Source organism: Hibiscus syriacus, unplaced genomic scaffold, assembly GCF_006381635.1.
Source record: "Hibiscus syriacus cultivar Baekdansim isolate YM2019G1 unplaced genomic scaffold, ASM638163v2 tig00111758_pilon, whole genome shotgun sequence".
Lineage (NCBI taxonomy): Eukaryota > Viridiplantae > Streptophyta > Magnoliopsida > Malvales > Malvaceae > Hibiscus > Hibiscus syriacus.
The window spans coordinates 1,853,561-1,925,649 of NW_024063170.1; the positions used below are offsets into that span (position 1 = coordinate 1,853,561).

A 72,089-nucleotide genomic window follows, 5' to 3' on the forward strand; every position below is an offset into this window, starting at 1 on the left:
CTCACTTTTTTTCATTTTAAGAAAAATATTGTTTCGACAGCTTGGCGACTACATTGGGGATTTTTTTTAGAGAGTCAGGCCGATAGTTGATTAATTAATTGTTTTTGCAATTGAAAATTATAAATTCGTTTTAATTTGGTTTTTGATCCCTTGTTTAGTTTTTTATAAGTTTTGTTTGTATTTTGATTTTTTTAATTTAATTTGATTAACTAATAAATAGTTGTATTGATTTGTTTGCTAATGGTTTCAGATTAATTATGTGAATTTAGGAAATTTTGAGTTTTTTATTGTGTTGTTTTTTTTTTGTTTTTCCTCACACACTGCACAGCTGCATTTTCATGACATGAGCTAAAACCCCGCTCCGTCCTATTTAAGTAGGAGTGAGAGACTATGCCCTCGTGTGGTTTTCACCTCCGCATGGGATAGTGGATCGCTCCTGGAGCTCACGCCTTATGGTCCTCGTGATGGTAACCACCTTCGCATGGACATAAGGAGGTGTGTTCCCTCGAAATTGAACTCGATCCCCTAAAGCCTGTGATGTGCCAGGATTGAGGGTTCAGTAGCCCAAGAGGGCACCGACAAGGACAATTCGAGAACCTATTACTTTATAACCGAACCCAGCATATAGTGAACATAGAGCCTGAATTTAGGTCGAGCCTAACCCGAACCTTAAGAGTCCCGTGAGGAGGGTACACAAGGAAAAACTTTTTGAGTCATTTAATTTCGCTTTTCGAATAAATGCATGCGAACTAGAAATCATGTGGTTAGGTTTATTTGTCAAGCAAGCATGCGAATTAGATATTATGCGGTTAGGGTTTTAATGTTCAAACAAAGTATGGGGGTAGATATCATGTTGGGTAGGATCTACTAAAGCATGATTGAGTAGCCAGCATGTGAGGGTAGGTTTTATTTAATGATTATGATACTTATTATTTTGTTGTTGATATTATGTGCACTAACCCATTTTTGTTCTATGTCTATTTTATTTTGATTTTATTGCATTCGCATCTTCATGTCATCATAAGGTGTTAATTCGCAAGTGATTGACTAATAAGAAGGCTGGACATATTGAGACAAGAAATTCTCAACCATGTAGTCAAAACCGGGAGATCCAAAGATGTTCAAATGATCTATGAAGAAGGACATCCGATGAATGAAGAAATCTGAAGCTGATTGAAGACTTCCTTTAAAGGAGTGAAGGCCAAGATATTCCCTCAGAAGATAAATACAGTTATACCAAGGACAAGAAGACCCTTCACAAAGACATGAAGATCACTTCGTATTGAAAGTAAAAATGGAGTCCTCAAGATTCAATTTAAGGACATCTGGCGTCATCAAAGGTGATAAAATACGGCGACAACTTTGGGTGCAATGTTAGATTCCATGAAGAGTACGACTCAAGAAAATGAAGGAATAAAGAATCTCATTTATATTTTGACTACATGGTGTACTGAATTCTTGTTGTCTAGATGAAGGTTGTTCTATGGTGGTCACTTTTGGAATTAACACCTTGTGCATTTGCATTCTTATTGGCTTAAATTTATTTATTTTGCTATTGTTGCTCTTTGTCCTTTTGCTATCTTATTTGTACTAACCTGTTTTTTATGTTGTTTTTCTCTTTGTCCGCATTGCATGATCATAACATATTCAAAAGGTGTTGATTTGTGAGTGGTCATCATAGTAAAAGGTTTTCATGACGGACAAGGGGTTTCGTGATCAAACAGATTATAACATAGTCAAGAAATGGCATCCTGAGAAAGCTTCGAAAATAGTGGAGAGTTACATGCATAAAGATCATATGTCTGACAAAGAGCACAATGAAATAAGAGAGATAAAAGAACAAATGTCCAAGAAGATGAATAGAATAGATGTTTTATCCAAATGGAGAGAGGCTTCTACAAAAGAAAAGAAAGAACTCAATGAAAACAATCTCGAGGTGTCATATACGCAAGGGACTACTTTAGAACCTATTGATTCTAGTCAGTATGAGAAATCACGCACAATCATTGTTCGTATCAACAAGTTGTTTGGAAATACCAAGGAAATAGTGGTAACTATAGAAGTTCAGAAGGATGAAAAGAAGACATGCAGTCAGAACTCGCTGGTGTTTGATAATTTACTTCCAACATCAGGGGAAATAAAACTTGAAACTCCAATTCAACCCAAGTTGAGAGGTGGCTCTCATTGTGATTCCATCCCAATATCATATAAGGAATTGTATGATGAACTGTTAGAAGCCTGATAAGTGGCCCAGCATTATGTGAAACCTTTGCAGCCTCCATATCCAAGTTGGTATGACGTCAACGTTCGTTGTGAATATCATGCTGGAATTCAAGGACATTCTATTGAGAATTGCTCTACCTTCAAACTTCGAGTCCAACTTCTACTAGATCATGGAGTATTGGAGTTTGAATTGAAAGGACAACCCAGCTTGAAAACAGATTATCCTGTTGAGTTTGAACCAAAAGTGACCAAAGGTAAGGGTATCAGTGAGGACATCCAAGAAGAAAATTGTTTGTCAAAATACGAAACTTTGATTCACCATTTAAGAAGTGAAAATGATAAATTGAGTAGAGAGATGGAAGCCATACGAGATGATTTTCAAATGATCAGTCAAGCTTTTAAATTTGCTGGTATGAGAAATATCCCAGATGAGTGGATAATATGGGTCACTAAACTTAAAAATGATGTTGAACAGTTGAGAAAGAATTGTAAGGTGCAAGAAGGTCGAGCCGAGAAGTTTTCTCATGATTTACAAATTGCAGAAAAAAGACGCAATATAGTTGTTGATAATTTGGAAAGATATCAGGCAGAAAATCAGATGTTGAATAGGTCCATTGCCAATATGGAAATGTCATATCAACACCACAAGCGGGAGAATGACGGTTAGAATCCGTTAGAGCCAAGAACAAGAAGTTGATGAAGATTATGGATGATTGTAGTGATCTTATGCAAGAGCTTCATAACCACAATGACTTTCTTGTAAGGAAGATTCAACAGCAGTGTCTACAGCTCCGGGAATCGACACTCAAGATAGGGAAAAGGGACAAAGTCATGAAAGAAGTTATGACCCAAGCAAGTGTTTTGGCTCACAAATGGGTTGATTTAGCTGGCTTTGCAAGAGAATTGAAGCAGATTGACAATTCAACACCCGAGCATAAATGGAAATTAAATTGGCTTTTGAAGGAGATAGAAAAATTTGGATTGAAAGTTGTCTGTTATATGCAAAGTTTGTTTGATGTATCGAGACCTTTGTGTTCAATGAAAGTTGTTTTAAGATGATCACTCTGGAATGACACCTTTTGTATTTGCATTTGGCATTTGCATTTGCATTACACGTATTTATTTAAGCATTTTACATGCATTAATTATAAAAACACAGAAATAATTTATGGAAGGTTATGTGACAGTAATAACAAGATCATCCATTCATACTACTTCCTCATCGTCATGAATAAGGAAATGGAAACAATGGAGCAATCTCATAAGGGATCACAAGATCAGTTGCAAGAGTAGTTAGTCGGGTCATAACAAGATACGAGGAATCAAGCATCGGGTTCTCTGCAAGGCGTATCGAATCAAATGATCCAGGTACTGGTACCATAGGCTGCTGGTAAAGAGAAAATGGAGGATAAAGGAAATCAATCTCATCAGACTGGTACATCAAGAGTGATAATTTTCCCTGGAGCATCTAACTCAGACCTAGGGATGAGCCTCGTCAATTTTGAGCAATTTGAAGACAAATTCAGGTGGTTAAATGAATCCATTAAAGATATGAAGGTTGTTAATACCCCTCACAAGGAGTTAGATGCTAGAGAACTCAGTTTGGTCCCTGATTTGGTCATCCCACATGAATTTAGGGTGCCTAATTTTGAGAAATATGATGACACTAGTTGTCCCATAATTCATCTGAAGATGTTTTGTAGAAAGATTGAAGGATACCTAAATAATGACAATCTGTTGATTCATTACTTCCATGATAGTCTTGTTGGACCAGCTGTAGTATGGTATAACCGTTTGGACAAAGAACATATCAAGACATGGATCAACCTAGCTGATGCTTTTCTGGGACAATATCAATATGTTAAAGGTTTAGCCCCAAAACGTCATGACCTTCAAAGGATAAGAATGAAAGCTACTGAGAGCTTTAAAGAATATACCCTAAGATGGAGAGAAGTGACAGCACAAGTTCAGTCTCTTTTGTTAGAAGAAGAAATATCATATATGTTTCACGATTCTCTTCCAGCTCCTTTCTTTGAGTTAATGCTGGGAAAGTTGATGAATAACTTCAAGGATCTTATGATAGCTGGGGAGTTAATTGAGGATGCAATCAGCAAAGAAAACTTGAAAGATACTTCTAAAAACCCAACCGATCAAAAGGAACAAGCTGATGAGGTGAATGAATGTTACGTCCAGAGCTCTCACAGCCGTAAAAGAAAAGGGGCAGCAGGTTACTCGAGTCATCCAAAGAAATTCCCAAGATAAAAAAATACTTTGAAAGTGTTCCAAACTTCTATCTCGGATTTGTATCCCCATTTGGTTAAAGGTCAATACATCACACCGAGGCCAGTGAAAGTGCAACCAGACCCTTCTGCTCACAACTATGATCAAGATAGTGTCTGTGATTTCCACTTTGGGGTATTCTACAGGGAATTGTAGGCCGCTATTAAAGGAGATAGAGATGATTATGGAAAATGAGACATTGACACAAGAATTAGTGAAACGGTGGATGACGAGCTCGAGTGGGGCATCAGAGCACATAATGTAGCATCCGTTTGGGTCAGGTGGTGCTACGTTAGATGAGTAATGGGCATCTTAATTAGGAAAATATCATTTCATTCATCATGGAGTTTTATTTCATTTGCAACATCTTGTTTGAACATGTTTTTTTACTTTCTCATCAGTTTTTTGTAATGATGTTTAAATAAATTCATGTTACTTTGAGGATGGTGAGTATTGAATCGAATTTCCAACTTGAAATTCTTTGAATATTAATTGAATTAAAAACTCTTTAAATTATTAGAGTTATAAATCTTTGACAAGATGACAAGGTTGAAACCTGATAAAATAAGGACATTGACCTTATCCCCAGAAGATACAATCGAACACTATACCTTTTTCTTGCAAGGACCGATATAGCCTTCTCCTATTATAAGGGAATGAACAAGAGGCTTGGTATTCAGATATATACAGAAGAGGACAACATGGGGCATCTTTTGTATATGATGTTACAAAACCGACTAGATTACACTTCTGTTGATGACGTTCAATGATGATTATGATATTTACAGATGTAATAGTCGAGTAGGTGAATCTAGTTTAGGTCAGTTGCTTGGGAATTGAACTCTAACGATGAGATTTTCTGACTTTCAACAACACCTAGACTATGACAGGTTCTTCTTGACAAGCTTAAGAAATTGAATTCGTATACCCGGATTATAATATTATATGTATACAATAAAGCTTGAGTTGTCCCTCTAGAGCAATTGGCCGGCTTTATGGATATAATTCAGCTAGCTTGATAAAAGTGATTATATTATATGTATACAATAAAGCTGAGCTATTCCGCTAAGGCAATTGGTTAAAGAGGAAACTCGAAAGCCCTGGCTTTATGAATAGATTATATTCAAACCATGACCTTGATCGGGTACTTGACAATTCGGTGTATGCTCCACTGTGATTGTCAAGTCAAAGACTTTGTGATGAGATGAACCCTTCAACTAGCCCGATAAAGATAAATTACAATAAAGCTGATTTCAGCTAGCCAGATAATGGCAAATTAAATCAATTTTATGAATAAGGAGTTTCGGTAAAGATGGACTAAGGGAGTTAAGGAACACCTGTTATAGTCAATTTCACACGAGCACTCAGGAATTTCATTTTTAGACCGATATTTCTGCACTACCTTTGTTAGAGGAGTCTACGAGGCTTAAACAAATGGAAGATTTCAGAGAACTGAAATAGACTTGTTCTAGAAAGTCTAGTAATTGATTATGCTAGTTGCATCATTTTTTCCGTATCCGATTAAAATACCAAGCTGAGAAAGAGGTGCATGTTAAATATTCACGACGATCGAGAGGGAAATGAAATTTTGGTGACCGAAACCTTATAAAATAAGAAGTCAGCCTGAAGCCAACCCATCAATTTTGACACTTGTCAAAGAGCTATAACTTTAAAAACATTAAAGAGCTATTGATTCTTTTAATATTTTGTGAACTCATGGTTATAATTTGATTCGATTGTGAGCCTGAATTAAGGGGCAATATTTTATAAAATTCTTTCATTCTTTGATCCCTATAATAAGAGAAAAGGGAAAAACATTTTCAAACATGACAGTTTCAAGTGTGAAAGGTCCTTGAAGCTTATGAGACTCATTATGCCTCTATTGGAGAAAAGGAATAAGCAATGCCAGAACATGAAGCATTCCACGATCTTGAAGTAGATGGTCCAAGAGAACAAAATGAATGAAGAATGAAACTTAAAATATTTCCTTGAGACGTTGTCAATTACCCATCAAGAAGAAGATGATCTCATTATTCAGAAGGGGCACATATTACAGATGTATAAAATGCAAGACAGTTTATTAGAAGAATTGGTCACTTCTTGAGTGTTTATGACAATGTGAAGAAACGGCTTCAAACTACTTGACAACACCACTGTGTAGTGACACCAGAATGAGAACATTCAAGTTAGGATATGTTGGGCACGAAGAAATCCATGAGTACCCACTTTGGGGCATGACCAGAAACCCAGATCATGTTGGGATGACAAGATTCAGACCAAGAAGATATTGAGAATGAGTCTCACAACTTGAAGTGTTAGGGGAAGACCGTAAATTTGAGTAGAGCTTACCTTGTAAAGCAAATCAACCGAGCATCAATCAATGGCAGAGTCCTGAAAGAACAACTCAGAAAGCGTAATTGAGCCAAGAACGGAAATGGGGGCAACACAGTGGTATTTCTGATCATAGCAAGAAGTTAAGAGAGAAAGAGATTTCTCCGAAATGAAGATAGAAAACGAAGACAACAAGAAGATAGAAGAAGATCAGAAGGCTCTTCAAAAATGCAAGTTGGAAATTGTGATTTGTTATACGGATATCTAAAGCAAACCCCGGAGAGGAATGATCAAGTAGAAGAAGACTGAGTTCGCTACTTTGAAGTCAAATAAAGATAGAATCGACATTTATGCATTCATGAAAACATCATTTGCATAAAAGAAAAAGCATTACACTAATACATTTAATTGCATTCGTGTTTCATGCATAAACACATGGTTTTGACAGATCCTCTAGTGAAAAGAGAAGATGCAGGATGTTAAAATCCTGACAATTGAAAGGTAGAAGTTAAACATCAAATACAGGGAATTATATTTAGAGAGACAGAACCTGAGGAACGCAGGGGTCAATCCACAGAGGAAATATTGATTTGAAGCGGGGCACGTGGATCGACCATTAAGTTGTTTTATAAAGTGAAATGAGAAAGATTTATCATTAAAATATGAAATTTGAGATTTTGAAAAATAAGAAATGTTTCTTACCTAGTAAACAATTTAAGTCCTTTGGGCCATCAGTAAGTCTTTCGAGCATGATGATTAAATCCTTCGGGTCATCAGTAAGTCTTTCGAGCATGATGCTCAAGTCCTTCGGGCCATCAGTAAGTCTTTTGAGTATGATGATTAAATCCTTCGGGTAATTTTTAAGCCTTCACGGAAGAGTAGTGAAGCAAATCCGTCAGTAAGTGCCTCCAGTAAGTCTTTCGAGCATGATGATGAAATCCTTTGGTCCATCAGTAAGTCTTTCGAGCATGATGATTAAATCCTTCGGGTAACTGGTAAGCCTTCACCGAAGAGTAGTGAAGAAAATCCATCAATAAGTGCCATCAGTAAATCTTTCGAGCATGATGATGAAATCCTTCGGGTCATCAGTAAGTCTTTCGAGCATGATGATTAAATCCTTCGGGTCATTTGTGAGTCTCTCGAGCAAGATGATAAATCCTTTGGGTCATCCATAAGACCTTCGGGTAGGATATTTTCACACCAAGATGATAAGTTATTCGGGCCATTTTAAGCCTTCTCGAGTACAAAGAAGTTGATCAATTGATTAAAAGGAAATGTGCACGAGGAGTCATTAACGAATTCAAAGTCCCAGGAAGAGATAGGTTCAGATGGCAGTCGAGTCTAAGAAGATTCTCATATCTAGTTGTTGCGAGACAAGCTCCCGTTTAACCTTCGAAGTTGAGCCTTCATGGAAGAATAATGAAGCAGAATCACACCATAAGATTGTTCGAGTTCTACTCCCTGAAGCAAGAGGGAGCGAACCCGTAGGCAGAAGATTGTTCGAGTTCTACTCCCTGAAGCAAGAGGGAGCGAACCCGTAAGTAGAAGATTGTTCGAGTTCTACTCCCTGAAGCAATAGGGAGCGAACCCGTAAGCAGAAGATTATTCCAATTCTACTCCCTGAAGCAATAGGGAGCAAACCGTTTTTAGAAGATTTTTTGAGTTCCTTAATCCATGAACAAGAGGGAGTGGATCCGTCATTTGAAGATTTTTCAAGTTTCAGTTATCCCGAAGTAACAGTGAGTAGTTTAATCTTTTGAAGTTCTCATGACAGGACAAACTCGATCATCTTTTGATCTTTGCTCTATTCTCGTTATACGACAATGAGCAAAGAGGGGCAGCTGTTGATACTCGATTTGTCTGGGGCTAAGTCAGAGCAGACTCGAAGCAATGGCCGACCTAAAGAAGAACTTAACCCGTTGAAGGCCCAGTTTAAGCCCAGTGACCCAGTAGTATTATCATCCAAGCCTCTAGTCCACGTGAAGTCCTGAAAAACTGAAAAAACGGTTATCGAGAGTTAACCAAAACAAACTGGGTGAGGGTCAGTTTTTACGGGGAACGACCAGAGATTATGGGGGGAATGACAAGAAAAACCAGGGGAGATCACACAACCAAGAAAAAAAGAGATATTAACCGGGGAGAGGAACCAAAGATTTTTTTAGCAAGAAAAGCAGAAAAGAGTTGGCTCATTCATTTTTTTTACATAACAGAGATATAAGAGGAAAACAGTGTGTGTAGAGGGTTCTGCTACCTTATTCCAAACTAAAAAAATGGAAAACATTATACTATATTTTGTTCCTTCAATTTGAAAATCAAAGGAACGGAAGAGTTCGCTCGTTTCAACGAATCAAAGCAATACAAAGTGGAATTCGGTTCCTACAAGTTTTTTTTTTCTTTTCTACGATTACATTAGTATTTCCATTCATCTATTTTAATTTTTTTAAACTAAATGCAAATTGTAAAGTATTAAAACAGAGATATATACCTTTGGTTCATCATTGAAGTAAATGGATCATAGACTTTAAGGTTCCTTTGCCAAAGTGTCGACGTTGCCGGAGTTGGGTCGAATGGCAGTGGGTCGTTTGAGTCCTTGCATGACGTTTTTTTTTCTTCGGTTTGGTTATTATCTATTGAGGTATCAAGATAAAAAATAGAAATAAGTAAAGGTTTTAAGTTTACATTAGCGTTTCGAGCACTATGCCATCGTTGAGGGGTCGAGTTTAGCGTCGAATGGGAGTGTTGTGTATGGGTTTCGACTGTGTGGGTTTAGCGAGAGAGAAGAGGGGAGAATGAAGAAGGAAGAGAAAGCTACGTAGGAGTAGTTGGTAGAGATGATAACTAGGGTTCTGTTTTAGTTTAAGTAGGGTTATAAGCAACACATAAAACTGCAGAGTTTTAGGGGAGATATGTTTCAACACTTTAGATGGGTTATTTTCAGAGTAAACCCTTCCATGTTCTGTTTGAATGCATTTTAGTTCATGGTTTTTTCTTTTAAAAGTTTTTGATTTTTCTATTGATCTTTATACGTGTTACATCTTTGTCCCATGGCATGGTTATTTAGTTTACTAGTTATTTTGCATTCAGTATACCTGTTTTTTTTTGTATTTTCCGTTTTCATCTTTCAAGACACGAATGTATACATATGAATATATATATATATATATATAGTATAGGCTAGGTGTAATATATTTTGTTTTGTCCATAGTTGTTAATATTCATATATCTTAAATATACTTTCTATTTGAAATATATGGTGCGTTTGTATATTCCTATATATATATATATTATAATTAAGTCTCATTTTTGCCTTGTTATTTTTACGCGTGCCAAGTATAACATGGTGAGCATTTTCTTTCAATCATTACATATCATTTTCTTTTCTTTTTCTATTCCTTTATTTGCTCCCGCTCTTGTACTCTTGTAGCTAATTTATTTAGTAGTAGTTTTTTAGGGGTTTGGAATAAAAAGAAAAAACACGCAGACACACACCGAGTAACGCCACCAAGATGACAACTGACATAGGTTATTTTAGGAAAAATTATAACATGTATGTATATACTTTTTAAAATTTATAGTTTAGCATGTTATATTTTTTATTTTTATATTTAAGTCACATTTGTACATTATATGTTAATATGCATGATTTATGATTTTTAATTAAAATATATGTATATAATTTTTTTTGTATGTCACGTTGTATGATATTTTTAATTTTGTTTAATTTTGGCATGACATCTTTTTTTGCATGATTCGCATGATAACCTCATTTGTATAACTCGACATATTACATAATTATATTAAGGGTAATACACTTTTAATTTAAAATTGTTTTAAGTGGGCTGTCATAACGCATTTGAGGTCCGCTTTTAATAATTTTAAAATAAAAGTGTATCCCATTAGTGACGCCTAAAAATTGATCAATCACTTTAAAATTTGGGAATGAAAGAAAAAGAAATGTTCGGCTATTTAAATTTATCGAGAAAAGGTTGTTATAGCTTTTAAGATATGGTCTCGATATTTATAAATAATTGAACATTCTTTATCTTTCTAAAATGACTTGGTAATTTTAATTTAATTTATTTGGGTGCTTTTGAATATTATTAAATTCACATCTTTGTTTTATGGAATCAAAAATCAAATTAAGTTCGAATTTGTAAAGTTCATTGCAAAGCCGTTAATTAATCGACTAGGTACCGATTTTGGGCGTCGTGGGGGTGCTAATCATTCCCCACACGTAACCGACTCCCGAACTCATCTTTTGATAACGCAGACCTCAATTTGTTGTTTTAATTAAAATTAATTTTTATTTAAAATGACAAATCATTTTTGGGTGCCCAATCACACCCTAATCAAAGATTGGTGGCGACTCTTCGAATCGTATTTTTCGATCGTAAAGGAAATCCAAAATTTTTCGAAACGATAGGTCTTTTAAATCGTATTTGTTTTAAAATTAAAAAGATGATAATTAGGATTTAATGTGGTTTTCAAAATCTCACTTTTTTTCATTTTAAGAAAAAAATTGTTTCGACACGAGAGATAGAGATAGAAGTGCAGTTCGACATTTTATGGCTAGAGAGATATATGCGAGACGTTGCCTACCTGCATTCAGTGGTTGATACGCTATGCGTGGGCAACAAGGGACTTGTATTACAAGATGTTTCAAACTATTGTTCTTGCCCGCATAATTCTCTGCATGGTTCTATGATTTTTAATCCTATTGTTCAAGCTTCATAGTAAGTTTCAATCTCACTTGAAATCCAGTGTCCTCAAAATGTAACTCATATCTTCCTTTGGCAGGGTGGATTTATTGATGATTTCCTCTCTCACTTGATGTGCTACTGTTGTGCCCTGGTTCAAGAATGGCGAGAAGTAGAGATGCGCGGGATCTACGGTATGTCCTACATATCGAGTCGAGAACCTCATGATCATGCTGAAATCTCGTTTACCCTAATAATTCTCAGACTGTCTTACAATGCAATGTGATGTTTGGGATATGGTTTGTTATTATCCCTGATCATCCACTTAATCCAAGTTATATACCATCTTCAAACTGTTTTATATATTCTGGAAAATGGTGATTCATTCCTAGATTTCAATAGAGTGCATTTAAACTTTGATTCTGATTTTGTATTTGAAACTTTTGCTTCTTTATATCTGAAATGGTTGGTTTTGCAGTGAGTATATGACATATGTCTCAGAGGTGCTTCACCTTGAAGATACAATAAAAAATTACAAATGTCGTAGTTCAACCGGATGGTTTTCTTCTGTCTATTATAATTTTACAACTTTCTAGATGCTTTTCCTCAATCATTAATGTTCATATTTGATTTCATTTCAGGAAATATGTATCAAGTTTCAGACCTGGTCGCACTGGGAAGACAGGAACACTCTTAGTTGCAATAGGTATGTAGACCTCTATTGATTTGTGTTGCACAATCAGTATTTTCCTTGTTTCATGATTCTCTGCTATGTTTAGTTCTGGGGAGACCTTAGAACTTTTGTTCTTTAACTTTGCCTAATTTCTTTGATAAATTTGTTGGAGTCATCATTTGAAATCAACACTCTAAATTATCTTCTTGGTTTTTTCGCCTAAGTTAATAGTCCCAAAAGGTGAAGGCGGTTGTGATTGGGATTTTTATTTCCCTTTACTTGGCACCATATGAGCTTTGGATTTTGATGAAGATCCATATTTTGGTGGAGGAAAAGATGATTATGATGGCACTGGTGATCCACAGGTCAACCTTGTATGACCACTTTCCTTGCAACGACTACATGTCGATATCTTTTTCTCTTCACCCTTAGACGTTATACGATCGTGATTTTTTGGTCGGCCAGATAGCCTTCTGTCCATGACTGGTGGCAAAACTATTTGTAAGTCATCTGGTATGTCCCACTCAGAAGGATGTGGAATAGGGTAGACAATCTCAGAATAAGTTTGTCGATATACTTTTGTAGTGTAGAAATCCATAGCGTATGTGCTTGTATCATCTTGGTTTAGATGAAGAGCAACTTTTATAACATGGCCACACGGATAACCAGATGTTTGTCATTTCATACAACTACACGTCTTTGTATTTAGATCGACAAGCCCATTTAAGTTATTATCCAAGACTTCAAACAAAGTGTTTGAACATGGTTCAACTCTCCATGACGTTGACTTCACAACACATTTCGTTATTTTTTTTTTCAGTTTATGGTGTAACACGACGTTCTAATGTTTCTGTAATTTTAAATAGATAATACTTAGTAAAATCTATTAAATATGATAAGTTACGAATTTAAAGAAATAATACATGCATAGTTTCTTTTCTTATAGTACCACTATTGAATAGAGGCTCAAAAAAACACCATTAACATAACAATGGGTAATTTTCGGGAATGACGACTTAGGGTGTTGATTGATTATACACTATTAGACGTCATGAAACCATATCTTGCTCCAAGTTGATGTACTCTTGACCATATTTCAAACCCTACATCTTCTAGTGTTTGAGCACATTGAGGCAAAACACGTCTTAAACAATTTATATGCTTATTAAAATCCACTTCCCGATAAGCTTTTATAGCCTTCCAGTATGTCCATTTGTGATTTTTTATACCAGCAGACCTTGATTTTAGATTTCTGTACAAATGAACACCACAAAGTCCATGAAAAGCATCTGGGAAACACCTTCTAATAGCGTTATTAATTGAGTTTGCCCTATCGGATATGATTTTCAGATTGCTAATAGGACCTATGCAATCCCTAAGATGCCCAATAAACCATGTCCATGAATAAGAGGTTTCAGATTTGCCAACCCCGTAAGCTATTGGCAGTATCCCATTGTTAGAATCCATGTCTACTGCTAATAAGTTTGTTCCAAGGTATCGACCTTTCAAATGTGCTCCGTCAACTATAATAACTGGGCGCATGAAAGTAACAAACGAACGAATCTACAAAATAATATACACAAAAAATATAATCATTTAAATGTTAAATACATGTAACTAACAAAAACGAGTCAAGAAAAATATATTGATTTACTAACCGCATCACCAATTGCGATAAACATCAACTCAAAACATCCATCTCTATCTGTTTTGATATGAGTTACTGACCCACGATTTTTCAACTTTAAATTGTGACAATAAGCTGACAGTTGGGCAAACGATGCTTCTGGCGACCCCCTCAACAATTCCAAGGCATAACATTTGGCTCTCCAAGATTAAGAATATGATATACTAATCTTGAGCCGAGCATTCATGTCAGTCATAATTTCATGACCTCGATATAACCTGCCATTCAAAAACATCAACTCAGCCAGAAAACCACTCAACACCTTTTTGTTTGCCTGTCTATGGTGAGAAAAAACTTGGGTTCTTGAACATGTATGTTTATTAATAAAAGTCCTAACTTGAAACATTTCGCAATCTTTTATCCTCTTTGCAATCATACGCTACGTACAGTTTTTGTCAATCTTACACTTTGTTTTGAAAATATCTTTGCTTGATTTGTTAACTTTTAGTTGATAGCCATCTTCCACACATTTCGTATACAAAGCTATCTTCAAGTCTTCCTTTGTATCAAAACAATCATCTTTCTTGATACGAATAACTTTTGTGTAACAATCAACTGCTATCTTTACCAACTCTTCTTCCGGTATTGGAAGTAATTTTGGCATATTCCAGTTATACTCCCGTGGCTCTTTCCTAACAACCTTTATATTTCCATGAATTTTCTTGTTATTTTCTTCGGGGACTTCTTATTCTTCTTCTTTTTCTTCTTCAGGGTTATATGAATTACAGAATGGATGTTCAACATGTTCTTCATAGCCGTAACTTCCTCCTCATTATCATCAACAACATCTTCCTCGGCAGCGACTATTTCATCTTCTTCTTGAGTTTTACCCCAAATCTGATTTGAATCATCATCAAAATCCGGGTATTGACCAATATCAAAATCATTATTGTAATAAGCAGGGTATGTTCCTTCTTCTTTACTTTTACCCCAAATCTGATCTGAAACATCATCAAAATCCGAGTATTGACCAAGATTAAAGTTCGGGTATTGACCAAGATCAAATTTTGAATACTGACTAGTACTCACATTTTTATCTGTTAGCTCATCATCGTCTAACTGGTCAATATGAAAACCCGAATTTGGGTCTGTAAATTGATTGTGATTTGGATTAGGGGAAAATTGTGGATTTTGAGATTGTGTTTGATATTGTGTTTGGTATTGTGTTTGGTATTGGAAATATGGTGAAACAAAAGTTTCTTGGTGATGAAATTGTGGTGGAACCATGAAATTTTGAGGTTGATAACAACGTTGTACATTGTGAGCACCATAAACTGGGGCTGAAGAACTTAGTTGATTATTATCTGTTACTGACCCAACTTCACTACTTCTAGGTTCAACAATATACAATGTAACATCATCTTGCGAAACACTAATGTAAGTAATGAATCGATCAAAATCTTTATTGTTAGTTAGAAAATAAATTTTACCCTTTCTCTGATAAGATAACCTAAATCCACTTAGAGGCTCTAAACTCAATTTCTTTGAAACACGTAACATTAGATTTTCATAAGTTTTTTAATGACAGTTTTAGTTGAAGATTCATAGGTAAAGGCATATATTGTAAAACACCATTAACATTATACCATGACCCTCCATAACACAAATATATCCAAACATTATCAACATTAGATGATTTCATTCTACAAATTGTAAATAAAGTAATTTACTAAACAAACGAGCTATAAACTAGATATCAGCACTAACTTAGAGAAAAACATACCTTTATTAAGTTGATACTTGATAATTTGGGAGAGAAATCATTGAAAAATTATATAGAAATAAAATTATGTTGAAAAGATTAGAGATGGGGACGAATATCGTCGGAGAGAGTGAGAGATGGAGATGGACTGAGTTATGATTTAGGGGTTTAGGTTATGAGTTGCTGCTGCTGCTGCATAGTTTATATACCCAAAACATTTGTGTTACGAAATTAAAAGCTGAGTTGTGAAATTTAAATTCGCGTTGCGAATTCGAAAATCGAGTTGCGAAAATGAAATTTGTGTTGCAAAATTGAAACTCGCGTTGCGAATTAGAAAATCGAGTTGCGAAAACGAAACTCGTGTTACGAATTTAAAAATCGAGTTGCGAAAAAGAAATTCGTGTTGCGAAATTGTCAAATTCGAGTTGCGAATTCGACTTCTGTGTTGCGAATTCGGAAACTGTGTTGTGAAATTGGCTTTCGTGTTGCGAATTCGAAATTGAGTTGTGAATTCGTTGGTTATTTTGCAAATCCAAAAAAATTGGTTAAAATCGTATATTATAAGACATTTTGGGTCACTCAAGTTATTTTCTCAATAAAAAACCCTCTCTGTTTATGAGTGAACAACCGACTAACAAAAAAACAACCCATAAGCGAAAAATCCTCACCTTTTCGGTCCGAATAAACTCATCGTTTGGAAGCAAAACCCCACCGAGTCAAAGGTAAAACCTTCATTCTTTCATCCTTGCTGGTTGGTTTTCGGGGTTTGTGGGGTTATTTGTATGGGGGTTTAAGCCTTGGTTGAGCTTTAATTTCTTGAGGGGTTGATATGAAACTTATCGGTTCCTCGTTGGAGCCTCGGGGGGAATAGAAGACTGTCGGGGTTAGACTAGATTAGAGGTTTGAGGGAGTTTTGTTTGTTATTTAGGGTGAGATTTGCACCAATCTGGCTTTTCATCGGAGCCCGTAGGTAAAGGGGAGGCCACGACGGTCGTTTGTTTTTTGCTGGAGGAGATGAGAACAGAAGAGAGAGGTAGGGTTTGAGAAGAGAGAAAAAATGACGGAGGGTTGGGTTAACTGATGTCAAATGGGGATAGGTTAGATTCTTACCCAAAATACCATATATATGGTGTGGCCAAAACAACAACGTTCTGAGCGTTAAGGCACCCGTGTTTGAGGGAAAGGGGTAAACTACGCGAGTGATCGTTTTAGCTTATAGGAGTTACGTTTTGGTCCTCAAGCCAACTTCTGAAGTTTCTGTTTGTAGCTTCTAAGTTTACGGGCATTTTATTTTAGCCTCTATCCTTAGTTAATTTAAGTATTTACTTGTTTATATATTGGGTATGCCATTTTTGAAGCTTTTTATTTTAATCCCACTTATATTTGGGGTTTATTATTAATTTCGATGCTTGTAATTTTATTAAGTTGCATTTTAATCCCATATGTAGTTACGTGTTTATTACGGTTTTAAGACCTGGGATTCAAAACTTTTACGCTTTGTGACTAGATGTTTTGCCTAGTTTCTGGTTTTGATTTTAAATTTGATTCATTTTTACTTTAGTCTCTATTTGATGTCCTTTCATGTATGTAAGTATGTACTTAAGTCCTTTTGGTTGGTTGAGTATAATGTATCGAGTTAGGGAATTTATGGTATCGATAAATCAGGTTATGTATGTCATTAAATTTTATTTAATCTATTCTAGATAAAATATCATGTTATTTAATTTTATGTATTTAAATAGCATGTTTGTTCATACGCTTAGGTTTAGGCGTAATTTACCCTTTCAAAACTGACATGTAAGATACCCTTATTAGTATGTCCCGACTTGTTTAAAATAATTGGATTAAGGGTAATACCCTTCCATTTTAAAGTCGTTGTGAGGAGATTGTCTTAACTTATAAGAAAGTCATTTCCGATGATTTTAAAATAAAAGCATATCCCACAAGTGAAACCTCAAAAAATGATTTTACACCTAAAAATTAGGAATGAGAGAAAAAGAAATGTTTGTTTATTTAAATTCCTCAAGAAAAGATCGTTAGAACATATAAAAGGTCTGATCTCGATATTTTTAAATATTCGAATATTTTTCTTCTTTCTAAAAAGATTGATAATTTTTAATTTAATTCATCTGCTTTGTTTTATTTTATTTTAGGCATTTGATTGTTACAATGGAACTGTAATATTTATTTATTTCGATTAGAGAAGGAATTGTCTGTCTCAAGGTATGAGAGGTCGATTCTTCTCGATGGGAAATAATCAATTATTACTATGTTTCGTTCTAAAATTCAAAGAATATTATTTAAAGGGATCTTAAACTAAATTAAATTCGAACTTGTAAATTTCATTGCAAAGACAATTAATTAATTAACTAGGTACTGATTTAAGATGCTGTGGGGGTGCTAATCATTCCTCACGTGTAATAGACTCTCAAACTCAATTTTTGGTACACATATCGTAAATTTTTTGTTTTAATTAAAATTAATATTTTTATTAAAATGTAAAATTTATTTTTGGGTACCCAATCACGCCCTAATTAAATATTGGTGGCGACTCCTCGAACCATTTTTCAATTTACTTTTATAAAAGAATCCTAAATTTTTTCGAAGCGAGATTTTTTTAAATCACATCTTTAGTTAAAATTTAAAATTATTTTTTTATATCAAAAATCGTTTCGACATTCATAAATATATATATATATATATATATATATATATATAATTTTAAAATATAAATATAATCCATCAAGTATGTTATATGAATTATGTTTATATATATATCACGTCATATTGCATTAACTTCGTGCTCAGCATATTTTATGATATCCGATTATTACCAAATTCACGTAAACACACATAAGTTTTAAATTATTTAATAAATACCAAAGTTACCGGTTTCAATTATTAATAAATTTTTAATGAAAAATTACTAAATTTTATCACCCATCAAGGTTACCAAATTTAATTATGAATCATAATTTAATTCACTTAATATAAAATAGTTTTTATGCGGATTAGAAATATTTTATCTTTATCATTCATATCACTAAATTCAATAAATAAAAATTTATAAATGATTAATTTATAAAATAATATGATTTTTTTTATAAAAATTACAAGTTCAATTTTTTAAGTAGCTATGTTTGTAAGGTGTGTGTATTGTTAGTAGATAAAAATATCATGAACATATGTTATCTTGTAATCGTCTCAATAGTTACTAATATTTGAATTAATTTATTTTTTATTATTGAAATTTAAAAAATAATATAGAATTTTATCCTTAAACTATTGTTAAAATATTAATTAGGTCCGACAATTTTTTATAATTCGTTTCTCCTCCTATAAAGTGTCGACCAACGAGTGCTTCTCTTTCTTTCATTCTTATCACAAATCAACAAATTAATATATAATTTTATCCTATAAATTTCATGTTTCCCAAACCCTTTTTCGTCTCCAAAAACTTTTTTAAAAACATTTATATTATGCCAGGTTGAAAGATGACTCACGTGAAGCTTCATGCATAAGGGTGTTATAGAAGCTAGTCTGTTAGTCTAGTTAGTTTTGAATTCTCAACAACTTCTTAATAACTAGGTGGTTAGGCAGTTTTGAGTAGCTGAATTGTTGTAAATGATTCCTATAAAAGAGTATTATAGACTGTATTTGAAGCAAGCTTTTGGAGCTAAATAAAGCTTACATTACCTTTGTTCTTTCTTATATTTTTTTTGTTCTTTCTGCGTCGTTCAACATGGTATCATTTGCTTTCGGTCCTGGATATCTTGCTAGATGCGATGACGCTATTTGGTGAATATTCCTCCTCGCAAGCCCGGATATTTACCAAAAAACGTGTAAATGTGGTGCTTGATGAAATGAACTTCCTCTTATGGAAGCAACAAATTCTTCTTACTATTCACAGCCACCGTCTTGAACGGTTGCAAACTGGTTCCATGCCAGTTCCGCGCAGGAGACGATTGTTGATGAGCATGGTGAAACAATTGTTAATGAAGCTTATGAAGATTTTGTAGCGCAAGACAATGCTCTCGCATCCTGGTTTCTATCCACGATCAGTGCTCCATTGTTACCACAGTTCGTTGGTGCCGAGTCAGCCGCTGCTGTTTGGAATACGGTTTTGTAATTTTTTGCAAATCGATCAACAACCACGGTTATTAATTTACATTACAAACTTCAATCAATGAAGAAAAGTGATGATTCTGTACGAGTTTATCTCACCCGTGTTAAAGAAATCTGCCACACTCTTACTTCTTGTGGAAGTCCAATTTCTCAGGTTGAACATATTGTGAGTATTCTCAAAGGTTTATCACGGGAGTATCAGCCGTTCATGGCAGTGATCACTACTACGCGTGAAACTCTTTTGTTGGATCAGGGTTATTCTATGCTTGTTGATGTTGAAACACATATTTTTAGGTTTGACTCTCAGCTTGAGAATCTTTTAATGAGTGTTTATATTGCTCAAGGAAGATCGATTGATGGTTCGACTAGTTCAATTTATGGAGGTCGATCTGGAGGATGTGGTCGTGCTCGAATTCAATGTCATTTGTGTGGTAAAAACAATCATTTTGTTAATCGATGCTGGTATCAGTTTGATCGTGATTTTCCTGGTGTCAATACGTCTTCTGGTTCGACACGATCTCGGGATGAATCTGGCACTGCTAATTGTGCCACTTTTGACAACTCGTCAAGGTGTTCTTGTTGCAGTGCTAATTTTAGTGTTGTGGAGTGCGAAAAAGTAAAAGGTTGTTTCACGGTCGACCATGTAAGCTAAGTATCGAAGCCTTGCTGATGCAGCAGCAGAGGTGGCATGGGTTGATGCTTTACTTACTGATTTGAAGGTTCCACAACATAAACAACCAACGATCTGGTGTGACAACACAAGTGCGATTGTGTTGAGCACTAATCTGGTGTATCATTTTCAGTCCAAGCATGTGGACTTAGATGTGCATTTCGTCCGAGAAAAAGTTGTTGCAAATCAGTTGAGTGTGAGTTATGTTCCAACAAATCATCAAGTCGCAGATGGCTTGACCAAACTGTTGTCAAAAACTGCCTTTGCTGGTTTTCACGAGAAAGTTAATGTCTGTTTGTTTGTTGAAGAAGAGAAGAAGCGGAGAGAATGTTGAAAGATGACTCACGTGAAGCTTCATGCGTAAGGGTGTTCTAGAAGCTAGTGTGTTAGTCTAGTTAGTTTTGAATTCTCAACAACTTCTTAACAGCTAGGTGGTTAGGCAGTTTTGAGTAGCTGAGTTGTTGTAACTGATTCCTATAAAAGAGTATTATAGACTGTATTTGAAGCAAGTTTTTGGAACTAAATAAAGCTTACAATACCTTTGTTATTTCTTATATTTCTTTTGTTCTTTCTGCGTTGTTCAACATGTCGCTAATCCTTAAAACCTTTAAGATTCACAATTTAAACTCTAAAATCCACATTATATTTAATTTAGTCTTTTCATTCATCGATAAATAAGTTGATAAATGAACTAATGAACGAAAACGAAATACACTCATTTACCCACAAAGATATGAATAAGGCATGCATTTTTCTTTTATAGGGTGATGTAACAAGGGCAGATGCACTTGGTTCCTTAAGGGGTCTAATGCATATTCATTATTTTAGATAAATTATTAAATATATTAAGGGAAAAGAAAAAAATAAAAAATTTTACATACCCATTTTATTAAAAAATATTATTTTATTTTAACTTTTATTTTTAAATTTTTAGATCCCCTAAGATAAGGTAGGGGCGGAGTTGGGGAGCTCTCACCTCAATAATTTCCAATGGCTGCTTGAAATCATGGTTATATGCAACCATCGCATGTGCTCAATTATTCACCTCATTTAATCATTATTCTATACATCTGCCACGTGCATAATTATTGGAGTGCTAGTCCATATATTGGTCGTTAAAAAAAACTGAAACTTTAGTTTGATAAATAGTCCAAGTTTCGGATGAGTCGGATTCAAATATTTTAATATTTAAATTAAATAGTTTTAATTGAGATACAAATAATTAAATTTGTTATAATATTTCGTGTTTGATTTAGTTGATTCAAATTTAATTATGAATAATTAAGATTGAAGTGGAACATAAACTTGAACAAACAAATTAGAAATAATAATTAAGGATGTTGTACTTAATTCATTAATTATCAAAATAATAAATCAAAGTTAATTAATTAATTAATTGATCTTTTTTTACTACAAAGGATAGAGCAAAATACTCTTAAACGTTGATAAATAAGAGTTAATTAATTAATTTTATACCAAAGCTCACCCATCGCTCATTGTAATTGCCATCTCCTTCAATTTTTATTTTGTCATTTTCAATAGGGGTGTTCAGATCCAATCCGATAAAAAAAATAACCGAAAATCGATCCAAAAAACCGATAATTGAAAAAACCCGAAACCAATTTAGTATGTTTGGTTTTTTTTTTACAAACCAATCGATTCAGTTCGATTTCGATTTGAAAATCTAGAACCGATCCAAGCCGAACTGATGAAATGGAATATTGAATTTACAAGCTTGAAACAAACCCATCAAAAGCTCCACACAATCTCACAAAACCCAGATACAAAAACAGATTCGGCTTTCCTCGACACACGTAACAATTTTGTTCCAGATTCTAGCCATCAATGCCAATGGGAAAAAATGGTGTAATAAATGATAATAGCAAAGAAGGATATTATAGTCTTTTGGTATTTTCTCAGTTTTGAGTTAGAGAGAAAATTGTCGGGCAAAACTTAAAAAATGTACCGTTCTACTTTTATGGGTGACTTACTGATGAGTAACTGATTCGTTTCTTGATTTGTTAAAATATATATTCTCTTTGCTTTTGTTATACATATGTTGTTTTTTTTAATGAAAAAAATTCAAGAATTTTTTTGAAAAAATATAATCCAAAAACCGCACAAATCCAAACCGAATCAAGCCGCATTTAATTGGATTGGATCAGATCAGATTTTTTTAGAAACAACCAAACCGATCCAAACCGCAAACATTTATAATTTCGGATAGGATGAAATTTTAGCCAAAAACTGATCCAAACCGACCGCGAACACCCCTAATGTTCAGGTCGTTTACCCTATTATGAGTAAATTACGTATTTAATACTTAAACTATTAAATACATTTTAATACTTAAATTTTTAGTTCTTTCAAAATCATACATAAAGTTTAGTTTTTATTTCATTTTAGTATCTATTCAAATTTGAAATTAAGTTTTGAAAAAAAATATTGAAAGTTAAGGTACTAAAACTGATAGTTTAAGTACTAAATGTGTTAAGTTTTTAGCAGTGGATACTAAAATAAAACAAAAATTAAATTAGGTATGATTTTAAAGAAACTGAAATTTTAAGTACTAAAACAGACCATAACTGATAACTTAGGAGCTAAATTTGTAATTTACCCTATTATTTATTTATTAATTATTTATTTTTCATCTGATTACATTTCTTATATCCCTCATCGTGAAGTTAAGGTTTTCATTCTTGTAATCATATTTCCTGACGCGTGCGAAGAAGGTACTTTTTTTTTTGGGTATCAAGTTCCTCCTTCAGACAATCGATTAGGATAAAAATCAACACCGTGATTCATGAAATTCCAAATTTATTGTGTTTTGATTTTGTTATAAAATTCCTTTTGAACTATATGTAGGAAAACAAAGACTTTTGTTGGGTCCTCTATTAAACGTATTGTGTGTTTCGTGATTTAATTTGCTGGAAATTGCAGTTATTTTTTGTTTAGGGTTTTTAATAGGCGGTTAATACGGTGATGATTTTTGAATTTTAGTGAAATTACTCGTTGGATTTAATAATCAAATTATTGGTGGTGTGATTGGATGGCAAGGTTTGAGGTTAGGGTTTCGTATTCTTCCCTTTCAGAGGTAGAAAAGGAGAATAATATTAATGATGCGTATCAATTTTTTGATGATGATTATATTGATCCTGTTTGGACTGTGCCAGAAGATAAAACTATAATCTCATCGGGCTCGAAGTCAATAAAAAAGATAATATTTATCAGTTTCCTATTGATTCCGATGAGTTCATTGACGGCGGGAATGATTCGAATGATGTATCTATGTCAATGCCAAATGGCTTGGAACCAGAGGTGAACATGAAGAATGTGTTGAGTGGGTTAATTGCAATAGTAACTAATAAAGGCACCTCGAATGCTTTTGTGGATCAGCCGTGCCAAAGTTCTAATGTTTCATTTCTGGGGTCTGGAAACAATGTTTGCAGTCTTCTGTATATATACCGAGTGCCCCACCACTTTAGGAGCAAAGTGGGATAAATTATAATGCCTATAAGGAGGTTTTGGAAGCTGAACCTCCAGAGTGGCTTCCAGATAGCAGTACTTTTACGGCAATTACTCGTGGGAGACATCATTGCCGGTTTTGTGGAGGGATTTTCTGTAGAGCATGTTCTAAGGGAATGTGCTTGCCACCTGTTAAATTCAGGGATAGAAATCCCCGAAGGGTGTGTGATTCTTGCTATGATAGGCTTGAACCGTTGCAGGGTGTTCTTATAGGCCAGGTTGGTTGAACTTGCCGGTTGGTATGTCCATGGAACATGAGATCTAGAAAACATCAAATACCTTGAGAAGTTATTGCCAGGTTTGATTCTATTTTCCATCATTCATACAAGACAATAACTTCATTTTTCCTTCTAGATCATACTTCCCGGCTAGATTAAGCTTTCATTTTAATTGTCTTGCTCAACCAGAACACATGTTTGTTTCTTTAGCCGGTGTTTCAGTGTAAAGAAATTGAGTTAAACCAATTATGTAAAAAATCGAATTAAACTGATTGCGTAAAGCATTGAGTTAACTAATTTATTGTATATATCGGAGTTATGCAATGAGTATTAGTTGGCACGGTGAGATGCTTTTAATAGCAGTCATTCAAATGGACAGGTTGCTAGGTTGAATCCTGAGAGATTATACCACTGTCAGTTCTGAGAGGAGCTAAAGGGTTGGCTATTTTAACTGTCGTTAAAGCTGGAGTTCTTTTGGCATACAAACTTGGGACTGGTCTTGTTATTGCTCGAAGGTCCGATGGAACATGGTCTGCGCCATCAGCTATATTCTCTATTGGTTTAGGATGCGGTGCTCAGGTAAACTATTGACTAAGAAAGTACACCTATTCAAGCTGAATATATCAGTCTAGGCAGTCATTATCGTGCTTCATGATACAAAAGTTGTGAAGGCATTTTGTAGTTGAATGCATTTTTCTCTTGGTTCTGGCTGTAGTGCTGCGGCAGGACCTGTGGGGAGAGTGGTGGAAGCAGATCTTCGGGCAGGGGATAGAGGCACTGGCATGTGTTACACATACACTTGCAGCAAAGGTATTCCATCCCGCAGTGTATTTGTACTCTTCTTTTATCCAGTTTGTGCATTCAATCATCCATTTTGCTGCACAATTTACAGGGTCATTTGTTGGTGTGTCATTGGAAGGGAGCATCGTTACAACAAGGATGGATACCCAACCTACGGTTCTATGGTGATCCTTATCTCACCACTGCTGACATACTACTTGGACCGTAAGCAGGCCGAAGGATGCTGAACCCTTTTATGTTGCTCTGGATGGCCTATACTCCAGCCTAAGATGTTAGGTCCGACGCCATTTTGATAATACAAACAACTCGACTGACATGGAGTAGTGCTTGCCATGGAGGCTTGGATGATGGTTGAGTTGACTGAACATGTAGCTGCCTTCCATAGTTATGTGCATGTGGATAAGGAACATGTATAATTTCAAGGGCAAATAGCTTTTATAAGCCAAATTTCACATTGTATCAAACATTCATCAAATGTTTATCAAACTAGTGAAATTACCTTGTAAATGTTTCAATTTTCAACATCCAAATAATTGAAACAAATTGGATGCTTGAAAAATAATTATTAGCAAGTTGCAGACTAAAATTATGACAAAATTAGCTAAAATTTAATTCAAGTAAATTATGAATACGTTCTAGAGTTATTTATCATCTGTTGTTGATTGTCTTTTAGCAGAAATTCATTGATTCATGTACAAGATCATGTTCAAGAGCAAATATATCTCGAGTCTAGACTAGGCTCGGTGGCCGGTGGTCTTTTTCCTTTATCGTCGAGAAATGGTGGGTACCACACCGGCATTCGAATACGGCGTTTAAAGCTTAACACGCTTGTGATCCGAAGATTAATTAAGTTCAACAAAATATTCACGGAATCAATGGTTATTTTACAATGGAGTCAAACCAAAAATCAATGGCAGTCTTAAGAAAAGATCAACATCAAGAAACAAAAGAAATGAAGCTGATCCTTCCCTGCTCGACTCTGCATCAAAGAGGCAAACGCCGGACTCAAATTAACAAGCACCATCGATAACCAAAGCCAATACAATCATCAGGAATATAAATAGTTGGCTTCCATTTCCAGCCACCTTAGCACTGCCAGAGGCTGTGAGGTCATGTTTCCCGATGTCGATCATGATCTCGTAGCGACAAGGCGGCTGAGACGGATCCACGGTCGTAACCACAGATAAGTTATTAAAAGAGCATGCATCTTTCCTTTGATTCATAGTCTGGTAATACATACTGAAAGCATACGAAACATTGCGCTGGGGATCTAGATTACCACACGAGGATCCGGGACTAGCTCTTGTGCAATCAGCATACTGGCAAGCATAGTTAATGCTTTGAGACAAAACATTGGGGTCCGAAACACCTGCCGAAGGCGACAACACGCACCATTGCCTGGCCAAGTACTTGACACCTTTGGCCGGAACGATGGCTTTGCCTTTCCCCATATTCAACTGATATTTGACGCTTCCATCGTAATTGAAGATACCCCAGTGCCTCTCAAAGTTCCCTGGCTCGACACTCTTGTTGTCTTCGTCGATCAGCGAAAACAGGTAAACGTCGATCGGGGCTGGGTGTTTTGGGGTGCCTTGGCCCTTAACAATACGATCTAGAAGGCCTTGGTTGAACCTGCGGGCGTTGTCTATGTTCGCATTGGGGTCACAATCGGTCGGCCAGCCAACTTCTCCAATGACAACCGGAATTTGCCCAAAGCCGTTCTTTTCAAGAGCCGAAATGAGGGTATCGAAGTTTGCATCGTAAACATTGGTGTAAGTGATGGTACCGTCCACGACCGGATTAGCAGTGTTGCTGAAGAAGGCAAATTCTTTTGGGAAATTGGGGTCAGCTTGGAGACTAAGGAAAGGGTAGATGTTAATGGTAATAATGCCACCATTGTCTTGAAGGAACTTGATGATCTTAAGCATTAGGTCATGAATATCAAGTCGGAAATCGCCGCCAGACGCTAGGCCGCTGTCGGTCTGTAAGACATCGGCATTCAACGGAACCGTTACCTTCACTTTCTTGCCTAGACCTGCTTTGACGAGAGCTGCTTGAATGTTTTGAAGGGCTGGAAATGTTGTTTGGATGAACATATCTTTGTAGCTATGAAGAAAAGGTTCATTGCCAATGGCTACAAACCTGGAAAAAAAAACACAAATCCCACGCTGAGTTCAGCTTCTAAATGAAACAAAAACATGGAGTAATTTATAATATTGAACATATGATAATTTGATATTGAATGGACGCTTTCAAGGAAAAAAAATCATGTCAGTATTTTAACCAAAATACTTTCCAAATGTTAATTACTCCACTTTAATTAATTAGAAACATTATAAAAATAAGAGTTAATTACACATTTAATATTTAAACTATCAATTTTAGTCATTTTTTTACCTTTTAATTTTTTTAATTTTTTTTTGTTTCATTTTAGTATATGAATTTAAAAACTTTAGTTTTTATTTCATTTTGACATCTGTTCAAAATTTGACGTTAAGGCTTGAAAAAAATTTAGATACTAAAATGGATAAAAAAAATAGTGTGGGTACTAACTTATTAAGTTTTAAAGCAAATACTAAAATAAAATGAAAAATGTTCAATATGATTTTGAAAATTATAAAAAATTTAGATACTAAAACTTACTAAATACGATAGTTTAAATATTAATACATAGTTTATTCAAATAAGAGTAAATTACTCCAGATTAAAATAAATTAAATTTAAAACCAAATATAGTAAAAGTATTGAAACCATAGTTTAACCCATAAAATTTCGCGTAGCACAATAGATGCTTGGGAGACGAAAGGAAAAACGTGCGGTTGTTATGTTTTGAATTTTTTCGTTTTATTAATGTTAAGTTAGTATAAGATAATATTTATTTAAAAATAATTTTTAAATATTGAATATTAAATGCTTATATTATAATATTTTAATCCGAATAACAAAAATGCTTTGAATATATTAGCTTAATATCATTTCTTTACTATAATTTTATAAGTAAATAACTTGCTAAAACTTAATTGTTTATAAACTTTTGCTTAAAATAAGCAAATTTGACGTGATTATCGAAATCTAAAGAAAAAAAAAAAAAAAGAGATTGAGGCGAGATTACCTTATATCAGTTCCAGATTTGGAAACGAAAGTGGAAACATTCTGTTGAACCCAAGCTTCAGCATTTGCGGGACTCCCGGCAAGCGACGCCAACATGTTGTTGGGTATTCCGACCATAACCTGAATCCCAGATTTCCCAAGTCCCTTGAGAGCAGCAGGATCAGCCTCGAACAGCTTTACTTTATCGAATCCATTGTCTTTCATCAGCCTCACCACTATGTCCGGTGGCAACGGATGAGTCGACTGCAATCCCCAGTTGCAAGCCAACCCCCACACCCCTTTTCCGCTTTCAAATCCCAACACCCAAACAAAAAACATGAAACAAAGCAAACTAAACCCACCCATCTTTAAAGACCACCACCACAAATCACTGTCAAAAATTATGTTGTTGTTTTCCAATGTGTCTGGTTTTCGAGTTTAAAGCCACATATAAAAAGGGGGTTGAGCTTTAAAAAATGTTCTTTTATTAGAGGGCTTGGATCATCAATCAAAGCATTAAAAAAAACATTATTACTTTTTTTTTTTTTTTATAAAGTGAATATGTATGAAAATCACGGAAGGTATAAGAACCATTACGTGTTTGTAATAATTTGGAGCCAAATGGCGGAACCAGCGTGGAAGGAATGTTTGTCAAGGAAGCTTTACAGCGTCGGTCTAGAAAAGTGAAGGTCCTTTTCTTATCCTTTGGAAATTTGTTTGGTTCGGCCATTGTTTAACAACTGGTTTGATATTTGTTGCTTTGGTACTGGTTTGGAGAAGACTTCCCTGTGAAATCATGACAACAGGTAGCTTCATGGTGGATTAGTTCTTTGACTAATTTGGGGTGTAATCATTTGTTTATAATTACAAAAAGGCCATACATGGACCAGACCAGACTCTTCTTCTTCGTTTGAACCTTAAGTTGTTCTTTTGTTGGACTCGGGCCTGCAAAAACAATTAGGTTTTGGGTTTGGTCGATCAGGCTTGTTCTTTTATCAGGTTATGTTCTAGCTTTGTTAGATTAGAATTGTAACACCCTTTGTTAAAACATAGTTTTAGAAAATCACTAGGTTCGTTTACTCGTTATTTAGAGCTTAATTTAGACTATAATTAACAAACTTTTTACATACAGTTAAATTAGCGGAGAAAAGTTTCACAACCATGAGACGACGCAGCAGCCATTAAAGGGCCGTTATTATCAACCACGCTAATTTGCCAACAATCTTGTCCCCATCAAAAGGCCGTTATTATGAACCAAGCCACATCCATTAAAGGCAAATTCAAGCTCTCACAGGGTATCTATCAATGCAGTCAAGCCATGGATTGTTCCTGGAAGGCTTCCTCACGCGACGCATCGAACGCCAAACCACACTGTTGCATTTAAACCCGGAACCGAACGCGATCTGCCAAATCCTATCGCCTCTTTTAACCCTCTCTTTAGCCTCCAAGTAGGCCATTTCATACCATATGCTGCTGCTCGAAGTGTTGCCGAAGCGGTGCAACGCCATCCTCGACGCTTCCAAGTTGGTGTCGCTGAGCTCGAGGTTCTTTTGCAGCTCGTCCAGCACGGTCTTGCTGGCCGCGTGCACGCAGAAGTGTTCGAACGCCAGCTTGTAGTTCGGGATGTATGGCTTGGAGGATGGCGATAGTAAGGCCTTTGATTTGTTGTCGCCGCCGAATAAATGGCGCCAGATTAAGGTGGCGAAGAAGAAGAGCTGCTCCGAGAAGGGTAGAACGAGTGGACCCAGGGTTGTGATGTTGGTTTTGAGGGGTCTCCGCCGATCTCCATCAGATCTTTGCTCACTTTAAGACCCTTGAAACCTTGTTCGTCTTCCTCTTGGTAGATTGACCTGATCCACAAGTTTATCCAATAATAAATTAATTAATGAATTTTAATACTAATGGTTAGTTCACTTTTGTTTAATTTTAATAAAACGGGTAAATTATGCTTGATTCAATTTTCACAGTCATACTTTTATCATTTAATTCTATTTTTTTATTTTTTTATTAAAACTTTAAATTATTCAGATTTTAACCATTAAAACATCAAATTACAAATAACAAGAGAAGATATAGACATAAACTGTTACATGGAGTCAAATGCTGTCAACTTAATCTTGTTTTCTTTTTTCTTAATAGATGATATATTTTTATGTCTACCTCACAAAACTCGATCCAAATTCTAGAGCAAAACGATTCTAATCTATAATCTCATCATTCAATCAGCATATAATAGAAATATATTACTTTATCTCCTATATTTGAATTTAGAAAAAGATACATGATAAAAAATCAAAAGAAATAAGAAAATATATATTAAAATTTTGGATTCAAGTAATTCTATAAAATAGAATTAAACTTTTTGGGGGTTTTTGTAAAATTTTAAAAAATCAAAATATATCATAACAATGCCACCAAATAATTAATAATAGAGTGATCAAAATAAAAGTAATTAAAAATTTAAGTGATGAAATTAAAAATATTAAGCTAAGATCAAAGTCAATGTTGAGGGATGAAAAGAATAGTTTATCCTTATTAAATTTAATTTTAGTTTAATTGTTATTTAAATGCATTTGATTTAGCGGAACCTTCAAGATCAAACTCAACCGAATTTTGTTTTTATTTAATTTGTAATTAATTAGTATAAAATGAATATTCTACATTCAAATTAATGAAAATAACATAAAAGGTTAAATAAAAGGGTTAATGCTCAAATAAGTGCCTAAACTATGATTTTTTTGTTAAATAAGTGCCTACGTTTTTTTTGACCCATACAGGTGCCTAACATTACCTATGTTAGTCTTTTAGGTGATCGAACCGTTAACGGTGTTAATTTTCCCATTAAGTGACATGTGTCACAATCGAATAAATTTAATTTTTTTATATAAAATTAAAAAACAAAATTATATATTTTTTAAAAAGAAAACACATTAAATTTCAAAATAACCTTTAAACTTTGAAAACATTCATTTCAACCCCTAAACTTACGCCGAACACCACTCTTTGCCGCCGAAAAAGTTCCACCCGATCTCTTTCCCCCGGAGCCCAAAACTCCTATGAAATTGTGACCAATCGACAACGATCAACGACAAATCAATGTTTTAAATCCCGCGAACCCTAGGAAAAATTGCGATCTCACGCAATTCCGATGGTGAATCGGCGACTACTATGGCGGCATATAGCTAGAATGATGGCAAGGGCTACGTCGGAAACGATGGTCATGACTGGAGAGGGCGGCAACGACGGATTAAGGTTAGGATTTGGGATTTGGGGACTATTTTATAATATAAGAAAAGTTAGGGGTCAAAACTAACCTTAATCCAACACTTAACGGTCAAAACTAACGACGTTAATGGCCCGAACACTTAAAATACTAACATTTGTAACATTAGGCACCCGGATGAGCAAAAAAAATGTAGGCACTTATTTGGCACAAAAGATATAGTTTGGGCATTAAGCCTAAATAAAAATACTTTTTCCATGTGTTTTTTCTTTTTCTTCTTTTAATCGGAATTTCATTATCATAAATTAAAGTCTATATAATTGATCTGACCATATTTATCGGACTCATATCTACTAAAGCTACAATGTAGCGTTAACTGTTATTATCCCTCATGAACAGGTAAACAAAGGAAAACAAACCTGAAACTCCGGTCGTCGGCACCCTTATGCGTCCTCACAAGGTGTTCAAGCCTGTACCTAGCACGGCGGTAGTCACTACGGCGGTTGGACAAAAGCACGGCGGAGCATCCCATCCTAAAAAAACAATTCGGAACAAGCATGGACCTATCCTTACCCGGATACCAATTGTACCCCACCATCTCAGTACTCACAACCACAGCATAGTTATTGGGGTTGGCCTGCAACATATCTCGAGCCAAATCCACCCCAATAATCCCAGCACTGCACCCCATTCCGCCGAGATTATAGCTCAAGATATTCCCCCTCATCTTATAATGGTTGATGATCATCGCAGACAGCGATGGCGTCGGATTAAAGATGCTGCAATTCACTACGAGAACCCCAATATCCTTGGGACGAATCCTCGTCTTCTCGAAGAGTTCATCAAGTGCACCGAACATAACGGTAGATGCTTCGAGTCGGCCTTCTTTCATGGTGGCACAGTTTTCTTTCGACATAATCGCCTTTGGAACATAAGTTTCATCACCAATCCCCGACGTTTTCAGTATCCTCTTCTGAAACTCAAGGCTCGGTTCATCGAACTTGCCCGATGTTCGGGCTAGTTCGATGAACTGATCTTTGGTCACCTGTAAACACAACATAAAATATATAAAAGAACAGTAATTAATATTTTTGTAAGATTCATGGTTATGAAAAGTTACTGACCTTGAAGTCATCGTGGGGACGATAACAAGCAAAATCGATGAGATAAATGGATCGAGGGCGTGACATGAAGTAAACCGAGACGGTGAACACAAACACAGCGAAAAAGGAAAGCACAGTAGCGAGATCATATCGAGCATCTTCCCAAAGTTTTTTCCAAAGTTCTTCCCTACTGAGACTTCCCACTTCAGCACTGAAAACAAGCACCAACACAGGTATGGTAGCCAAGTAAACCCCATGGTTGATCAGATAATGGTACCCCAACTTCACATATTTCAAGTTAACCGACTGAAGAAAATCAGGAAGCCGTCTTCGAACCCTAACCGAGAACGTCAAGGAGCCGGCGTTAGGCCCCGATGACTCGATCCCACGGTTGACGATCTCAGTCGACAGCAGATCCTGCTCGTTCCTAGCCATATTAAAGCCTGAAAAAAAAGGATTAACAAGTTAAAGGATAACTATATAGGACGGTGATGAACCAGTACCATATATAGAGAGAGATGATATGGATGTATGTATGTATTAAATGAGAGATTTAACGTGGCGGATGGATATAGTTAATGCTTACACCAACTTGGTGCTGGTGGTGAGTAGTTGAAAGGGTTTTCATCTTTCAAGCCTCCATTAATTCTTTCATTAAATGGTATCTGGTTGGGTTTTCTTTTGATCATCCGCTGGTAGAAGAAATTTATTATTCAGTGTTTTGGAACCTACAGCTCTTCAATGAATAACCTGTAATTAAGACTGTAATGGGGAAGTAGTTGAGAGCTTCTTCTTTTAGAAGATAGCAGCTGGCATATGCTGTTATTGTTGCAGAAGACGGCTATCGGTTAGAGTAAAATTTTAACTGATAATTTGAGAAAATAAAAATGAAGATAAAAGAGACACAAAATTTAAGTGGAAAATCCCTAAATAATATATGGTAAAAACCACGGGCAACTGTAGAAGAATTTCACTATGAGAAAATAGGAATTACAACTTCTCTCGATCTACCAAGGAGAAAACAATGACAATTCTCTCTTGATAAAAAAGAAGAAAAACAACTCTCAAGAAACTCTCTAAATTCTCTAGTATTGGGAGAAAGTTAGAATGATTTAGGATGGTTTTGAAGCTAAATGAGCTAGGGTATTTATAGTTGAAGCTTAAGGGCTAATTTGTAAATACCCTAAATTACAATGACTAAAATTGAGATTTAACCATTTTCCAAATTCAACAAATAGATAACCCTTTTTGACAATTTTTTTCGATGGATTTGTTTTTTCCACCTTTCGGTGGATGCCTTGAATTTTCAACAATCTCCCACTTGAAGATTTGATTAGAACAATCATATCTTCACATAATTATTTCAAACTTATACATTCATGTTGCTTATATCTCTGACAAACCACAAGAGGATCGACACCAAGTAAATTTATCAGCGTTGATCGCCTTCGTCATGAAATCTGCTATGTTGTCTTTGGTATGGATCTTCTATATATCTACCATCCCTTCTTCCACCTTTTCACGAATGAAATGGTACTCAACTCGTATGTGTTTTGTCCTTGAATGAAATGCTGGATTCCTTACTAGATGCAAGGTGCTTTGACTGTCACAAAACATAGAGACATACTCTTGATTGTGCCCAAGCTCCTCCAATAGCATCTTCAACCAAATTGCTTCTTTACTGGCTTGTGTAGCTGCTACATATTCTACCTCTGTTGTGGATGTAGCCACAATTGACTGCAATTTTGAAACCCAGCTTACAGCTCCACCAGTAACTTTAAACACATATCATGTAGTAGATTTGCTTTTATCCAAATCCATTGCATAGTCAGAATCAACATACACATTGATAAGTAAGTTTGATCATTCATAATATAATGCAACATTTGAGGTCCCTTTAATGTATCTCAGGATCCTCTTTACTATATTCCAATGCTCTTTGCCTGGATTCGCCATGTACCGACTAACCACTCATACTGCTTGTGCAATGTTGGTCTTGTGCATATCGTAACGAACATTAAACTTCCCACTGCTGATGCATATGGTACTTGAGACATCTCCATCCTCTATTCTTCACTACTAGGACTCATACTGGAGGATAATTTGAAGTTAATAGGAAGAAGGGTAGAAATTGGCTTACAATCTTGCATGCTGAATCGTGACAAAATCTTTTTCAAGTAATTCTTTTGTGAAAGCCAAATCTTCCTATTACTTTTGTCTCGGTGAATTTGCATCCCTAGAATCTTGTTTGCTGATCTCAAGCCCTTCATTTCAAATTCCCTAGCCAATTGTGCCTTCAATTCTTTAGTATGATCTTTGTTGGGTCCTACAACCAACATGTCATCCACATACAACACAATATAACAAAATCGTTATCACCAAACCTCTTGAAATAAGAACAAGGGTTTGCGTTAAGTCTGTTGTATCCAAGGCACATAATGAAGGAATCAAATCTCTTATACCAACACCTCGTCGCCTGCTTTAGACCGTACAGAGATTTGTTCAACCTGCAAACCAAGTTATTCTTTTTATCTTCTTTAAACCTTCAGGCTGAAGCATGTAAATCTCTTCTTCAAGATTTCCATGAAGAAAAGCTGTTTTAACATCTAGTTGCTCTAGATATAAGTTCAATGTAGCACACATTGCCAAGACTACTCGAACTGTTGTTAGTCGAACCACATGAGAAAAGATTTCATTGAAATCATTACCTTCTTTTTGAGCATATCTTTTGACTACCAGTCTTGCACGATACCTCTCCACTTGATCGTCACCATTTCGCTTGATTTTGAAGACCCATTTGTTACCAATTGGCTTCCTTCCTTGTGGTAGTGGCACAAGGTCCCATGGATTATTTTTATGAAGGGCTTCAATTTCTTCTTGCATCGCCATCATCCACAGTGAAGCATCTGAGCTGTTTATTACCTCCTGGTATGTTGATGGCTCATCGTCCTCTGTTAAAAGGCAGTATGCAATATTTCCTTCTATAACATAATCTAAGTGCCAATTGGGACGTCTTCTAACACGATCTGATTGGTGAGTTGTTGGAGCTTCAGAACTCTCTGGTTCTTGTTCATCATGTGCTGTTCTGCTTCAGAAGAATCTCCTTGTTCAAGCTCTTTTTGCACATGTATCTGTGTAGTCTCTAACTTTTCAGCGCTATCATCGTCTTCTTTTCTTTGTAGTTTATCTTCTACAAAGATAACATCCCTGCTAATGATCACTTTGCGGGCAGTGGGATCCCACAAGCGATACCCCTTTACACCATCAGCATACCCTAAGAATTTGTATTTCCTAGATTTTGGATCCATCTTTGAAATTTCTTGGGAGTTGTACATCACGTACACAATACTTCCAAATACATGGAGGTTTGAATAATTAGCTAGTTTACCAGTCCACATCTCCATTGGTGTCTTCAACTCTATTGTAGTTGATGGAGCTCGATTCACCAAATAACAGGCGGTATTGACTGCTTCTGCCCAGAATGATTTTTCTAGGCCTGCATCCCTCAACATTGCTCTTGTTCTTTCTAACAAGGTTCAGTTCATCCGCTCTACCACTCCATTTTGTTGAGGAGTGTTCGCCATTGTGAACTGTCTTTTGATGCCTTCTTTCCTGTAAAAGTCATCAAATTCATCACTTGTGTATTCTCATCTATTATCTATTCTGAAACACTTGATCTTATTTCCAGAATCAGGTTCCACCCGTACTTTGAAGTTTTTGAAAGTTAAAAACACATCTGACTTCTTCTTAATAGGGTACACCCAACATCTCCTGGAGTAGTCATCAATAAATGAGACAAAGTATTTTGCTCCGCCTAGGGATATAACTGGTACTTGCCATACGTCAGAGTGAACCAATTCTAGAACACTTTTTCCTCTAGAATTTGATGTGTTGAATTTCAACTGGTGCTTCTTACTTGTTATGGAATGCTTACATAAAGGAAGTGATACCTTTGTTAAGCCTGGAAGTAGCTTTTGCTCCACAAGGACTTTCATTCCTTGTTCTGACATGTATCTAAGTTTCTGATGCCATAACATTGCAGAATCTGAACTACATGAGGCAACAGAGGCTTCTGCTTCTAGCAAAGTTTCTCCCTTCAGCATGTACAAGTTTGTTGCTATCTTTTCGCCTTTCAACACTACAAGCGCTCCACTGAACTCTTTCATGATTCCTTTCCGTGTTTCAATCTTGCTTGCATTATTATCCAACAATCCGTAGGATAATAAATTTTTCTTCAGGCCTTTCACGTGCCGCACATCTCGAACAACTTTAATTGTTCCATCATACATCTTCAATTTGATGGTTCCCACGCCAACGATCTCTAAAGCATGATCATTGCAACTATACACGAATCCTCCTAAGTCAGGTTCATAATGATGAAACCATTCTCTTCTTGAGGTCATGTGATATGTTGCTCCCGAATCAATGAGCCATATATCTGTATATCTCTTTCTACCTTCCACGGTGGTTAACGCTTCACAGCATAGAGCATCTCCATCATCTGAAGTGCGGTATTGCCTTGTGGATTAAAGTTTTTATTTAGACTCCAACAATACTTCTTCAAGTGGCCCTGCTTTCCACAGTTGTAGCACTTTAATTTTTTCTTTCTTCTTGACTTTGATCTACCATGTTTGTGACTGCTGCTTTGGCCACGTTCCGTTGATCTCCCTCTCATCATTGTCAACGCTTCTTCTTGTTGCAGAATTACTTGTCTATCTTCTTTGTTCTTGCGTCGATGATTTTCTTCTTGTAGAACAGCAGCTGCAACGTCATCGAAGACTAAACTGGTGACATTACTGTTTGTTAAGTTGATGATGAGTTGATAATACGAATCAGGTAGACTTTGAAGTAGAAGTTCAACACGTTCTTGTTCTCCTATTGTATATCTTAAGGATGTAAACTGAGAAAATAAAGTGTTCAACGTGTTTAAGTCCTCCGTCACTGAAGTAGATTTTGGCATCCGGAGAGTGTACAATTTTCTCTTAAGGAAAATGTTATTGTGCAACGATGTGGCCTCATATAATTTGGTGAGATGATCCCATATCTCCTTAGTTGTCTTCTTCTCGTCGATGCTTGACAATACTTCATCTGCTAATGCTAGATGAAAGTTTGCCTTAACATTCCCGTCCGTTTCGATCCATTTGTTGTCATCTGTGAAATCCACTGGCCTTTCACTGATAGCTGCTAGACAACCGTCTTTCCTCAGATAGCATTCATCTTCAATTTCCACAATGAGAAATTTCTCCCATTGAATTTTTCAATATCAAATTTCGTTGCTATAGCTTCTAATACAGATAGCTCTCACTATTTCACTATCGTGAATAGTTATCTGAAACCTTCAAAGAATGGGTAGTACCTTCTTACTCTCTTATGTTGGAGGATCCACCTTTGGGTGGCAACCACAAAAACAATAAGCAGATATTACACACTCAAATCTGGCTCACATACCAATTGTTGCAGAAGACGGCTATCGGATAGAGCAAAATTGTAACTGATAATTTGATAAAATAAAAATGAAGATAAAAGAGACAAAATTTACGTGGAAAATCCCTAAATAATATAGGGTAAAAACCAAGGGCAACGGTAGAAGAATTTCACTATGAGAAAATAGGAATTACAACTTCTCTCGATCTACCAAGGAGAAAACAATGACAATTCTCTCTTGATAAAAAGGAGAAAAACAACTCTCAAGAAACTCTCTAAATTCTCTAGTATTGAGAGAAAGCTAGAATGATTTGGGATGGTTTTGAAGCTAAATAAGCTAGGGTATTTATAGTTGAAGCTTAAGGACTAATTTGTAAATACCCTAAATTACAATGACTAAAATTGAGATTTAACCATTTTCCAAATTCAACAAATAGCCAACCCTTTTTGACAATTTTTTCCGATGGATTTGTTTTTTCCACCTTTCGATGGATGCCTTGAATTTTCAACAGTTATGCCATGTTGCATATATATAGTGAGAGAGTTTAACTACCATATTTACGAGAAATAAATACTACTAACACTACACCAAGATTTAACCTCTACAATGCACCATTTGCACCGAATACAAAGGACTTTTGGATTTTTTTTAACTTGTACGATCATAATTTAATTTGATTTAAAAAATATTTTTTTAGTTATTCAAATTGAATTACTTAAATTAATTCAAATATTCGATTTGAATTACATAAATTAAGTTATTCCAATGATTAAAATGATAATTGTTATTTTTAGAGGTCTTTTTTTATTAATCTTTGATAAGTACAAGGTAATATATGTTCAAAGATAACTCTCAACCTCTTGACATTGAACGCTCACACCCCTGATCTTCTCGGTGCTCAAACCCAGGTCTCCAAGGAATGACAACAATCCCTTTACCACAAAGGCTATTTAGTTCGAGCTTTTATGACGATGTTAGTTATAAATAATACTGATAATAATTTATAATTAAGATTTATATATATTGAAATTAATAACTATGTATAAATATAATTATTGAAGTGATAAAAAAAATTTCTTTTAAGTCACAAGAACGGATAACTATATATCGAGTTAATATGCATTTAGCCTTTTGAAAAAAATAATATTTTTCAAAAATTATATTAATATATTTTTACGATCAAACTTGAAAGAAAAATGTTATAATCGACATTAATTCAAACTGGTCCTATTCAAGATTAAAAACACGTATCTGAGACGTAATTCGTAAACATAGTATATCAAACAAATAATCCAAACTCTTATGATCGCTGTATATAGAAAGTGTAGTCAAGGGACTCCGGTAGTAAATTATACTTTTTTTAATATCAAAGTATATAATATCATTATACTTTGTTAAAATGATTAACCGTAAATCCGAATATAAACGAAAACAAACATAGACGACAGGTGAGTTTTTTATAGTTTTACAAAAAATCTCATTCGTGTGCATGTTTATATCGGAATATTACATCGAACACGATCAAATATTTTAGAAAATGAAAATGGAAAAGTCTTAAAATGGTTCGACAAATGACTGCAATTAGATAAGAGTAGATTTCGGATTTAACTTGCATGCTATAAACAGTTAATTTCATCGCATTGAGCATGGACACATGCTCCATTAAATTTGCAGATAATATGTTTGTTGCAGTTAAGCTATCACTTATCTGTAACATCTTGCCTTTCTTGAATGAGTGTACTTGTTCCATAAAAGAAGCAGATTGAACTGCTCTTTCAATTGGCAGTTGAGGGGTTATTTCACCATCATCAATGTTTTCCATCGATACAGTTATATGTTTCCCTTGGTCGTATGACAGTGATTGACACAGCTTGCTTTTTTCCACCATGACTCGAGGTTAAGAACCGGGGTTAATGAACACCGCTGAACGGGATGAACAACCGCCAGATGAAGCTACACTGTTCTTGATATCTCGAGCTAGTACCCACTGTAACGCCTCGAATCCCGGGTCAGTAGTTCGGGTCAACTTGAGACCCATAATTTGAGCCCAAAGGATCTATTATTATTATTTTGGACCAAGTTTAGTGTTAGTGGATTGAAGTTAAACCCAAGGGCTAAAGAGGGGTGATACGAATGTTATGAAATAAAATGAGGAGGGACCAAAGGTGTAGTTTACCCTTGTTATTTTTGAAAGCTGAAACCCCCTTCCCTATTATATGATTTCACATAACCACTCCCCTAAAATACTCACCAAACACTCTTATCTTCAACTTATCTTCATTCTCTTTTCTTTTCTCCTTCAAGTGAAAGTCTCAAGGATTTAAAGTCTAGTTGAGTGTTATTAAGTTAAGCATGTTAATCTCCACTCAAAGGGCTTCAATTCAAGCCCTATTTCTCAAGTTTTTTCACTTAGTTCCAAAAATGAGTTTTTGAGAGGTTTAAGAGAATCTATGAACCCTACTTCATTTTTAGTGGATTCAAGTTATAGATTGTGTTCTCAACTTTAATCCAACCACCTAGTTAAGTTAGTAATTCCTTTTCTTACCTTTGATTAGTGAAAGAAGTGGGAGAGAGCTCAAGGGCAAGAGGAAAAGAAAAGTTGTTCTTGGGTCATTGAGGGCTTTTCTAGCAACCAAGAAATTAAGGTAATGCATTCACAACTTCTTCATATCACTTGTGAGTCATTAGAGATGCATTATAGCCTAAAGTTGAGTTATGGAGCATTCATGGTATGTAACGCCCCGAATCTCGACCTAGTAGTTTCGTGTCAAGCTAATAATTTATTTAATAGATCATTTGTATCAATGAGGTACCGATAAGTTGCTTTAGTGACTCTGTCATGAAGAATCAGGACTCCCAAGTACTTCCCCAAATTGGTAACAACTTCAAAGTCAAAATTATTTGCTATCACAAGCTTCCAACTATCATCTCGTTTCTTTGAAAAGAAAATATGGGCTTTTCAATTACTTACCCGATGGCTAGAACACTTGCATAACTGCTCCATTACCTCACGAATCACTGCCACTTGGTCCATAGATGCTTCCGCAACTAACATAAAGTCATCTGCGAAGAAGAGATGAGAGATCCTCGACCCATTTCTTGATAACCGAATTTGTTTCCAACTTCCTCTAGCCACCCTACGTTCAATTGCATGCAAGAGACGCTCCATACACAACACAAAAAGTAGGGCTATATAAGGTCTCCTTGAAAGATACCTCTCGAAGGTATGAAACTGTCTAAAGCATCTTCATTCCAAAGGACTTGAGTTGTAATACCCCAAACATCGGGTCAGTGACTAAAGAGTAAGGATTTAAAATTTAGTGGTTTAATTTTGACAAATTAAAAAGTTCAAGGACTTATTTGAAAAATGTTTGTCTAGGACTTATTATTAAAGATTGAAGATGGAAGGGTGTTATGGTCTTTTAGCAAGGAATGAATTCAAAATTCATTTTAAAGTTATTTAATCATATGGGAAATAGAGGATAAAGGAAAAGAAAAATCTAGATAGTATCTTCATCTTCTCTCCTCCCTTCTATCGTGAACCTCCCCTTTGCTAAGGTAAGTGATTAAAGTTGATTGTTTCTTATATTTTTGGTTTGGTTTTGAGTCATTGGGCATTATAAAAACTTAAGGAAGCCTAAAGATGATTAGAAACTAAGGGATTGAGGAATTATTGGTGAATTAGTAAAATGGGTTTTTAAAGGAATTGATGAAATTTGAGTAGTTATTGGATTTTAAAGGTATATTTGACTTGCCAAAGGTCTAATTAATGTATTTGAAGTATTAGAAAGGATTAAGAACATGTTTGAATGAGGGGTATGATTTTTAGCTTAAAGTATTCTATGAAGAATTTTGGATGTTAAAAGGGGATTAATGGATGTAACTTGTGTGGGATAAGTGTTATTAAGTTTAAGGGCTTGAATAGAGTTAATGGTAAGAGATTTAAGTGAAGTTTGGGTAAAATTCGAATTAAAATAGATGAATTCTGGGCAAGGGTATCGGTACTAAAAGAACAGTACCGGTACTATAAGGTTAAATTGAATGAAATTTTGAATTGGATGAACATTATCGATATTGATTGAAGTAGTATCGATAAGGATGTGGAAGTATCGATACCAAGAGTAAGGTATCGATACTATAATTGAAGATGAAATTCCAGAATGCCAAAATGGTATCGATACTGAAATAGGTATCGGTACTATAGAAGATAAGTATCGGTACTGTGGGTAGAGTACCGATACTATTTAGTCTAAAATGTTAAATTAGGGGTTTTATTTCGTTTATGTAAAAGTTAATTGGTTAGTCATTAATTGAGATTCGGTATTTATCTTGGACAAGTTAGTGTGTAGATTTGGATCGAAAGCACAACGTAGTAAAGAGATTGAACGAAATTTAAAAGGATTTCGTTTAGGACTTACGTGAGGCAAAGGTGAGTGCAACTTATTTATTTTATGTTAGATATGAGGACGACTTGCGATAAGCTAACCTCTAAGGTTTTCGATTGAAAACAATTTTATTTATTTTATGCAATGTCTTTATGATGTTTTATATAAATTGTATTTTTGAAATATTGTTTTGATTTTATTAGTATGTGAATATGTTATATGTGAATGTGTTCTACATGAAAATGTTCTATGTGAATGTAGTTTACTGAATAAATGATACTTTGAATAACGAAATGTAAAATAATTATATAGTTAAAGCCCAAAGTATATGTTATGAGAATTAGAGGTATAACTGGTGATAAATGCTTAATTTAGTTAATATTTTACTTTTAAATTACTCCTTAATCATTGATTTTTGTGGCTTATTTGTTCATTTTAATTCATTTTCTGTATAGGACGTAAGATTCTGGAAATTGCACAAAAAGGACACAATTCTGCAGATTTTTTATTTTCAGAATCAAAGCTGAATGGAATTCGGATTTGAATCAAACTCAAGTTTAGGATAATATTTTAAACATTATGTTTTATCTTTTTATTTTAGTTTAAATAGGTTTTAGCATTTTAATTAAGTTTTAGGATATTATTTTTATATTTTATATTTGTTTTAGGTATTTTAGTTTAAATAGGTTTTGGTATTTTTATTAGGATTTAGAATATTATATTATTTTTTTAGGTATTTTAGTTTAAATAGTTTTAAGTGTTTTAATTAGGATTTAAGATGTTTTAGCTTGTTTTTAGGAAATTGAAGGCTAAAATACCCTCTAAGGGTGAGCCTAGAAACATATCTCTCATTTGAGAATAAAATCTTCTTTTTGTCTTTAGATTTCTCTCTATTTTTCGCATACTTTTTTATTATGCTAAGTATGACTTTGGTCATGCTTAGCTAATTCTCTTTCAAGCCGAAGGCTAAAGTGAAGACTCAATTCCAAACTTGAGAATTGTAAGGTACTTAAATCGCTTCAGGTTTTCTCTCTGTTTTTTGAGCTTACTTTTCAAATCAAAACGATTTGACATTGGTCCGGATATTGTTATGGTTAACGTTTGAAGAAGGATTTGCTTATTGAATCATATTCAACTTCCCGAGAACACACTTAGCAAAATTATTTGCTAAGAGGAAACTGAGAATTGTTCTTGTAAGCTGACGTGATCTTGAAATAAAAATCTGTTTCGATAATCCGAGGAATTTGAGACGAAGCTGAAGTCTGAGGTTGCTTTCACAATAAGTTTCTATTTATCTCAATCTCTTTAATTTATTTATTTAATTATTTTTCTTCTATTTAATTCTTATTTTTTATTTTAAAAATAAATTTTAAAAATCCCCCTTTTATATTTATTACTATATATTTATTATTATTATATATATATATATATATATTTATTTTATTTTAATATATCTTTTCAACATCATCTGGAATTCTATCTTCTAGAATCAAGAAAGCGTTTTACTAAATCACAAGAACCATAGTCCTTGTGGATCGACCCTACTTCTCTATACTACATTTTCCTTTTTATTTATTAAGAAGCCAGGAATTATTTTGATAGCAAAACGACGGTGATCAAATTGGCACCGTTACCGAGGACTAATGGAAAGTACTGATTTATTTTTTTAGTTTTTTGATTTATGAACAGAAGAAACCCAGGTGAATTTGTAGATCTAAATCCAGAGATCGAAGCACGAGCACGAAGAATCCACGCACAAACGCTTCGAGAAAAGAGAAAAAGACAAGAAGAACAAGAGAAGAAATCAGAAACAGAATCAAATCCAGACTTTGAAGTAGACACATACAACATTTCGATGGCAGAAGAAGAGCAAACGATCCAAGAACTAGCCACAACTCATGTCCATTATGCATCAATTTTCCTTGTGGCGGGACTCCGTTTCAATTAAAGATGGGACTTATTCATCTTATTCCCACTTTTCACGGCTTTCCCACTGAAGATCCGTACAAACACTTGTTGGAATTCCACATGGTTTGCACTAGCATGAAACCACAGGGAGTTACTGAAGATCAAATTAAATTGAGAGCTTTCCCTTTCTCTTTAGCCGATTTGGCTAAAGATTGGTTGTTTTATTTACCTCCAAATTCAGTTAATTCATGGCCTGACATGAATCGAATTTTTCTTGACAAGTTCTTTCCTGCGGATAAAGCAAACGAGTTGCGAAGGAGCATTCTTTCTATTCAGCAAAAGAACGAAAAAGTCTTTATGACTATTGGGAGCGATTTAAAAAGATTTGCGCACGTTGTCGCAACACGGATTAAGTGAGCAAACATTACTTTAATCCTTTTATGAAGGCCTTTTACCAATGGAGATGAAAATGGTGGATGCCTCCGGTGGAGGAGCATTAGTCAAGATGACCCCAACAACAGCAAGGGAATTAATTTCAACCATGACAGCCAACTCTCAACAATTTTCAACTGAACCCAGCCGATAGGTTCAAGAGATAAGTATATTTTCCCTTGAAAATAAATTAGATAAATTAACTGAAGTAGTTAATTCACTTGTTGCAGGAAAATCTGGAGCAACAAGAGCATGTGAGATATGCACAAAGCTAGACCACCCAAACTTCAGCTATGTGGCAAATCAAATACTAACTTATCCTCCTCAACAGCAAACAAAAAAACCATCATTGGAGGAATTCATAGGGAAGTTAGAAATTTCACAAGAAAAGTTCATTGCATCCCAGGAAAAATCCCAAAGCCAAACCGAAACACATCTTTAAGAGTTAGATAACCAAGTAAGCCAACTAGCTCAAACTATGGAAAATTGGAATCACAAGGAAGACTACCTGCTCAAATGGAGTTAAATCCGAGAAAAAAATGTTAGTGCCATCACACTCCGAAGTGGAAAAGTTATCTTACCCGAAGTTCCAGCAGAAAAAGTCACACATCATGAAGAACAAGAAGACACGCCACCTTCAGAAATACAAGGTACATCTGAATCACATCTTTCTCTTTCTTCTCATGAAATCACGCCACCACCCTTTCCATCAAGGTTGATGAAACGTGATAAAGAAGCTGAAGAAAATGAGATCTTATAGGTGTTCCAAAAAGTTCAAGTCAACACACCTATTCTTGAAGTAATTCGACAAGTACCAAGGTATGCTCGATTCTTAAAAGAACTTTGCACTACAAAGAGGAAATTAATGGGGCACGAAAAGGTAAATTTGGGAGAACATGTCTCTGCAATTTTTCAACGAAAGCTCCCATCAAAGATGAAGGATCAATGTATGTTCGCTATACCTTGCAAAATAGGTGATTTTAAAATTAAACGTGCAATGTGTGACTTAGGAGCTTCAATTAATGTTATGCCATTTTCTATATATAAAATGATTACTAACGAACCTTTGAAGGAAACAGGAATAACCATACAGTTGGTTGATCGATCTGTGATCTATCCAGTGGGAGTAATGGAAAACGTCTTGGTAAAGGTCGATGTATTATTCTTTCCTACAGATTTCTATGTCATTGACATGGAACATGATAGGTTGGATTCTTATTCCGAGGTACTCTTAGGCCGATCCTTCCTAAGCACATCACATAAAAATATCGATGTTAGAAGTGGTTTACTAACAATGGAATTTGATGGTGAGATCATTGAATTTGATATTTACAAAATAATGAAATGCCCTGATCATGTTGAAAGAATTAATTCTGTTGATGTTATAGATCCTTTAATTGATGAATATATTGAATCTTATTTTTCTTATGATATTTTTAAGGATCCTGAACTTCTCCACGAAGAGGAAGAAAGGGAGTTTGAAAATAGTAATTCAATCAATTCTTATTTATCTTTATCTTCCTCTAAAACTAAAACTTTACCTTCTGTTTTGCAGGCACCTGAGATAGAATTGAAGCAATTACTGGAGCATTTGAAATATGTCTTTTTGGGCGAAAATGAAACTTTGCTAGTGATCATCTCAAGTAAATTATCCGAAGGAGAAGATGAAGCTTTGGTAGCGGTATTGCGCTCTCACAAAGAAGCCATAGGATGGACTATTGCCGACATTAAAGGATTAAGTCCCTCGACTTGCATGCACAAGATTAAAGTCGAAGAAGGAGCAAAGCCATCACGTGAAGGACAACGCCGATTAAATCCACCGATGATGGAAATAGTAAAGAAAGAAATTCAGAAACTCTTTGATGCTGACGTAATCTATCCAATTTCGGATAGTAATTGGGTAAGTCTGATTCATGTGGTTCCCAAGAAAATGGGAGTCACAGTGATCGAAAGTATTGATTACAGGAAGTTGAACTCTCTTACTCGAAAAGATCATTTTCCTCTTCCTTTTATAGATTAAATGATTGAAAGATTAGTTGGGAAAACTCATTATTGTTACCTTGATGGTTTTTCAGGTTTTTTCCAAATCCCAGTTGCGCTAGAGGATTAAGAAAAAATGAATTTTACTTTACCCTTCGATACAATTGCATATAGACGAATGTCTTTTGGTCTTTGTAATGCACCGACCACCTTCCAAAGATGCATGTTAAGTATTTTTCTGACCATGTGGAGAAGGGCATTGAAGTCTTTATGGATGACTTCACAGTTTATAGTAACTCTTTTAATGAATGCCTTGATAATTTAACTAATGTGCTTAAAAGATGCTTAGAATATAACCTTGTTTTGAACTATGAAAAATGTCATTTTATGGTTGATAAAGGGTTAATTTTAGGTCATATTGTTTCATAAAAAGGAATTGCGGTTAATAAAGCTAAAACAAATGTTATACGCTCACTTTCTTACCTCACAACTGTTAGGGAAATTCGTTCTTTTCTTGGCCATGCAGGATTTTACCGCAGGTTTATTAATGACTTTTCGAAGATAGCATAACCTTTATGCAATCTACTTCAAAAGGATCAAGACTTTGACTTTAATTCAAAATGCAAGGAGTCTTTCGATTCATTAAAGGACAAGCTTATTTCAGCTCCAATTGTTCAACTGCCAGATTGGAATCATCCCTTTGAACTTATGTGTGACACATTAGACACTAGCATTAGAGCCGTTCTAGGCCAAAAAAATAGGGAAAGAGCCACATGTCATATCCTATGCGTCTCAAACTTTGGACTCGACTTAGAAAAATTATTCAACTAAGGACAAAGAACTTTTTGCTATAATTTTTGCTTTAGAAAAATTCAGATCCTATTTGCTTGGTACTAAAATTACTGTCTTTTCTGATCATGCAACTATAAGGTATTTGATGAGCAAAAAGGAAATAAAACCGAGGCTTATCCGGTGGATCTTACTTTTACAGGAATTTAATTTGGAAATCAAAGATAAAAAGGGATTCGAAAATCTGGTAGCAGATCACCTGAGTCGAATTCCCCTTTCCACATCCGAACCACCACTTATAGAAGAATTTCCTAAACAAACTGACGGTGACACAAAGCATAACTCCATGATTTGCAGACATGGTTAATTATTTGGCCACATATAAGTTACCATTAGATTTTTTGAGAACTGAAATCAATCGAATTAAGCGAGAATCCCGATACTATATTTGGGATGATCCTTATTTATGGAAGCACTGCTCGGATCAGGTAATTCGACGATGTATTGTCGAAAGTGAGGTAAACTCAATTTTACAATTTGTTATTCTTACTCTTGCAGTGGTCATTTTGGGCCAAAATATACAGCTCATAAAATTCTTAAATGCTGTTTAAATTGGCCTAACATCTTTCGGGATTCTTATCTATTTTGTAAAACTTGTGAAAGATGTCAACGTACAGGTAATTTAAGCCGTAGGAATGAAATACTGCTTAATTCTATACAAGTTTGTGAAATTTTTGATGTTTGGAGAATCGACTATATGGGTCCTTTTACTTCGTCATTTGGAAATACTTATATTATTTTAGCTGTGGATTATGTTTCTAAATGGGTGGAAGCTAAAGCCACTTGGAATAATGATGTTAAAACTACAGTTAATTTTTTGAAAAATATTTTTTCCAGGTTTGGCACGCCACGGGCTATAATAAGTTATAGAGGAACTGTTGAGTTAATCGATCGACAAATCGGCCAAGAAGGGGTGAATTGGCAATAAAAATTTGGTGGATGCTTTTGCAGAAAATTAAAAATAATTGCACAGTGATTTAGAGTGGTTCGACATTCTTAACCAAAGTCTACTTCCACTACCTTAGCTATCCACACTAAGGATTTTCCAACAAATTCACTAATTTGTTCTTTCTTTTGAGCACAAAGAGTAACCTTACAACTCCCTCAAGAATTATACCCCAAATTCTTGAGAACACTCTCTCCCAAAGAGAAATACACAAATTTGCAAACTTACAAAAAAACCTCACAAGTAAGATGTTTGCACAATTCTAGAACAAAGAAATAACACTCAAAGAAATACAATAGAGCACAAATGGTGTTCTTGAAAGCAAAATGAATATTGAATGAAAAATAGGCTTGAAGTGCTCAAACATGAAGTTTGATGCTTTCTCTTTTATTCTCTCTATTCTCTTTTTAATTGTTGTTGATCAATGGCTTCTAAGCTTGTTTAAATACTCATTGGATCACTTCTGAACGTTGGGGATCATTAGTGGAGTCAATAGAGTCGTTATTGTGTGAAAACAATTAATAAAATAGTTGTGAGCGTATGGTGCATCAATGCATAGGTACACTATGTGAAAAATATTTCATTATGTGAAAAATTCAAATATTTCGACCGTTGGAAGACTTAGTGCATCGGTACACTAGGTGTGCATCGGTGCACTAATTACATTCGATGTTTCAAACAAGACTGGAGTGCATTGATGCATGGTCTGTGCATCAGTACATAAATGTATTCGGTGTTCAAAATATTCAGGAGTGCATCGATGCATGCCTTGTGCATCGGTACACAAAATGCATTCGAAATTCAATTAATTCAAGGATGCATCGATGAATTGATTGGTGCATCGGTACACTACTTTGAAAAATTGATATTTGGCTCGTTTTTTGTTCGAAATATTTTGTCAAAATTGTTTCAAAAATATTTTAAGTATAAAACACAATTTTACACTTTAATAAGGATTGAAATTGCACTTTGAAAAACTCGGAGTAATATTTTGATATTCGATTAATTGAATTGAATATACTTTGTAAATGATTTGTAAAATCTTAAAATTCATTTATACTTAATTTGTTATATCGAAACATCAAAATGTTTTCAACAATCTCTCCTTTTTTGATATAACAAAACATTTGAGTAATTTTAAGATTTTCTATCAAAATAATTTTTGAAATCAATTTTGAAATTACTTCCCCTTACTATAACACATCTTCTCCCCCCCTTTTGTTAAATAAAAAAAACTCTATAAAACGTTTTTAAACAAGGTTTTTAAAAACATAGCCAATTGATATTTAGAATTTTAAAGTTTAGGCTGCTAAGATCAAAAATCAAGAGAAAAGTTAGCCATTAGTTTTATAATTCAATATTCATAAACAAATGTGAAATGAAAAAATTTGTCATATTCTAATATGATGTAAATGATGCAAAAATTAATATCAAATTAAAAATTCAAACAAACTGAATATATATATTAAGTTCAAATATACAAAGCATCCAACACATAAATCCAAACATTCAATCATTCAAAACAATCCAAAAACATCAAAATGTTTAATTAATAAGTTCTAAATCCAATCAAAGAAAATTGAAGCAAGATAGGTCTAGTCATCCAAAAGAGGATCGGGAGGTGGATGAGGATAACGTGCTCGCATCTCGAGTGTAGGAAATGATCGTGATGAGATCATAAGGTACTAACATTATCCTTAGATTTATAGGGTGTAGCTACAATGTCCTTTTCATTATCTAGACCGACATTGTCTAAACCAAAAGCATTAGCGATTGTGTCTAATTCGATATAAATGGTTTGACCTAAAAGATAGGATCAAATTTCTAAGGTCTCGGTTCAACGAGCATTTTGGACACTTATCGCATTGGAGTAGAAAATGCAGACTAATTGATGATAAACAATGGGCTTAATTTGACACAATTTATCAAACTTCCAAGTGCGAAGGATAGGAAGATATCAGAAGTTCATATATAACATTGTTTGAATGGAGGAGATACGTTCTTCCCGGATTCTATACGATTGGAAGGAACTAATGAACATATCATATAATTCATCTCGACGACGACTGGGTTGGTTGAAGCAAGAATTAAGAATGGTTAATTCGGGTTCATTTGGATTTGGATTTTGTGGTGGAGGAGGAATGGGAGGTATATTTTGACTCGAACGACTTGATGAAGACCTAAGACGTTTAGGATTTGACATGGTTTAAGAAATCGGAATAGGATGGATACCTACAATTTAAAACACATGTATGCAATATAATCAATCCCAAAACTCAATTGAGTCTGCAATAGTCAAGGTTCTCTTAACCGAATCCTAATGGGCAAAGTTTTGAAAAACTATTTGAAAATAATGTTTGACAATCATAATACGTATAGTTTCCATAAAAACAATATAGTTGAATCAAAAACATCAATTAAAATAATATTTTTTGATTTTTTTAATTTCGAAATTCATTTTTTTTGAAAAATTAAGCGTTTTTGACAAAATTTGTTGTAAAATCTAGTTTAGAATCAGCATTTAATCAATGCCCGATGTAATGTTTATCCTATAACTAATCAAAACTAGTCCTAAGTTCAAAAATCAATAAAATAGGGATTTTAGAAAATATTACCTTGAAATTTGGTTTGAGTAAGAATGAGATGATGTTTTGCATGATTTAATGATAGTAGCAGGAATTGAAGTTGAAATGCAAGAGGATTCCGATTGAATTTCGTTGGTTTGAAGCTATTTTAGAGAGTAGGGAAAGAGAGGCGAATGGCGATAGAGTGTATGGGAGTTTAGGGGTTTGAGAAAATGAAGAGAAACCCAAAATCCCAATGGGTGTATCGATGCACATTTAAGGAGTGCATCGGTGCACCTTCATGGTGTATCGATGCACATTCAAGGGATGCATCGATGCACTAGATAGTGTATCGATGCATTATGCACAAAAATGTCAAAAATCCGTTTTAAAAACTCAAAATGCTAAATTATTTAGCTCTAGTGGAATTGGCAACTCATAGATAAAAAATTAACAATGTTCAATCAATCAAATCTATCTTTAAACAATATTTGAACATATAATTAATTTTCACTAAGAATCATAAACCCCCTAACTAATAGTAAAGAATGCAATCAAAAGTGTTATTTTTATAAGCATTTTTTTTAAAATTCTAATTAAAAGTGTTGAACACTAAGTCAAAGTAGGTTGGTTAAACCTAATTCTCTCCTAAGTGTCCAAAATCTTTCTTTATCTAAAGGTTTTGTAAGAATATCCACTAATTGATGCAAAGTATCAACATATTCTAGAACTATATCTTCTTTAGAGACATGATCTCTAATGAAATGATGTCTAATTTCAATGAACTTAGTTCTAGAGTGTTAGATGGGACTTTTAGTGAGACAAATAGCACTAGTATTGTCACACTTGATAGGTATGGTACCTACTTCAATTTCATAATCAAAAAGTTGTTGTTTCATCCATAAAACTTGTGCACAACAACTACCAGCTGAAATGTATTCCGCTTCAGTGGTAGATAATGCAACACAAATTTGTTTCTTTGAAAACCAAGAAATCAACATATTTCCTAGGAATTGGTAAGTACCGGAGGTGTTTTTCCTATCTATTTTGCATCCTCCGTAATCCGCATCAGAGAAGGCATGCAAGCTAAAGCTAGAGTCTCTAGGATACCAAAGCCCTAAATTATAAGTATCCTTAAGGTATCTAAAGATTCTCTTAACAGCTAGTAAATTTGATTCCTTAGGGCATGATTAAAATCTAGCACATAAGCAAACACTAAACATAATGTCTGATCTACTTGCGGTTAGATAAAGCAAAGAGCCAATCATTGACCTATACTTTTTAATATTTACACATTTACCTCATTCATATTTGTCAAGCTTTGTTGATGAGCTCATTGGAGTGGCATGAGGTTTCCCATTTTCCAATCCAAATTTCTTGAGCATATCCTTTACGTACTTAGCTTGATTAATGAAGATGCCATATTTTCTTTGCTTGATTTGGAGTCCCAAGAACAATGAGATCTCTCCCATCATGCTCATCTCGAATTCACTCTGCATTAGCTTGGAAAATTCTTTGCAAAGAACATCATTAGTAGAACCAAATATTATATCATCAACATAAATTTGAACTACTAATAAATCTTTACCTTTATGCTTTAAAAACAATGTAGTGTCAACCTTCCCTTTTGAAAAACCTTTTTCAATTAAAACGTTTGACAATGTTCATCTCTAGGACCTTGTTTTAAACCATAAAGTGCTTTTATCAATTTGAAAACATGATCCTGAAATTTTGAATCTTCAAAACTAGGAGGTTGTTCCACATACACTTCTTCTTTTATAAAACCATTTAAAAATGCACTTTTAACATCCATTTGATATAATTTAAATTCATTGAAATATGCAAAGGCTAATAACATTCTAATTGCTTCCATCCTAGCTACGGGAGTGTATGTTTTATCATAGTCTATGCCCTCTTCTTGAGTGTAGCCTTGAGTAACAAGTCTAGCCTTGTTCCTTACTATATTACCACTTTCATCAAGCTTATTCCTAAATACCATCTAGTACCTACAATAGATTTATTATCAACTAATGCCCATACTTTACTTCTCTTAAATTATTTAACTCTTCTTGCATAGCCATAATACAATGTTCATCATTTAATGCTTCTTTAATATTTTTAGGCTCTATGCATGAGATAAATGCAACATAATTACATATATTTCTAAGAGAGGATCGAGTTGTTACCCATTTGCATTGATCACCTATAATTTCATCATCCTTGACATAGTTGTACTCTCTAAGGTAAGAGACTTCCTTTCTTCAATGGTTGGATTCTCGAGAACATCATGAGTTTCCTCATCTTTCGTTTATTCCTTTGATGATGGTTCTCCAACGTTATGTCTAACGTCATTTGTGTTTACAATACCTACATCATCGTTCACACAAGAATCCTTCCTCGGAAGGAGATTATCATCGAAAACAACATGTATAGACCCTTCTACCACTAAAGTTCTTTTATTAAATACCCGATAAGCTTTAGAATTTAAGGAATAACCCAGAAAAATTCTTTCATCACTTTTAACATCAAATTTGCCAAGATTTTCTTTACCGTTGTTTAAAACAAAACATTTACATCCAAAGGGATGAAAATAGATAATGTTAGGCTTTTTATTTTTTGAAAATTTTATATGGAGTTTTCTTTAAAATTGACCTAATCATTACTCGATTTATAACATAACAAGCGGTATTTGTGGCTTCCGCCCAAAAATATTTTGGCAGATTATTTTCACAAAGCATGGTTCTAACCATTTCTTCTAAAGTTTGATTTTTCCTCTCAACAACTCCATTTTGTTGAGGGGTTATAGATGCTGAAAAGTTATGGCTAATACCATTTGAATTACAAAAATTAGTAAATCCAAGATTTTCAAATTCAGTACCATGATCACTCCTAACACTAGTTATGGAGTAACCTTTTTCATTTTGGATTACTTTTGAAAACGTGATGAATTTTTCTAATGCTTCATCTTTACTACTTAAGAATAGAACCCAAGTATATCTTGAATAGTCATCTACCAAAACAAAGCAATAATGTTTTTCACCCAAGCTAAATGTCCTAATTGGCCCAAAAAGATCTATATAGATCAATTGTAATACTCTACTAGTTGATACATCATTAATGGACTTAAAGGAAGCTTTTCTATGTTTTCCTTTAGCACAAGCATCACAGATTTTATCATTATCAAATTTTAGCTTTGGCAACCCTCTAACTAAATCTCCTTGAATTAGTCGTTGTGAAACACTCATGCTAGTATGTCCTAGTCTTCTATGCCATAACCAACTATCATGCTCATCCTTAGAAACTAGGCATAAATTAGTCATATTAATAGAATCTAAATGCACCATGTAAATGTTACCTATTATATGACCAACAAGCATAGTCCGATTAGATGCAATGTCAATGACTTTACAACCATTAGTTTCAAACATGACATTGAATCACTTATCGCATAATTGACTAATACTCAATAGATTATGCTTTAACCCATTCACATATAAAACATTTTTAATTTGTATGGAAGAGGTATTACATATTGTACCTATACCTTCAATGTGACCTTTTGAATTATCACCAAAAGTCACATCTCCTCCATTTTTGGCGTTAAGCTTTATGAACCGACTTTTATCGCCGATCATGCGTCCTGAGCATCCACTATCAAGGTACTATGAGTTTGAATTTGTTTCTCGTGCCTTGTAGCAATGCTCATTTCCCTACAAACATAGATTAATTTTTGATTTTGGTACCCAATTTCTTTTAGGTCCATATTCATTAGTTTCCAAAATTCTAGTCCCTTTAGGTATCCACTTGTGTAGGATATCCTTATCTTTAGTAGTAATGAGTTCTTTAGGAAACCATATACTTCTAACTATTTTCCATTAAATGTTCTTTAGGGACCTCTATGATTGTATTTTTTTAAACTTTTTCTAACAAAGTTGAAATTTGAATTTTCTCATTTTTCAAAATGTTTTGTTTCAACTTTATTAAAAGAAACTTTAAGATCATCAATTTTATTTTGATGATCATCATTTACTCTTGAAAGTAAGTTATACAAATCTTTATTTTTATTTTCAAATTCATCTAATTTGATTTGCAATTCTTTGATCTTACTTTCAAGATCATTGTTGGTTTTGGTCATAAGACTATTTTCATTTTTCAATTTTGAAATATCACTTTTGTATTTTGAAAATAAAGTCTTATAATCCGAAGTCAACCCATTATAATCCTCTAATAACTCATCATAAGATAAATCATCTAAATCAAATGATTTAGAGGTTACCTTAGAATTTTCCCCGATGACCCTCAAGCACAAGTTTGCCACTTCTTGTTCCTCTTCATCGGAATCTTCTTCATCGCTCCATATAGCCACATGAGCCTTGTGCTTATTCTTTGATTGACCATTTTTTTCAATTATGGGTAATCATATTTGACATGCCCCAGTTTTTTATATTCGTAGCAAATGATAGGGTCTTTCTCCTTCGGTTCATTTTTGAAGCCTTCGTTTCGTTTGAATTTTCTTCCTCGGTTGGGCCTCATTAACTTTCTGAACCATTTGGAAAATAATACCATTTCCTCGTCATCGTCATCTTTATCCGAATCACTATCAGCTCTTGTAAATTTGAGAGCAACTCCAACGTTTTTCTTCTTTTCCGTCTTTTTCTTTGGCTCGTTAATCTTCTCGAGGTCTACCTCATCTTGAAGCATCATTTCATGAGTGAGAAGTGAACCAATTAACTCTTCGAGAGTTAAAGACTTTAGGTTCTTAGCCTCGATGATTGCGGTCTTCTTTGTTTGCCAAGATTTTGGAAGAGAGTAAACTAACTTCCTCACAAGCTTTTCGTTTGGAATGATCTCTCCATATGATTTGAGACCATTGACAATCTTGGAAAATCTATCCGTCCTAGCTTTGATATCTTCATCCGGTTTCATCCTGAAATTTTCATAGCTATGAGTTAGAAGACTAATTTTAGATTCTTTTAACTCATTTGTGCCTTCATGAGTGACTTGAAGTTTATCCCATATCTCCTTGGTGGTTGTATAAGATGAAACTCTCCCGTATTCATCTGGTCCAAGAGCACAAAAAATAATGTGGATAGCCTTTGAGTTGAGCTGGAACATTCTTGTCTCTGCTTCACTTCACAATCTTAAATGAGTGGAAGGAATGAAGTATCCATCTTTTATGATATTCCATGCTCCCATGTCACTTGATTGAATGAAGTATCGCATTCTATTCTTCCAATAAGCATAATTAGCTCCATTGAATAAATGAGGCTTGTTGATTGGCATAGAATCAAGACCGAAGTCAGAGTTTGAAGTGGAGGCCATTGATGACTTAAATATCGATATAACTCTTCCTGAATCGACTCAAGAGGCAATTAAACCTTCAAATGAGTGATGCTCTGGTACCAATTACTGATTTAATCGATCGAAGAATTAGCCAAGAGGGGGTGAATTGGCAATAAAAATTTGGTGGAAGCTTTTGCAGAAAATTGAAAATAATATCACTGTAATTTAGAGTGGTTCGACTTTCTCAACCAAAGTCTAAGTCCACTACCTTAGCTATCCACACTAAGGATTTTCCAACAAATTCAATAATTTGTTCTTTCTTTTGAGGATAAAGAGTAACCTTACAACTCCCTCAAGAATTATACCCCAAATTCTTGAGAACACTCTCTCCCAAAGAGAAATACACAAATTTGTAAACTTACAAGAAAACCTCACAAGGTAAGATGTTTGCACAATTCTAGAACAAAGAAAGAACACTCAAAGATAAATACAATAGAGCACAAATGGTGTTCTGAAAGTAAAATGAATATTGAATGAAAAATAGGATTGAAGTGCTCAAACTTGAAGTTTGATGCTTTCTCTTTTATTCTCTCTATTCTCTTCTTAATTGTTGTTGAAGAAAACTTTTGAATGTTGGGGATCATTAGTGGAGTCAATAAAGCCGTTATTATGTGAAAACAATTAATAAAACAGTTGGGAGCATATGGTGCATCAATGCATAGGTAAGGTGCATTGGTACACTATGTGAAAAATTCAAATATTTCGACCGTTGGAAGACTTAGTGCATCGGTACACTAGGTGTGCATCGGTGCACTAATTACATTCAATGTTTCAAACAAGCCTGGAGTGCATCGATGCATGGTTTGTGCATCAGTACACAAAATGCATTCGATGTTCAAAATATTCAGGAGTGCATCGATGCATACCTTGTGCATCGGTACACAAAATGCATTCGAAATTCAATTAATTCAAGGATGCATCGATACATTGATTGGTGCATCGATACACTACTTTGAAAAATTGATATTTGGATCGTTTTTGGTTCGAAATATTTTGTCCAAATTCTTTCAAAAATATTTTAAGTATAAAGCAAAATTTTACACTTTAATAAGGATTGAAATTGAACTTTGAAAAAATCAGAGTAATATTTTGATATTCCATTAATTGAATCGAATATACTTTGTAAATGAATTGTAAAATCTTAAAATTCATTTATACTTAATTTGGTATATCGAAACATCAAAATGTTTTCAACAGGAGCACATTTTATCAACCGAGTAATCGAGTCGCTAATGAAGAAATTTGGAGCAACTCAAAGAATTGCTACCGCTTACCATCCACAAACAAATGGAAAGGCAGAAGTATCAAATCGAGAAATTAAAACAATTCTTGAGAAAATTGTTAAACCGGACCAAAAGGATTAGAGTTTAAAATTAACCGATGTACTTTGGGCATATCGAACTGTTTATAAAGGTCCCATTGGGATGTCACCATATTGGCTTGTTTTCGGTAAACCATGTCATTTACCGGTCGAGTTAGAACATCAGGCTTATTGGGCCGTTAAACAATGTAACATGGAAATAGATGCAATTGGTGAAGCTCAGAAATTACACATTCAAGAACTTGAGGAATTCCGAAGAAATGCCTATGATAATGCTTAGATATTTAAAGAAAAAACAAAAGAATTTCACGATAGTAGAATTTCTTTTAAAAAAATTTCTGTCGGTCAAAAGGCTTTATTATTTAACTCCAAATTTAAACTTTTTGGAGGAAAACTCAAATCAAAATGGCTCGGGCCGTTTACAGTTACTCAAGTATTTCCTCACAGTGCTGTTGAAATTGAAGAAAACTCAGGAGTACGATTTAAAGTTAATGGTCAAAGATTGAAGCCATATTATGAAAATGCTCCGGTTGGTCTAATCGAAGAAATCAATTTAGAGGAGCCCACGCTTTGAAAAATCAGGTTGTCGAGCTAACAACGTTAAACAAATGTGCTTGATGGGAGGCAACCCATTTCGTTTTATTTTCATTTTATTTATTTTATTTTATTTTATCAGATACTTAATTTTATTTTATTCTTCTCTGAATAGATTCGAATTCTGATATGACCATGACCATGGTCGTGGTCGCCACTAGATTAGGGAGTATTCATTTTCCCTCTCTTTGATTTTAAATTCGATATACGTTTTGGGACAAAAAAAATAAGTGAGGGGGAAGGATAAGCATGTGTCAAATTTTTCCTTGACTTGTTTTAATTGTTTGAAATTGAGTTATTCTGATGTTCATATGTTGGGATCATTGGTTGCTAGTCTTGAATTTCGCTTTATACTCTTGCTTCTTTTTTGATTATAAACATGTTTTTGATCGAATTTAATTTGCATGATTGGTGATTGATATAGCTGGTGAAGTTTTTGTTGAGTATTGATATTTCATGCTTTTTTCAATAGAGATGAACTTGACTCAATGCATATAAACTTTTCTTGTGAGATTTGAGCCTAACGAGCATACATTTTCTTTCTTGCTCATTGTTTGACTTGTGTGTACCGAACTAATTAGGATATTTTAGAACTTGTAATCACAATGCATATCGAGACTACATATTGAACTTAATGTTTTAATGTGATAGGGGCACCTATGATAAACCCACTTTTCCCAAAAATCCTACCCATTTATATATCCACTAGTGAACCACGTTTGATTCTATTTCCATTTCTTTGTTTTACACCTCATAATTAAACCCGAAGCCTTTTTTTATTTTTCCTCTCTTTTCACACCCTTACCGAGACTTGAGATCTTGTATCATTGTTGTTTCATTAAAAAAATCGAAAAAGAAAAGAAAAGAAGAAGAAGAAGAAAAAGACATTTTGTTCGAAAAAAAAGAAAAAAAAAAGAGGAAGGAAAAATCGATATCTTCAATTGTTTTTCATATATTCTTTTTCCTTATTTTGTTCTTCATTGCGCTTTATGTTAATTCATGGATTGTTCTTAATTATTTTGATCTCTTGTTTCGGTATTTTAAACCTTTGTTTTCGGATTATGTTTAAAGACCCATTGATTATCGCATTATGTTCTTTTTTCATAGTGAGACTTGATTGGATTCCAAGCCTATGGTAATATTTTGGTTAGTTTCGGTTTGAGCTATTTCATTTACCCCAAACACTTTGAGTGGATATGTGTGAATCTTTGTGAGGTATTGAGTCATGTTTCATTGAAGTTGGCAATTAATTGGGATATCTTGCTTACTTTAAATTTTCTTGGTTTATCTTTGCTTGATTGTAACTTGAATTCGACAAATATCATGGACTTAACTTGATTGGAAGTTTGAGGAATAAATTGAAATTGAAGATGACAACTTATGATTTTGATATGTTAATCGAGGAATGTTTGAGGACAAACATTGAATAAGTGAGGGGGAATTTGATAAATGCTTAATTTAGTTAATATTTTACTTTTAAATTACTCCTTAATCATTGATTTTTGTGGCTTATTTGTTCATTTTAATTCATTTTCTGTACAAGACGTAAGATTTTGGAAATTGCACAAAAAGGACATAATTCTACAGATTTTTTATTTTCGGAATCAAAGCTGGCTGGAATTCATATTTGAATCAAACTTAAGTTTAGGATAATATTTTAAACATTATATTTTATCTTTGTATTTTAGTTGAAATAGGTTTTAGTATTTTAATTAAGTTTTAGGATATTATTTTTATATTTTATATTTGTTTTAGGTATTTTAGTTTAAATATGTTTTAGTATTTTTATTAGGATTTAGAATATTATATTATTTTTTTAGGTATTTAAGATCACTATAAGAAAATATACCTTTAATGACACACACTAATTTATGACTTACAAAACATGTGTGTCATAAAAAAAATATCATGTTTTTTAAAATCTGAACGATTTATGACTTACAATAATGTGTGTCATATTTAATAGTCATAATCCAAAATATTTAGAAAAACACAGAGTATAGATGAATTTTGTGTGTCATCTTTATGAGTCGTATTCTAATTCCGCCCCCTTATTTTTCATCCTTTCCCGCTTTTGCTTCCCCCTGGTTAACAAAAGTTCACGACGTGCTTCCCCCATTTTTCTCTGTTTTCCCTTTTTGTCTTTGCAACCTCCCAGTACCGGTTTGACCATTCACCACAACACAGTCGAGGGAGTCAAAAATCAAGGGTTTCCACAGGTAATCCCCGTTCTCTATTCCAATATTTGTGGGTTTGTTGATTTCTATTTTGTTTGATTTAATGGGTTTGATGTTTTTACTTCATATATGTTTTTTTGAATCAAGATTTGTTGCATGCATGCCTGTTTTATTTTCTATTATTTGTTTAATCGCTACTGATTTGTTCATTTCATAGGGTGTTTAAGTGGGTTATTTCGGTTTTTTTACTTCAGTTGACTCTTATGCTAGTTCTTGATCTCTTTTTGATTTTTGGATTTTGATGGATTATGTATTTTGGTTTAAAAATGTTGAACTTTGATTGTCTTGTGATATATGTTTTTTATGCTTGTTGAAATGTTTACAGACATATCTTGTTTCACTTGACTTGAAGTATCATTGTCCGACATAAGGAGGGTATGGTGATATGACTCTCCAAGTACATGGACAAACCTCAAAAAGAATCTCGTATCCGTTACTCACTTCCGAGTCCAAGTGATATAGGTCTGAATGACCCTACAATAGTATATATTTCGAGGATTTTTGGAAGGTTATATTATGTTTGGGATTCTTTTGTTTAAAAAAAATGAGGAGTCAGGGAGGTGCCTCTGCTTCCCAGTTCCCACATATGTATTTCATTCGCTAACTAGAATGGTTCCAAGTTTTTACCTAATTGCCATGTTTCATATGGATTTACTTTTGGTTGCTTATGGCTGCTGGTTGTGGAATTTTCATTAGTGAAGAGGCTTTAAATACCTAGGTCTGTCCTTTGCAGGTACTTAATGTTTCACTAACACAACTTTTCATGCCTTTTTCTACTTTCTATGTTGTTTGGATTCTTCTTTTCATTTGAAGTATCGGTATCAGACATTTTGTGTCGGACATATAGATATGTGGATATGACCTCCAAAGATCTTCTAAATGCATAGAAATAACTTTAAAAATCTAATAATACATGTATTCGACACTCATACTTACGTTCTAGTAGCATAGTTCCATTTTTATTGTTTTGCTAGTTTAACTAAACACTCCCTCTTGAAATTTAATTTTTGTTTTTGATAAATGTAGGTTGGCATAACTTTGGCACGGATGCTATCATTAGATGGAACATGACATTCCTTTGCTGAGTCTCTCTCAAGAAATGCCCCATACATAATATCCACAGTTCTCTGGGTATATTGGTTAGTGGTATCTTATCTTATTATTTATTTTAGTCGAATTTTGTAACTATATGTTGCTCCGACTTTTCATTCTTTTCTTGAAGTGTTTATTTCTAACATTTTTATCTGTCATATGGGTACTAGCATATGACTTTTAAGAATCTTCTGTCTAATATAATCGTTTCAGACATGTACTCCTATCTGATGCTCACACCCGAATTCAAGTAACGTAAAATACGATTATTAACTTAGATAAGAATACATTCTTTGAATGATGATTATGAATATAGGAAATGAGGCTTTCTCATGTTAAAACCATGTGCTTCAACTTAAATTACAACAAGCACAAGACAGAGATTTTGAGGCTAACACCAAGAACGTTAGAAGATATCGAATAGGCTAACACCAATAATTTATCTAACATTGTTAGGGTTTGTTCCAAATTCGAATAGGTTTTTTAGATTTTATGAATGGGTCATAACCTTTGATCATTTTTCTATAGCATAGTACAAAATAAATTTGTTAGGGTTACTTTGTACATAGTAATTTGGGGTAAACATTTTGTTCTTCATATCTTATATAAATATTTCATCAATCATCAGTTATAAAGTTGTAGTTTTGCTAATACTTTATAATTATTTAGGTTGGTAAGTAATGGTCGATGGATAAAGCATGGATTTCGTCTGATAGGTTATTTGATGCATATGAAGTGGGTGTAAACACCTTTCTAGACTTTGCACAAAGTAATGATCCAAATTCAGATCTTATTCGATGTCCTTGTATACATTGTATCAATTTGTGGCACCACTCAATTCAGACCGTGCGCTATCATCTGTTTGCCTATGGCTTCGATGAAAGTTATAAGGTTTGGTCTTTCCATGGAGAAAGATAGTCTGAGCTTGATTCTAGATGCCCTAACAAATCTATTCCTCCCAAATTTGATTATACAAGAGATATGCTACATGATGCCTTCAGAGATGTAGAAAAAGAAGCTGATTCATTGAAGTCACTTTTTGAAGAATGTGAGAAGCCACTTTACGTAGGGTCAAAGTATAATGCACTTAGTGGATTATTGAAATTCCAACATATCAAGGGTCAATTTGGGTGGTATGAGGCTAGTTTTGAAGTATTGTTAGGTGCCCTAAAAGATGTCTTACCATTAAACAATAGAATACCTAACTCCCTATATGATGCCAAGAAATTACTAAAAGGAGTAGGTGTACAATATGAAAAAAATCATGCATGTGAAAACGATTGTGTTCTATTCTGGAAAGAACATAAGAAGCTTCTCAATGTCCAACTTGTGGAACATCTCGTTGGAAGGAGAATACCAAAAACGTACCTTCGAAAGTTTTGTGGTATTTTCCTCTCATCCCAGATTTAGGAGAATGTTTTCGTCACCAGAAATGGCACAAGACTTAACTTGGCATGCACAAGTTCGGGCTAATAACGGTATGCTAAGTCATCCTCGCGATTCCCCCTCTTGGAAGCTTGTTAATAGAACGTGGAAAGAATTCAGAGAAGAAAAACGGAATCTTAGATTAGCCTTGTCCGCTGATGGTATCAATCCTCACAAGTCATTAAGTTCCAAGTATAGTTGTTGGCCAGTTATCTTAATAACTTATAATCTACCCTCTTATTTGTGCATGACAAGAAAATTCATGATGTTGACTCTATTGATATCAGGTCCAAAACAACCTGGTAACAACATTGATGTCTACTTGGCACCATTGATAGCAGATCTAAAACTCTTGTGGGAAACTGGCGTGAAGACATATGATGCTTATAAGAAAGAATACTTCAATCTAAAGCAATATTACTTTGGACTATAAATGACTTTCCCGCATATGGTAATCTTTTGGGGTGTGTTACCAAAGGTTATTATGCGTGTCCAATATGTTCAGAGAATACTTGTTCACAGTGGTTGCCAAATTCGAAAAAAGTATGCTTTCTTGGTCATAGAAGATTCTTGCCACTTCAACATCCTCTTCGTAAAAGAAAAAAAGATTTCAATAATCAACAAGAGGATGGTGTTATAAAACAACCATTATCAGGTGAAGAGATTTATGGCCATCTGACGGGGTTTGAGACTTCATGGGGTAAGAAGACAACGTCTAAGAAGAAAACGTCAAAGAAGGAAAAAGAAAACATCGATGAGAGAGCTAAATTTTGGCACAATAAATCGATTTTTTTGGAACTTGAATATTGGAAGAAGTTGCTCTTTCTTCATCAGTTAGATGTTATGCACATAAAGAAAAATGTGTGTGAGAGTGTTTATGAGACATTGTTGAATTTTCCTGCCAAGACGAAGGATGGGTTAAGAGCACGACAAGATCTTGAGGCGATGTGCATTAATCCTGAATTACAAACTCAACCAAGAGGGATTCATACTTGGCTTCCGCCTGCGTGCTACACATTGAATACCACAGAAAAACACCGGTTTTACGAGACCCTCTCTACCATAAAAGTGTCTGATAGGTATTGTTCAAATTTCAAGAATCTTGTGTCTGATGATGTATCAAAGATGAATGGTTGTCATGTACTGATGCAACAACTTCTCCCTTTTGAAATAAAGGGGGTGTTACATGTGAAAGTGATGAAAATAATCATAGGTTTGTGTCATTTTTTCAACGTGTTGTGTAGTAAAGTCTTTGATGTTAATAAGCTAGGCAAGTTGCAAAGTGACATCGTATTAACTTTGTGTTTTTTAGAGAAGTATTTTCCTCCTTCGTTTTTCGATGTCATGATCCACTTGATGGTGCATTTAGTTAGAGAGGTGAGGTTCTGTGGCCTGTTCATTTTAGGTGGATGTATCCATTTGAGAGATACATGAAAACACTCAAAAGCTATGTACGGAATCATCATCGACCCGAAGGTTGTATTGCAGAATGTTATGTGGCAGAGGAAGCCTTGGAATTTTGCTCAGACTACTTAAAAAACATGAAATCAATTGGCAATCCTCAGGAACGTGTTGATGAAAGAATTCACACAGGAAACCTTTATCACGGGGTACAGTCAAGGTTGTAGATGCTAAGCTACTTGATGAAGCTCATCTTTATGTATTACGAAACACTGCTGATGTGGAGTCGTATATAGAGTAAGAACCACTATGTTTTTTTTGTACTCTATGTAATGCATTAAACTTTTTTAACTTCTAATATGATTCTATCTTCAAATATTATTTAGGTAACATATGTTGGAATTGAAGGATCATAACCCACGTGCCTCTCAAAATAGTAAATGGTTGCAGACTCAGCCCAGTCGAACATTTATTAGTTGGCTTAAGACCAAGGTTGATACACATTTCGCTAACGGGGAAGACATTTGTGAGAGTGTTCGTTGGTTGGCTAAAGGGCCAAGTTTTGCTGTGAAGAAATATAACGGTTTTGCCATAAATGAGTATCGGTTCCATAGAACATCTCGAGATGAATCAAGAACAACTCAATGTAGTGGAGTATCTCTATTTGCACATGCTATGCGGATTGCTAGTGAAAAAGACTCCAATCTCATGTATAGAGCTGTTACTTACTATGGTCGTATACAGGAGATACGGGATCTTGATTATCGTATATTCACTATTCCTGTTTTCATGTGTGATTGGGTTGATAGTCGTGGAATAAAAAAAAGATGATTTTGGATTCACAGTGGTTAACTTTGCTAGGCTTGATCACCAATCTGAACGCTTCATATTAGCTAGTCAAGCCAAACAAGTTTTTTATGTTCAAGATCAACAAGATGCGAATTTTTCTGTTGTCGACTTCACACCACATAAGATGTACAAGTATGGAGAAAATGGTGAAACTGATGATATGTTGGAATACCATGCTACTTTTGATTTTTCACAAGACTCCCCTTTAGTAGAACTTGATGATGATTTCTTGTGTATACGCCAGGACGGCGAGGGCATATTAGTTTAAAATATTTTGTACAAAATAAAATATTTTTGAACTTTTTGGTATGTTTTTATTTCAACATCTGTATGTTATTAATTTTGTCCCAACTGCAAGAAATAACAATGTACTAACTTTTTTTATTTGAATCATGTTGAAACAGGTTGTACTTGGTACCATGGAATCGGATCAGTCCTTGAGTCATGATGAAGACTCTAAACAAAGAGGTCCGACAATAAAGGGAAAAACTACTAAAGGAAAAGTTATCGTTACTTACAATAAAAAGGGTGTTCTGATTGGCGTTGAAGCAACGAAACTTGCTTCCTTTGAGGGCATGGTAGCAAGATCAATGGTATCTATCACTTATGCCACTTGGCGAGATGTTGAACAGGAAAAAAAAGAAGACTTGTGGCAATACATTTTGGTAAGTCTAATATCTGATCTTAACTTTCAATTAGTCTTTTTTTTGTTAAAAATAATATTTTTAAAATTAATGCTTTATGTTTCAGATGAATTTTGAACTTGATCCAAGGAGTCGGAAGGACACCCTTCAATCCATTGGGACAAAGTGGAAGAACTTTAAGCATTATCTGTATAAGAAATTCATTGAGAAGTTTAAGAATGACCTTAATGCAAATATGCTCAACCCTCCAGAGATGTATCTTTATTTGAAGATAGATGAGTGGAAGGTTTTTGTATCGCAAAGACTTTCAAAGAAGTGGGAGGTTAGAAACCAGTCTGTATTTGTCTGTATTTATTATATATATTAGTTTTAAAAACCAGTCTTGACTGTTTTAATGTTTCTAATGCAGGAAATAAGTCAGAAAGCTAAAAAAATGCGTGGACAGCATAGATACAATCATCGGTTGAGTAGAAAAGGATATGTTGGACTAACTCTTGAGATTGTATGTAGTAAATTAATCGAATAGTTTAGATATACAGTTGTTTATGTTAATTCATTGTTGTTATTCTTTTTAATTTAGATGCAAGAAACGGGAAAGGAGGAAGACGAGATTGATAGAGCATTGTTGTGGAAAAAGATAAGACAAATGAAAAAAAGGAGGTTATGACCTGAATGTCCAGATTGTTGTTGATAAAATGGTAAGTTCCTGTGAACATTCCTACTTTATTTATTTTCATCTTATTGTTATAGCACCATATGAGCTTTAATCCTTTGAATATTTTGAATATGAATATTTGCTTTCACTACAGGAAGAGATGCAGAAGTCAGAAACTTTAGGAGAGGTCAGTTGTGGAACAAATTACATGCTTACCCAAGCCCTAGGTACCCAGGAACAACGTGGGCGTGTACGAGGGATGGGCAAATTTGTAAGGCCACACCAATACTTTTACTTACCCAATATCGTGAATAACTACTTAGATGGTGAGAAGAAAAAGATTTAAAAAAGGTTCAACCAAATTGAAGGTGCAATATAGAAACTACAAAAAGGGATGAATCATGTTTTTGAAGGCGCAAGTTGCCAAGGGTGGGGCAAAGCAGATTTTGAAGACAACCCACCCGAGGAATTACTTGTAAGTCTTATTAAATTATAGTATGAATTAAATGAAAGTCTTGACTACAACTAATATATATATAATTTGTAGGATACTTCATATTATCTTGCAATTGATATTGCCTCCAATATAGTTGCCAAAGGAACGATAGTGAAGCACAATGATCTATCAGGTATTACAAAAAATATCAGTTTTCTTTTTGACTTTTTAGAATATTGTATCTTAGTAATAACTTTATATAACATGTGAAAACATTGAAGTAATGATGAAAATGAGTGTGCAAGGAGACGCTTTACTACCGTTTCCACTAGATGAGGAGTTCATTTACAAGGTTAAAGATGCAGTGGGGTTCCTAGTGAAGTGGCCTAGACATCTAGTTATTCGATGCTCTGATTTGGTAATATTTTATTTATTTAAAGAAATTATATATGTCTAATTTAAATGATATCTTTATATTTTTTTTGTAGGAAAAAGTGTTGGCGTTTATGGGAAAAAACGTGTGAACGGAGATGAAGTAGAAAGTAATAAAGGAAAAAAACGATAAAGAGAACTTGTTGAAAAGGAAGAGGAGAAATGAGAAGGGACACCGAAGACGGAAAAAGAGAAAAAAATGAAGAGGGTAAAAGAGAAGGGCACCGCAAAGGAAAAATGAAGAGGATAAATGAGAAGGGACGTCGAAGAGGGAAAAAAAAAAAAAAAAAGGTGGGAACACCGCAAAGGAGGAGGACGAGAGCACAAATGAGGAAAAGGCTAAGAGTTGAAAGCAACCGTGTTTTGAAAGTGTTTTCACGTATGGTTGATATACAACTTAAAAATGTGGAGTCTGTGAAAGTGCAATATGAGGACGATATGTTTGGGTACGAGAGTTTCACGTACATAACTTGGGAAGATTTTGAAGTGGTTTTTACTGTGGATGAGATGATCGGTTCTGTGATTACTTGTTATATGATGTAAGTGCATAATTTTAATTTTATTCAAACACAATATATTTAATCATTGTACTTGTCTAATGTTAATATATAGGTACTTGTTTGAGGAAATCAAGAATGGGCTAAAAATAGATCATGGAATTTACTTTATGAGTCCGTCTGCAATCTCACCGTCAGGACGTAAGGCAAAATTCAAAAAATAGCAACGAGGCAATTCGAAGCGTTGCAGATCGATTGTCTCTAAAAAAGGACAATGACATCGTCCTAGTGCCATATAATCCCGGGTTTGTTTTTTCATTTGATTTTTCATTTGATTATCAATATATTTTAGTAACTTAATTTGGTTTTTCATTTTTATAGAAGACATTGGGTGTTGGAGGTGATAGATATGAAAGCAACAAGTTGTTATTATCTTGATTCCTTGGGGCCCACCAATGTCCATCAACAGTTGAAGCAAGTTATTGATGCATAAGTAAAATAAATTATCGAAACATTATAGTATATTCTTTGATATATTTCATCAATTTTTATAGGGCAATGAAATTGTACACTGCTCAAACTGGATCTAACAAAAGGGTTAGCCTCAATTGGATCAATGTTTTGGTGAGGACTTCGAACGATCATTCCTTGTTTAAATTACAGCTTTCAATTTGACTAATGGTTTATTAATGTAAACTGTTTGTAGTGTCTCCGTCAGTCGGGAGGTACCGAGTGTGGATATTATGTTTGTAAGTTCATGAAAGAGATAGTGGAGAACGGACTTCAAGTGCTGGTCAATAAGAATGTAAGCAAACTTTTCTGATACACATATGTCATATCATACATACACATTAGTCATACAACTATCATATGGACTTGAAGTATGATGATATTTTTGGAAATTCATCTACCATAACATCTTGTCTATTCATATTAATAAGAATTGTCATGCTCTTTTTATTTCTGCTGAAAAACTCATAGTTAGATGCTATTCTAGACTTCTAGTTATCACCTTGTAGTTTGAAATGTTCTTTTATTTTGATGATTCACGTTTCTGTATGGAATGGAGGTTATCATTTATAATTTGAAACAAACTTAAAAATCTTGTGAATTTAACTTAGTGAAAGATTACATTGATGATAAACTTCATGTTATTTGCTTCTATTGATAGATTTGTTGTAAGTAATGAGTGAATTCTTGAATCTAATTGCACATTTTACGCATATGGCAATCGATACTATTTTTCGATATATAATCAATGTCTAAAGGAATAATTTGAAATGTTCGGTGGAGTTCTGAAAGCATTTGACACGTACTAGCACTTAAAATCCAAAATTTTATTTTGTCAAGTACTCTAGACGTAATAGGGACTCTCTTGTGGTGATAAAAGGTCAACAAATGATTGTCGAGTTTTATGTCATGTAGATTCAATAGTTCTAGATGATGCAATTGTTACTTTCACTTTCTCGTTGGATGCGAAATGGACAAAAATGAGATTTTATGATGAATAAGACATATTGAAACTTTGTGAGTCTGATGAATTTAGGAAGCAAAAGATAATTCATTTTCGCACAAGGAATCATGGTGCCAAAAGTTAAAATATTAGAGCTCTATTGTGGAAGTAAATGAGGTTGATTCAGTTGTTCATGCCATATATTTTTTATTGAAAGCATAAACATTGTTGATTTTCGCATCGTATAGTGCATAATGTTATTATTTGTGGTGATATTGTTGTGAACAAAGTTGGTACTTTTTATAATGCTATTGATTTGATGACTTTGCATAATGTTATTATGCTTCAAAGAATGCATATGTAAAATTGGTCATTTTAGTACTCTTTAATAGTTCATTATATACTTCAATTTAAATAAGTATAAATTATATATTTATTTCATATTTTTTACTTAGGTTGGCGATGAGAAAGAAGAATACACGGATGATGACATTGATGATATTCACAAAGAATGTGTATCTTATATGGCAAACTTTATTGTGCCTTGATATTTTGTATCGACATATGATTAATACAATATTTTTGATAATTAATGTGAATATATTGTATGCAAATGAATTGCTTATATATAATATGATACATAGATTTAGTATTATGAGGCATTCAATGTGATTTAGTTTGATTATTTGTCAATCTACAATATATATATATATATATATATATAAATATATAATATATATATATATGTATATATTTATATATATTTATATTTATATATATATATATATATATTTATTTATATATATTTATATTTATATATATATATAATTTACGAAATACAATCATGACACACGAACGTTTGTCGTCTTTTTTAATTACGCGTGCTTCAATGACACGCAATGTAAGTCATACATGCGTGTCATAAATTTATGACACACAAATGTATGTCAAGCAGATTTATGACGTGGGCTTCAATGACGCACAATGTAAGTCATACATGCGTGTCATAAATTTATGACGCACAAATGTGTGTCATCTTAATTTATGACGGGGGCTTCAATGACACTCAACGAACGTCATTAATGTGCGTCATAAATGTGTGTCATAAATGCACGTCATAGATTTATGACACACAGTTGCGCATCATCTGAAATTCATGTCGGTGGCTTCAACGACAGGCAAATGTGTGTCATCCGCACCCATAGATGACGCATAATGCGCGTCATTAAAAGGGTTTTTTCTACTAGTGGATGTTTTAGCTTGTTTTTAGGAATTTGAAGGCTATAAATGGGTAGAGGGTGAGCATAGAAACATATCTCTCTCATTTGAGAATAAAATCTTCTTTTTCTCTCTAGCTTTCTCTCTATTTTTCACATACTTTTCTATTATGCTAAGTATGACTTTGGTCATGCTTAGCTAATTCTCTTTCAAGCCGAAGACTAAAGTGAAGACTCAATTCCAAACGTGAGAATTGTAAGGTACTTAAATCGCTTCAGTTTTCTCTCTGTTTTCTCAGCTTACTTTCAAATCAAAACGATTTCGACATTGGTCTGGATATTGTTATGGTTAACGTTTGAAGAAGAATTTGCTTATTGAATCATATTCAACTTCTCGAGAACACACTTAGCAAAATTATTTGCTAAGAGGAAACTGAGATCGGAATCAGTTGTTATTGAAAGGACACAATCCGAGTTGGCAACGAAGAATTGTTCTTGTAAGCTGACGTGAATCTTGAAATAAAAATATGTTTCAATGATCCAAGGAATTTGAGGCGAAGCTGAAGTCTGAGGCTGCTTTCACAATAAGTTTCTCTTTATCTCAATCTCTTTAATTTATTTATTGAATTATTTTTCTTTTATTTAATTCTTATTTTTTATTTTAAAAACAACTTTTAAAAATCCCCTTTTATATTTATTACTATTAATATTTATTATTATATTATTTTTCTTTTTTATTATTTATTTTATTTTAATATATCTTTTCAACTTCATATGGAATTATATCTTCTTCTAAAATCAAGAAAGAGTTTTACTAAATCACAAAAACCATAGTCCATGTGGATCGACCCTGCTTCTCTATAATACCTTTTCCTTTTTATTTATTAAGAAGCCAGGAATTATTTTGATAGCAAAACAACGGTTATCAACTGGCATGCCAAAAGTCGAGGGTTCTACGAGGTCTTTCGGGGCAATTCTATGTGGTCCTTCGGGACAAATTCTACGCGGTCCTTTGGGACAAATCTATGTGGCACTTCGGTGCATATTTTATGTGGCATTTTGGTGCAAATTCTACGCGGCAGTTTCGACTGCAATTATAGTGCACAACCTCAATGTACTCGCATACCTTGAGTTCTCAGTGATATGTGTTGGGCTAATAAGCCAAATTGATATGAATTGAACATTGTATAAGATTTTAAGTATGTTTATGAAATGTATATTGATTTCCATATACAATGTTGATTGAAAATGTTTAAGTAAATACTTTATTGTTTTTATGCTCATTATGTCTCACTAAGTCAACGACTTAGCGTGTGAGTGTTTTTACACGTAGGTTCCAAGAGATCTAATGAGTAAAGCTAGGAAAGGATAGCATACACGTGAAGACAACCAGATCATAACGATTTGAATTGTAGGTGTTTCTTATTATTTTGCAATTTTGTTGGCATGTATTATAAAGATTTAAATCGTAATGTTCTGATAAGTTTTGTAACCCTACTATTTTACGTTTATGTAAATATATTAAGTATTAAATTTCATTGTGAAATATAAGTTTTTGATATGAAATTTTGTATGAGGGTTTCACGACTAAATTTAAAGTCAAAGTTTAAATTTTCAACAAATTTTCAAAAAGTCAAAGTTTTGAAAAATCAATGT

General features: G+C 34.2%; 1 protein-coding gene and 2 pseudogenes across 1 annotated transcript; 1 reads left to right on the forward strand and 2 right to left on the reverse strand.

Annotated features, from left to right (window-relative positions):
* Positions 1 to 23,092: 23,092 nt before the first annotated feature.
* Positions 23,093 to 25,370, forward strand: LOC120169297 (annotated as a pseudogene).
* A 425-nt stretch (positions 25,371 to 25,795) lies between these two features.
* LOC120169296 (glucan endo-1,3-beta-glucosidase 5-like) lies at positions 25,796 to 28,494 on the reverse strand. Its single transcript, XM_039177475.1, has 2 exons — positions 28,045 to 28,494; positions 25,796 to 27,074 (listed from the first exon to the last, which is right to left on the reverse strand). The coding sequence occupies exons 1-2, from the start codon at positions 28,386 to 28,388 to the stop codon at positions 25,943 to 25,945; spliced, it is 1,476 nt and encodes a 491-aa protein (XP_039033406.1). The 5' UTR covers positions 28,389 to 28,494; the 3' UTR covers positions 25,796 to 25,942.
* Positions 28,495 to 29,132: 638 nt separating this feature from the next.
* LOC120169295 lies at positions 29,133 to 32,818 on the reverse strand (annotated as a pseudogene).
* Between the last annotated feature and the right edge of the window lie 39,271 nt (positions 32,819 to 72,089).

What these genes read in the sequence shown, in the direction of transcription:
- LOC120169296 (XM_039177475.1), bottom strand. Translation starts at nt 28,388, where the DNA reads ATGGGTGGGTTTAGTTTGCTTTGTTTCATGTTTTTTGTTTGGGTGTTG. An exon ending in AAATCTGGAACTGATATAAG is followed by an intron (nt 27,075 to 28,044) that starts GTAATCTCGCCT and finishes TTTTTTTTCCAG; the next exon opens with GTTTGTAGCCATTGGCAATG.